Source organism: Arachis hypogaea, chromosome 16 (assembly GCF_003086295.3).
Source record: "Arachis hypogaea cultivar Tifrunner chromosome 16, arahy.Tifrunner.gnm2.J5K5, whole genome shotgun sequence".
Lineage (NCBI taxonomy): Eukaryota > Viridiplantae > Streptophyta > Magnoliopsida > Fabales > Fabaceae > Arachis > Arachis hypogaea.
The window spans coordinates 147,050,427-147,116,407 of NC_092051.1; the positions used below are offsets into that span (position 1 = coordinate 147,050,427).

The 65,981-nt window shown below is 28.4% G+C and overlaps 4 protein-coding genes across 8 annotated transcripts; 3 read left to right on the forward strand and 1 right to left on the reverse strand.

Moving 5' to 3' along the window:
- Window positions 1-15,253: 15,253 nt before the first annotated feature.
- LOC112697660 (ATP-dependent zinc metalloprotease FTSH 4, mitochondrial) lies at window positions 15,254-20,326 on the forward strand. 2 transcript variants are annotated; one of them, XM_072221493.1, is made up of 8 exons: window positions 15,259-15,351; window positions 15,459-15,524; window positions 16,515-16,602; window positions 16,962-17,225; window positions 17,778-18,059; window positions 18,145-18,269; window positions 18,476-18,952; window positions 19,132-20,326. In XM_072221493.1, the coding sequence occupies exons 2-8, from the start codon at window positions 15,498-15,500 to the stop codon at window positions 20,035-20,037; spliced, it is 2,169 nt and encodes a 722-aa protein (XP_072077594.1). In that variant the 5' UTR covers window positions 15,259-15,351; window positions 15,459-15,497; the 3' UTR covers window positions 20,038-20,326. The 2 variants fall into 2 exon arrangements, with proteins under 2 accessions (XP_025606714.1, XP_072077594.1); XM_025750929.2 differs by having other exon boundaries at window positions 15,254-15,524.
- Window positions 20,327-20,658: 332 nt separating this feature from the next.
- LOC112697661 (uncharacterized) lies at window positions 20,659-23,599 on the forward strand. 4 transcript variants are annotated; one of them, XR_011874664.1, is made up of 7 exons: window positions 20,659-20,832; window positions 20,928-21,046; window positions 21,201-21,283; window positions 21,703-21,824; window positions 21,931-22,109; window positions 22,458-22,551; window positions 22,661-23,599. XR_011874664.1 is itself a non-coding variant. In XM_025750931.3 (7 exons), exons 1-7 carry the CDS (start codon window positions 20,823-20,825, stop codon window positions 22,651-22,653), a joined length of 624 nt encoding a protein of 207 aa, XP_025606716.1. In that variant the 5' UTR covers window positions 20,659-20,822; the 3' UTR covers window positions 22,654-23,599. The 4 variants fall into 4 exon arrangements, 2 of the variants coding, with proteins under 2 accessions (XP_025606716.1, XP_025606715.1); XR_011874665.1 differs by having other exon boundaries at window positions 22,623-23,446; XM_025750931.3 differs by having other exon boundaries at window positions 21,931-22,095; window positions 22,623-23,599.
- Window positions 23,600-30,417: 6,818 nt separating this feature from the next.
- On the forward strand, window positions 30,418-32,437 carry LOC112697662 (acyl-lipid (9-3)-desaturase). Its single transcript, XM_025750934.3, has one exon. The coding sequence runs from the start codon at window positions 30,651-30,653 to the stop codon at window positions 31,995-31,997; it is 1,347 nt and encodes a 448-aa protein (XP_025606719.1). The 5' UTR covers window positions 30,418-30,650; the 3' UTR covers window positions 31,998-32,437.
- Window positions 32,438-49,477: 17,040 nt separating this feature from the next.
- Window positions 49,478-50,482, reverse strand: LOC112805955 (uncharacterized). The gene has a single exon (XM_025848270.1). It carries the CDS (start codon window positions 50,480-50,482, stop codon window positions 49,478-49,480), a length of 1,005 nt encoding a protein of 334 aa, XP_025704055.1.
- Window positions 50,483-65,981: the final 15,499 nt, after the last annotated feature.

Genomic DNA, 65,981 nt, shown 5'->3' on the forward strand with positions numbered 1-65,981 from the left:
CTTCATCCCCTCTTTTTTTTCCTATGGTGAAACTTTTGGGGCCCATGACATTTGACAAGTGCTAATAAACCTAATTCATAGTATTTGCTCATTATATCATTGGATATATTCGGTGTCTTAATCTCTAATTTGGGGACCATTAAAGCCGGCTAGGTTTAATTTGTAATTTTTATGGTCAATAACTGTGTAGCGATAAAATACAATTCATCGCACGCTGTACAATCCAAAGAAAGCCATTCAATTTCAATGCTTTCAAACTAAACTTGTATACTACATTGCCCCCAACGATGGAAACAAAAATTAAATATCGCTTATTGGACTCAAAAACAACCTATGATGGCTCATATTAATTTCATGCTACGTGTATATTACTAACAAATTTTGTGTGTGTTATACGATATGGGTAGCGTGTTTAGTTACTCAAGTTAATTTAATTTAGACTTTTGTCACATTTGAATTTTAACACACATATATATCTTTGTTTTTTTGAAATAAAAAGTTCAAGACGGAGCATTTAAAAAGTTTAGAGTTATAATATAAACACTAAATAAAAAATCGTAGTTATTTTAAGCATTGTCATCAACAACTAGACAGAATAAAGTCAATTTACTCTTTATAGCTCCTAATTGATTTGGTAATAACTTCCGCAATGCATGTTTCTTAATTCCTGAAAATCCTGGTATTCATTTCCAACCACGTATTCCAAATGATAGCAAAAAAAAATAATCAGCCACTTATTATGTTCGATTCGTTTTATAGGAGCTTCTGTCCAACTCTCAAAGTGTTGCTTAATGGTTTCTAGAATAGACCAAAATTTATTATAGACGTATAACCAAGCATATCACACCTGCCACGTGAATTCACAGCTAATAAATAAGTGAAAATTATTCTCAATTTCTTTTTTACATAAAACATAAATTATATCCTTGTGATCAATAATATCCAATCTAATTAATCTTTTCTTAATATTGACCCTATCAACTAACATAAACTAAGTTAATAGTTCAACTTTTAGTGGTACTAATCCTCATATATATATATATATATTCTTATATCATAGCGAGATCATACCCAAACGTAACCTTAGGACTTAGGTTTTACATAGACTCGCACAACATTAATTATATAATGTGTGTAGTATAATGTATCTTAAGTTTTTTTCCCTTGTTCTACACAAGAAGTTACAAGGTAGAAATGACTAATTAGAAGGTGAGGCCTAATGATTTTGAATTGATTTAAGAACAATTATAAATGATGCTAATTATAGTTTCCAAAAATATATATGAATAGATAGAGAGACAAAAGGAAAATAACAAAGAAACTAAGAATAAGAGCTTAATCGTATTTATTTCCGTCATAAAATTAATTATCTCAAATGATTAAACTAACAAGGAGAAACTATAAATAATTATATTAATATATTTCTCGTGTAAAAACTGAATTTTGTATAAGTCTTTTTTTTAAATATATTTATCTTATGTTATTTTTTTTGAGTCAGACAAATTTTAAACTTTTTGTCATAAAAGTTTTGATATTATATCGTAAAATTATTTTTTAAAAAAATTTAAATTTAAAAAAATACATATATAAATAATTATATCTCTAACCATTCATATATACATAATAATTAGTCTTAGCTATAGACCTACTTAAGAAGAAGGGGACACTTTTTCCACTAGTCTTGCAATAATAATAATATATTATTTCTGTAAAGTATAGATTAAAACGTGTTATTGAATTATTGAACTAAAAAAAATTGGATTAATAATTAAAAATAATAACAAAAATAATAAATTCTAATAACTCTCTAACATTTCTCTTATTATATATATATATATATATATATATATATATATATATATATATATATATATATATATATATATATATATATATATATAATCCGTTAATAAATTGTCGTTGTACCCACAATAAATTATAATCTTTTATTGAGATTTATGTTAAAATGATTTTTGTCTTATTAAACTTAACATGAAACAATATTTATCTTGTTAAATTTAATTTAATATCAAAACTATAAATAAATAATTAAATCAACTCAATAAGAAAACAAGTAGCAATAATGTATTTTCTGAAATTAACCAACTAATTAATTACCAAATTGAAGTTTAATTTTTTAAAAATAAATAAATCATTAGTGTTTTTTTCTTAAAAAATTAGTTGAGATTAAAAAAACATTATTTATCTATTAATTATCTTTTTTATAACTATTCACATAATAAATATAAAAGATAAATAATTGAATGAAAGTATAAAAATATTTTAAAATAAAAATATACAAAAATAAATTTAAAAAAAAATAATTATTTTGAATAAAGAGAAAAATTACTGTAAATTAAAGCTTTTTAGATCAATATATTTTTCATACATAGGTTTAATTTCTCTTTTAAGTATATATAGTATAAGGTTTATTATATATAGTGTCTAATTATTGAAAAAGGTTAAATAATTAATATTTAATTTAAAATAAAGATTAATAAATTTAAAATATTTAAAATTTACTATAAAACTAAATTTGACGAAAATTTAACACTAAGTATTAGACACCAAAAAATTGATCATATATAGTATAAATATTGATGTGCAACATAACAAAATTTATTTTAGTATTACTTTTGTTTTACTATTAAAATTTTTTGAGTCCATTAATGCTAGTCTAATTCCATTTTTTAGATTTAGAAAGTTTTTTTTTTTTTAAAAAAAAGAGAAGTAAAGTTTAGATAGGTATGTGCACCATTTATTACTAATAAAAAATTTTAAATTTTTATTTTAATAAATACACAATAAATATATTAAAAATAAAATTTATATTTTTTTAAATTTAATTAATAATATTAACTTGTGTCCTTAGAATACATGTCAACTAAACTTTTATTTTTATTATCCGCATAATGGCAAGTTTTTTAACAGCTTTATGTATTTTCAAATATACTTAGGCTTGGTTTGATAAAATTTTTTGAATAGGTGATTGTGTTTTTTAAAAGTTTAAGTTTTTCATTTTATGTTTAATAAATAAAAAAGATCATGTACTTGTATTTGCAGCTTTTGAAAGATGAAGATACTTTTGAAAGCACCTAAGATAGAGCTTTTTAAATTTAGCTTGTACTTTTCAAAATCTAAAAGTCTATTATAACCTTATATGTTAACTAATTTTCAAATTTAATACTTGCATTGATGTCTATTATAGTATTTTAAAATTTTAAAAGCTATTTTACCAAATACAATTGTTGTTGCTTGTGTTTATTAAAAACAATTTTTAATTTGATTTACCAAACATAAATGTTACAACTTTTAAAAAATTATATTTTAAAAGTTAATTTTTATACGCTACTTTTAAAAAGTAAAACCTTTACTAAATTAAGCCTTAGAACTCATCACTGACTAAAGTGATCCTTACTATAAGTGTTCAAATCCAAACTGAACCAAATCAAATTGCTTATTCAATTCAATTCAAATTAATCGATTAAAATCGCACTAATTTAGATTTGATTGGATTCTATTTTTGGTAAATCGCATGGATTAGATTAGATTTAAGATTTACCTTTTAAAACCGATCAAATCAAATCTAAAATGCACAATAATATACTAAATATTATTATTTAATTATTATCATATTTATAATTTTAATTATAATACGTTAAATTTGTTATATATTTTTATATATTCATATATTATTATTATTATTTAGTAAAAATGTTATGTTTAAAATGATATTTATTTCTTTATTTTAACTAACTTATAATTTTATGTCTATTGTTATGTTATTGTTTGTTTTTTAAGATATTATTAAAATTTGTCATGTCATTATTAGAAATTTAAAATTATGTGAAGATTTATTATATATATTTAATTTTTTTAACTTATAAAACTAAAATCTAATCCGCTCCAAACTATTTAAAATTGGATAAAATTGGTTTGGATTTTCTAAAAAAAAATATCCACTCCAAAGAATAATTCTCCACGTACAAACATTTTTTTATATAAGTCTTTACAAATCATTTATATTAACGCGCTTCGAATTGTTACTATACATTTTTCACTGCACCTTCTTCTTCTTTTTGCTGCACGTTCTTCTTCCTCTTCCTATTCTTCTTCTTCTTTTCTTTCGTTTCTCGCCTTCTCTTTCTCCTTCTTCTTTTATGTGCTTTTCTCTCTGTTTTCTTTCTTTGTTATTCTCAATTTCCATTGTTTTTTGATATCAAGCTCTGAAATCGTTTTTGAAGAAGAAGAAGCAGCAGAAGATGAGTTGGAGAAAGAAAAAGAGTTCTAAATTATGCATAAGGTGTACTTCAACGAATTTTTGATGTATTTCTTAAATCATTTGGGTGTATTTTTGTAATCCTTTGGGTGTATTTCTATAATTGTTTGGGTGAATTCCTGTAACCGTGTGGGTATATTTCTGTAATTATTTGGGTGTATTTCTGTAATCGTTTTGGTGTATTTTTTAAGTTCCATTATCTTCAAAACGATTTCAAAGCTTGATTTCAGAAACCATGAAAATCGAAAAAAATGAAGCAAGAATACCAATGATAAACGCAGGTAAAACAACAAATGAAAAGGCGACTCGTTTTCATGGAAGAAGAAGAAGAGTCGTTCATAATGTATGGTAAGTAGCGCGCTTTAGAAACAGGAAGTGGTTGAATAACGTGTGTATATTTATTCTTTTTTTTTTTTGTTTCCCACGGTATCTCCCAACCCGACATGACAAGGACTAATCCGCCGCGGTACTGAGCTCCATTTAAGGATTTGCCGCTGGTCAATGGATTGCTGCATGCACAAGGCGGGATTCGAACCCCCAACACTTGCTTAAGCGGACTAGTGAGCTAACCACTAGACCAACTCAACTTTGTTGCGTATATTTATTCTTAAATATGGAAGTAATGCGCGTGTATTTTATTAGGCTTGTGCCAACTTATAAAATTTGTAAGTCAAAAAAATTTGTATGTGTAACAAACCTCTACTCCAAAATCAAAATCACACCATAAATTAAATAATATAAATATTTAAATCAAATAAATTTTTTACTCAAAATCTATCAAAATCTTACCGCAATCACCCTTAATCCTCAATCACATGGACGGTAGGAAACAATCTCAGGTTTCCATATTTTCATGTCATCAACTATATATGTCAATTATTTTAGACTATTCTTAGAACTTTTTTTTTTCTGTGTGCGTGTGTGTGAGGTTTTTTTTTCTTTCTTAATTTTCATATATTCTTCTAGCCTACAACCACATTAGCTTCTAGTCTTAAAAAGTCATTAAAGAAGGTCGGGTCTACCATTTTAAACTTCACAATATTGAAGTAGGTCATCTGTCTAACCTGAAAAACGTAGGAAAAGGGTGTACGTATTTAATATATTTAATATTATTAAGTTTTTATGAAACATATTTAATATATACCTTTTTTAAAAAAAATTAATTATTAAAAATATATTTATTTATATATTTTTTCTGTTAGATAAAATTTTTAAAAGAAATAATTTTATAATATTTAATAAAAATTTATATGACCAAAAATTTTAAAATACGATTATTATTATCTCCAAAAAAATTACCATAAAATAAATAAAAAAATTATAAAAAATTACCCAAACAAAAGAAAAATATTTTTTTGTTAGAGATATAACTATTGGTGTTACCTTCTCCTATTAGCTTAAGTTTTAGGATGAGTGATTTCATGATATGGTATCAGAGTTCTATGTTCAAAAGATCAAGAATTCGATCATTAGTAAATTCCAAAAGTGAAAAAATAACATAAAGCAAATAAAAGAGAAACCCAAAAAGAGGCTCTTGTTTGAGGAGGAGTGTTAAAAATATAATCATTAATATTACCTTCTTGCATCAGCTTAAACTTTTGGAACGAGTGATTTTATGACACGGTATCAAAATTCTATATACGAAAAGTCAAGAATTCGATCCATACCATAAGCTGATAGTTATATTCCGTTGACAAGTTTTTTTTTTTTGGTGACTATTACATCGTTGCCAAGTCACCAAATACTACCCCTAACCAAGAAGTAGTAGCATATTCAAAAACATTGGAAAATTAGATGATACACAAAAAAAAAAAGCGATCACTCAACAACAAAACTAACACTAGACTCCTATTTTTTCCACAATATACTTCCCCCCTATTGAGATTTTGCCATTTTTCCATGTATGAAAATTCTTCAAACTCTGCCATTTGAAAATAAAGAGGGTTGACCTTATCAATCAAGTTTTTTTTTAAAAAAAATTTTGGGTAGACATATTAAAAATATAATTATTTAAAAATATAATCGTTTATGTACATCTTTTTATTTGTTGAAATAAAAAAATCATAATAAAAAGAAAATAAATAAAAAATAGATGGCCCATAATTATGATGCACGAAAATTTTTCATTTTTCCGCCTCCTTAAATATGTATTGTTTAAATAACGAATTTTGCTTATTTAATGAATCGGATGAAAAGAAGAAGCTAAGATTTGTCTTGGAAAAATATTTTTTTTTAGTTTTTTAATGAAATAAGTAAACTAAAAATTTAGACAAATTCTTATTTTCGAATATAATTTAGAGCCTATTTGAATAGGTTCATCCGTAACTTTTTTTAACTTTTAATTTATGAAAGAAAAAGTATAGAATGTGTACAATAGTGGTTTATGGAGTATTAGAGATATAGCTATTATTGTTGCATTTTTCTATTAGCTAAAACTTTTAGGATGAATGGTATCATGACATGGTATTAGAACTATAGATCCGAAAAATCAAAAATTCTGAATAGTATTTCTAACATGACTGATTTTAGTGTATATATAGTATAGTTCAAAGTTTTTTATTATATATATATATATTTTAAAATAAATATTTTTAAAATTAAAAAATTAAATATATAAAATAATTTATTTATAAGTTATTTTTAATATAAATATTTATTATTTAAATTAATTTTTTTAAAAATTAATTAAACTTTTTATAAAAATTAGATTTTATTGCTTGCCATTTGATAAAATGTATTTTCCCGTTTAAGTAAATGAATATTGGATTTGGATATGCATGGTTTGATGTGTTCAGCACTGAATTAGAGGGGCTTCAAGTTCCATATTAGGAAAGAAACATTGAATTAAAATTTTCCTTGGTTCAGAAGAGCAAACGTGGCTAAATAATGTGGAGATCAATTTCGTAATTAAGAACCATAGCCCTATGACTTAACATGCTTTAATTATGAAATATGACTGATTAAGAAATATCAAAAGGAGCAAGCAAGCAAATTAAAAGTTTAGTGGTGTTATTTGAAAGAGAAGATGGTTTGAATTTAATAAGAATGAAGCCGCACACGCATGCATGACATTGTTGACAAAAGTTATTAACTTATTATTATGTAAAGTGGTTGTATACTTTATCAATAATTAATGATATAATGACAAAACAAAAATATATAACATATTAACATTCCTAGCTAACAAAGCCCGACAAAGTATATACAATTTTTTGGTTTTTTTTTTCCCATAAACTTTCTCTTCGCTCTAACGTACACTTTATCTATCTCAAAGCATTTTTATTAGGATTTTTTTTAAATAAATAAAATAAATATTTTATTTACTGAGATATATAATTTATAATTTTATTATTAAAATTTATCTTATTATTTATCTCGTTTACAATATAAATAATTTGATTTTAAATATATCTCGTTTACACGAGATAAGACATATCACAGGTTACACGTATCACGTTTGCACACGTGATACGTAGGATAGAGTAAAATTTACGTATTTCGTTTACAGTGTAAACGATATATAATAAAAGTCAAATTATTTACAGTATAAACAAGACATATGTTGAGTTAAAACGTTTTTACTGTAAACGATATATAGTACAACAAAAATCAATAAGCTAAAAAAGGATCTACAACCTATTGGTATTCTCTATAAACATCTTAATCATTCTTCTCATCCGTTTCTTCGATAAATTTAGTAGAAATGTCTAGTGTTAGTGGTTATTTTGTTGTGACGACGGCGTATCCCAACAGTCACATGAGAAATAATGACACTGATGTTGTATTTGAGTGTGAAAATTCTATTTTGCTGTACACTTGGAGAGCATATTCTTTGTTTGAGTAAATAGTCTGATATTGACACACATTAGTGATAATGAGAGAAAATATGTTGGAAGAGTTGGTTATCGGATGATAGCACTTATGGAAAATGGAATATTTTGATTTCGTCTGTTTCGACTGGATAGCGATGAGCATGTGCGACTCATGTTTAATGTCACATGGCGGAACAAGTGATAAAGCTTTCTACAGAAGTCAACAATGTTGGCAGTCGTGGTTCTGGCAACTCGAATTTTGTCCAAGATGACCCACCTCTTACACCATTTCCTGCACTATGCTAATCCGGAGGTGTCCATGGACGTGGACGGTGAGGAGTCCGATATAGAGTATGTTGCCGATAGCAACAATGGTGGTTCCTCTTATGATGATGAGGATGAGAATTTCGTACTAGAGACTTCGATAGGTAGATGAGTTCGGTATTTTGTGCTAGCTCTATAACCAATTTTGGAGTTATCAGTTGTACCCAGCCATTACCGCACATTGGATCTGGATGCCATACATGAGGTAATTCCATTTTTCAATATAAGTGGGGACAACTACAACACAGATGATGGAGTGGAGTTTCGAATTGGTCACAAATTCAGAAGCAGAGAGGTAGTCATGCAAGGTGTGAAAAGCTACAATATTTGAAGAAGTACTGAATACCGAGTTGTGGAGTCGGATCGGCTAAAGTACCATGTGCATTGCAAGAAATTTACTGATAGATGCCCTTGGAGTCTTCGTGTTGTCCTCTAACAGAATCTCAGAAATAGATTAGAATATTATCTTATTTTTTGTGCTTATTTTGGTTAGAATGTCGACCAATTATTTCTAATTCGTTAGGAAGATGTGTAAATTCGGTGGACCGCATACTTGTTTAGTCCCCACCATGTCTTAGGATTATTGACAGTTGGACAACACCTTCATTTGTAGAGTCATCATGCCTCTGATATAGTCCAGCCCATCAATTATTGTTCATGTTCTACAAGGTGTAGTTAGGCAAAGCTATCACTTCAAACTCTCATACAGAAAGGTCTGGATGGTGAAGCAAAAGGCAATTATACAGATATACGGTGATTGGGAGGAGTCATATAATAAGATTCCGAGATTGCTTCAAACTTTATAGAGTTGTTGTCCCAGAACAATATGTGATTTCAGAGCGGTACCGTACTATGATGGGCACTTGCTGGTATGTGATGTCAGCCAATTTGATAAGGTGTTATAGTCTTTTCCTCCATGTGTCGAGGCATTTAAGTATTGCAAGCCCTTTGTCTCCATTGATGGGATGCATCTGTATGACAAATATGGTGGGGTGTTGCTAATTGCAGTGACACAAGATGGTATCAATAACATCATTCCATGTGGCCTTTGCAATTGTTAAGTCTAAGACTACGGAATCCTGGTCATTCTTCCTTACCAACCTAAGACGACATGTAGCACCATAAGAAGGGATTTTGATTATATCTGACAGATCGCAAGCAATCAAAGCCGCACTAAGAGTCGATGAGACCAGATGGCTGCTCCTAGTACGTTCCATGTGTATTGTGTGAGGCACATGGTGGCGAACTTCATATTTTGTTTCAAATCTGTCGAGGAAAAGTGATATCTAATAAACACTGTTTATAGTCCAATTAAGGCTGGGTACATATGGTACATGGATGCTTTGAGGACACTGTCGCGAGAGATGTCTAACGCAACAAGCGCACTAATACTAGTCCCAGTACTCCTATGTAGGCTGATAATCTGTGAAGGGCTAAATAGAGATCATGTGGCCCTCATTAAACCTATGCCTCCATCCATCATATCACTACTCATGACGCTTAGGCCATCACATGTCTTTCCCCATCCTGTGGTTTTCAGGAACCTGTCGACATTCACCGGGTCTCTAGGCACTTGCTGCTCCCTATTGAATTGGTGTTTCACTCAATCAACGTAGTGAAATTAACTCCACAATATTGAAGCAGACGAGAAGAACAACAGTCATCCATGCCCTCTACTCTGCCTCATCTCTAAACCAATCCGAGCACAAGGCCTGCAGGACTAGGTCATCGTACGACGTCCATAGGAACTACATCAGTAATTGTAATATAATAATCAAGTTCAATTCATTACATATGATATTTAACTGTTTAGAGACAACTAAATAAAACTAAATCGTGTACCTCATGCAACCACAAGCGATCTAACGCACTACGCCATTGGAGGAACCTCTGTTTGAACTGGTACCTACTTTGCTAGACCATACCTATCAACCTGTTCACATATGCAACCCATAATTTAAGGATTTTTTTTTTTGTGATGGTACTACTTCAAAAGCAATGTTTAGCATCTCAGTTGATTTTCTTTTAAAGTTATTAAACACAAATTATCGTATTTATGTTTGTTAAGTTGTGAACTATTGTAACATTAGGCCTAATGTTCAAGTTAATATTTTATGCAATTTCGTTATCACTATTTTAGTTAATTACATTTGCAAATAGTAATTATACTAATGTACCATGATAATATAAATTGAAGACATGATGGTTGTTAACAATGAATTTCATTCACGATCATTCAATCCACAGACTATATACACTTGATCCAGGCTAATTCCTACAACTACAACCTAAAATACAGACTAGATATTGCAACCATATCATATGAGTTCCTATGTTATCCAACCTCATTGCAAAGAAAACCTCCCATTTATTGTCAATGTGATCCTTTCACATAGCAACATTATAGCAGATATCCATCCAATCAGAACAACTGCTATGTCAATATAAATATCCCTTCTACTGTTATCAATTTACCCTTTAAGGTTGTGACTTTTCTTTTCAATCTTGCAATTTGTGGCTCTTCTTCTAATTCTGTCCACACAAAATATTCACACTCTTCTCCAATCTAGGCCAAAAACAAAAGAAAAAATCCAATCAGATAAACAAATATCAACAAGTTATAACTATCATCATAAAAATTACATTTTCTACTTACCCCATAGTTAACATAGCCACAAAACCTTTGTCCAGGATTCTCTGTCGTTGAGGAAGTCGCAAGCACTGACCTCTCGCCACAATAACAAGTTATTTTTTGTCGACGGACTTGGTTGCTGTTTCAATCCAAAACACTACTGCTATGCGCTGCCTGGAAGCCTTGGAAAGCCATAGAATCAGCAACAAAAGCAAGAGAAAAGGTAATGGTGAGAAGATAAAATTACAAAATAAGAGAACATTTTGCAAATTAGAATTTTCAAAGCCATTTTAATTAAAATTTGTTTTTATTTATTTATTTTTATTTCATTTTCACTAACGGTTACCGGGACATAGTTTACCACAGTAGACAATAACGTCCACCTAGACAATTCCATTAGTGTTTTAATTTGTTAATGTAGATGACAGTAGAATAACATTAAATTAATTTATAAACGTTGAAAATATAAATAGGACAATTTAAACATTAGAGACAACTTTAAGATTTATCCCAAACATTGAGGACTAAAATAATATTTTACTTTTTATTTTATATAGATAATTAATTTTTAATATACACTTAACATTATTGTATTTTTAATATATATTTTTTATATTTTAACAAATAATATATATATAAATGATTAATTTTTTATGTACACGTTTGAATTAGATTACATATAATAATGTAATCTCCCATAGCTTATCGTTATTATAGACCGTTGGTTGTCAACCTAGTTAGCAATATGTGACTTGCATGCGGATTTTTATTTTTAAAAGTAGGAAAAAAAAGAAGAAAATCTTAAAAAGTAGAATCGAAGAATTAAGACATCATCGTTTACAAAAGCACAACAAATAATAGAGTTTCATGAATCATATTCACTTCAAATGATAACAATTTCCAAAACTTACTCATCCATCGAATCCAAACTTTCTTTGTAGAATTGATGAATATAGAATTCATCTATATAATATGTACTGAATTTTTTATTTTAAAATATTTTTATTATATATAATTTATAAAAATATAATTTTATTATTTCTAATATTCAAATTAAAGACTTTTGGATTAGAATATAAAAAAACTATTCTCATAATTAATTTCACATTTATAATTATCATACATCTTTAATTTATAAAAAGAATGAGTTAATAGCCATGTTAATGCTTATCAATCAACACACAATTAATTTCTAATACAATAATATTAGAGAAATAAAAAATAATCAGTTTAGATTAGTTACTTTATTTAGCATTTATTTATTATAAGATATATTAAATAAAGTAAAAAATAATAAATTTTAAAATTTTTTTGTTAATATTTTGTAAATTTAATTTTGATATATTATCAGTATAAAATAATTTTATAAATACATCTTATAATTAAGTAATATTATATTAATAAAAATAATTACTTTTTATATTTATATTAACGGTATAAATGATCATTCAAAAAAATAAATATAATATACACTATTAATATATTATAATTAAATTTATATTTTTTTTATTACCAAATATTTCTCTTTCTAATAACGGGAGGAGCATTCAGCTGGGAAAGACGATCAAAACAAACTTCCATTTTGTTGTGCAGCTATCTATCTATCAAAAGTATGCAAATAATGCCAATGGACATATGACAAATTTTGCACTATTAACAAGACAAATTTGATTTTTCTCCGAGGAAGGAGTCTATGAGAGATTTGGCAACTTGACAAAATAATGTTTGGTTGTAATAGCGGGCAATATAATCATCAAGTAATCAAGTCATTAGTTGCAGGTAAAAACTTAGTTGCGGGTGAAAACTTGATTTAAATATTTAGTGTTATTAGATAATATTAATATTAATTATGGTTATGTTTTAATTTTAGAGAAGAGTTGGTTCTTGTTATATTTTTCTAAGAGAATTTTACGATATCAAATAATGGTTGGAGTTTTGGAAATTTTGATATTTTCACATGCTAGCTTATAAGAAGGTATCAAGGTAATGTAATGTTAACGGCCGGGTTTTCACCCGGTATAATCGTAGACCAAAAGTGTATAGATTTCATCGGGTTTATGATCGGATTCGGATCTAATAAATAGGCCCGATATATATTTTGGGTTGAGTCTGGATCACATCAAACCTGATTTTACCCGACCCATGCACACCCCTACTTTAGACTTCTTAAAAAACACATGTCTAACTAACACTAAATAATAATATTATTAATATAATATTATTTACTTATATGTTAATACATAATTATTACTCACTCTTTTTTTTTTTGTCCAATAAACCACTCTCAAAGACTCGTGTATATAGAGAGATCAGATAAGGTTCAATTTGGTTATTGAGTTTTATAATGATATAGGCTGATTTATTTATCGTTAATCTACTTAACATACAGAAATTAAGTTTTTGTTGTTTTTTTTTTTATTTTTCTTAAAAAACCAATAAAGTAGTTCTATGTCTTTAGTGCAATTTCAGATTGGCATTAAACTACTATAGTGGTAGTTAACTGCATATGTAAAGTATATGTTAAATCAACTTGATTCATTGTTATAAAATTAAGGCATAAATCTAAGCATGGTTAAAAGTCAAGACCAAAATAAATCTTAATTCATTCGGTTAAACTCATTTGTGCATGGTTCCCCAAAACATAGATCTAACGACCGTAGATTTTGGCACAAACATTAGTGTCAAACGTTTTTTTTTTTTTAGTCATAAGTATCAAACATTTGTGTACCAACAAATCCCTTGAGCAGAGGAGTTTTTAGGATTGCACATGGATCGGATAATATCCGCATATTCGCAGTAATTATTCGCATCTGATCTGAATTTTGTGGATATTATCCAATTCGCAGAGCCATCGGATCGGATCGAATTGCAGATTCGGCAGTGATATCCGCGGATCCGATCCGCAAATTCGCATATCCGCACATCACATATAAATAGCATAATTTAAAAAAGTAAACCTTAATGTAATATGAATTTTAGTGTGTTATTTTATGAATTTTATGATATTTTGTTTTTAATTTTTTATGTTGTACTTCAACTTAGAATAATTAAACTTAAATCTTGTGTTATTATTTTGTTTTTATTATTCGAAAAAATTATTATTGATAATATTTTAAGAGTAAATAGACTTAAACAAATAAAAAATAAATTTTCTAGATATTTTTTTGTAAAAATAGCCAAACAAAAATTTAAAATAGTTTTTTTTTAATTATGCGGATATACCCGATATTTGATCCGATCCGATCTGTTTCGCAAATATGCGGATCGGACATAAAAAAAAATGCAGATATTATATCCGATCCGATCCGACGAGTACAGTGCAAATCGGATAGAATTTTAGGTTATATCAGATCCTCGTGTAGCCTAGGAGTTCTTTAGTTTTTTTTATACTCATATGAACCTGTCTTACAATAAAAACAATAAATAAAAATCATTAAATGATATTCATCTAAATTTTTTTATGAAAGCATCTTATGTGAAAATAATAATAATGTAAACGGTTAGATAGTCTAACTGAATATATTTGGCTAAATTATCTAATAATTTATAATATTATCTTCACATAAAAATATTTTTTACAAAAATAACTATCATCTTCTTCACGTAAAAATAAAATTCATGTGAGTGGTCATATTTTTTGAAACTTTTACTTGAAAAAACTATCAATCCTTCAGGATCTTGTTCGACCCAAAATACATCCCTTTGGTAAGCAAAAATATAAAACCCTAAAAGTTTTTTCTATGCAAATATTGTGTTTATTTGAATGCCATTAAATTGATAAAAAATCTTTTTTAATAAAATATTTTTTTATATTTAATAAATTTTTAATAGTAAAAGTACTAAAAAAAAATATAAAAATATCTTTTTTAAAAAGTTACAATTTATATTTTTTTAAAGATTTTTTTCTTAAAAAAATAATTTTCACATAATAAAATAAACAAAAAAATATTTTATCTTATTATACTCAAATAAAATTGATAAATAAAATTTTTTTTTTATATAAAATATCTAAATATAAATTTATTTTTATTTTTGTAAAAATTTTTTTAAAAAAATGTCATTTAAAAAGAAATTTTTGTGGGAATCGTGCCCAAACAAATTTATTATCTAATATGGGCAAAACCTGATTATGGGCTTCGGCCCATCAATGAAAAGACAAGCCCAAAAAGAGAAAATTTTTTTAAAGAAATAAAAAAAAAGTGACACAAGACATGGAAGTGGAAACTGGAAAGCCACGAGTGCCTAAGAAAATGGTGGGAAGAGAAATTTGCTGAATGGCGTCCCAGACAAGGAGGGCAGAGAAGGTCACGCTCTAACAACAAAGTCACACCCCCCTTTGACCAACGTTTATTATTAACCTTCTCTTCTCTTCTCTTCACTTGACGTTTCAATTTTTTTCACTTCAATTCAGACACACACCTTCTTCTTTCTCTTCATCCAATAATCACTCATGGCTTGGAGGCCTTTATTAACGCAGGTAACTTTTCCTATATTAACCCTAATTTTCTTTTTTCAATTATTGGTATTGGTACCCAATTCTCTTTTATTTGTTTTATTGATTCTGTGCATTGGGATGGACAATGGGTCTAGTGGATTTTGATTCAGGGTTATAAAGTTGCAAACTTTTCTTTCTGCTAACCAATAATCATAATAACATTGAACTAAATATATTGGAGATATCAGAAATGATAGGGAAAAAGTTTTTTTTTTAAATGGTTTATTATTGTTTTTATTACACCATGTTTAAGATTGCTTGTTGGGTTATATGATCATTTGTGGATGGGTTGTTTGTTTTGACTTCGAAATGAAGGTCTTCTGGGGGTTCCCAATTCAAGTATCAGCTTCTGAAAGCTGGTTTTTAATTTGATGCACATTAGTATTCATCTTTTATTATTGTTTTGCTTTAAGGGAATGGTAGAGAATTTGAGTTTGTAATGCTAACAATGCAGCTCAAATTAACCCAAAAACTGATGGTGCCAACTGCCAGTACCGTGTATTCCCTTTCTGAAAATTTAGAGCAGCTACACATGAACTCTGAAATGCGAATACAATTAAATGTTTCAAAAACAATAACCGAGAATACCTAAGCGGAGTCGGCTATATAGAATTATAGATCAGATGATGCTATAGTGTCATTTCCTAAACCATGTCTTAAAAACCTAAATTTTTAGTGGTTACACCTATTACTTTCATCAATCCGGGTTTATACGTCTGCTTCAAAGTTCAAACAAGTAAACACTTAGGCCCGTAACATAGGTTTAAAGAATTTTCGTCTTTTCAAGTGAAGGGATTATTTAACTTTTTTTGTGTGTTAGTATTAGAGTCAGGTAGTTTTAAGCATGACATACTTGTGCAGTAATTATTGACCAATTATATGGTGCGCTTTTTATTGAATCTCGTTGCATATATAATTTATATCTCATATCTTGTACCCTTTGCATATAAATTTTGTAATTTACTTTTACAGGTTTCAAGGCGACAATTAGAATTTGGACAGGCAAAACATTTGTTTCTTAGAGGCCATTTTTCCATTAATAAGTTCAGAGATTGTGCAGGTAGAAATCGCATGTTCCTATCCTGTGTTAGTCCTACAGTGAATTTCTTTTGATCTTTTTCTAAATGTAGTATTATTATTATTGCTTTCCTTATTACAGCATAGCCTTTTCTATCCGTATTATGTTTCTTTAGGAATTACCTTTTGAGATTCAATGTGTTGCCAGATTATTTGATTTTGATCTATGCCTATTTTCCTATGTTCAAGATGCCAATGGCTTATTATCGATGATGCCTTATTAATAGGACAAGGTTTAGTTGTGTTTGTTGTATTATTCATTTGAACAAAAAGTACTTGGATGTTGTGTCCCTCATGTCCTTTAGTTTCCGTTAACTGATCTTACTTTCAATTTTTTGGTAGGGAATAGGCTTTTGCCCACCCAGGAGAGATTCAAGTCCAGCTATGTTGGCGATTTCAACCGTCGAATACGTGATGCAGATGAAGCTGTTGAAATTTCTCATCTGAAAGAACTTTACCATCGAAATGAACCTGAAGCTGTAATTAGGTTATTTGAAAGTCAGCCATCTCTGCATGCTAATCCTTCAGCACTTTCCGAATATATTAAAGCATTAGTTAAAGTTGATAGGCTGGATGAAAGTGAATTATTGAAGACATTGAGAAGAGGTGATTATTTGGCTAGACTGCTAACTTTTTCATGGTTATTTGTGCCTATGCTTTTGATTCATTAATCTTGACTTGGTTTACTGAACCTTGCTCAATTATATGAGACCATATTTTGGTCTATCTCTTCTTTTCTGCAGATGTTTAGACATAATGTTTCATAATCTTTTAGTAAAACTTAGCATTTTTTTGCTGTCTATCCATTATTTGGGGGTATTTGGTTGGAGTGTAAGTTTTTCAATATCAAACACTCAACAAGCAACACGTAGTCTTGTTTCTTTTTGGTGCAAGGTGTGCAATCTTTTAAGAGATGTATCTCTCTGCAAAGCTTTCGTCTTTCGATGGTTATTGAGGATCCCTTGTCCCCCATGCCCTGCGTATTATCCTTTTCATCTTGTGAACATATTTCTTACGTTATTTGAAAGCGCACACGCAAGAGGCTAAGAAAATAATGTGATTTACTAGGATGGAAAATGAAAACTATATTTAATGAATAGTTTCATGTACTTGTTTCAAGTGTGTTATCTTATGCCATCAGAAATTTGGAATTTTCAGGTATGCCCAATGCAGTGAGGGAGGAAGAAAGCATAGATGGCTTCTCTTCTCTTAGAAATATGCGGGGGCAAGAAAGTATAGGTGGTTTCTCTACTTTTAGAAATCTGGGAACACCTGCAAGAGAGAGAATTCTTGGGACTGCAAGTTCACCCGTTCATATGGTGGCTACAGAAGCGGCGAGTTTTAAAGATCGACTATGGCGTGCATTTAGGTCCATTGTAGTTGTTTTTTTGTTGATTTCGGGTGCAGGAGCTCTCGTAGAGGATAAAGGAGTTGGTCAAGGTATTTATACATGACCTCGTATGATTTTTCTTTATCAAATCCGAATCTGTTGATGTGCTCTTAAGTTTACCTTTTGCATTCCTAGGGCTTGGTGAACATGAAGGAGTGCTACCCAGCATGGAGTCAAGTACAAGATTTAATGATGTAAAAGGTGTTGACGAGGCAAAGGCAGAGCTGGAAGAAATTGTTCACTACCTCCGGGATCCTAAGGTAGACGTCTCTGCCTTATCATGCTCCGTTCTCCCTAGCTCATGAGTACCTATCTTGTTCCGAAGCTAGATGATTAAAATTTCTATGTATGGATATGGTTTACTGTTTCTGAATATCAATTTTATGTGTATTGGTTGATACATGTTGTGAGCTATTTTGATCAATTATTCCATTTGGTTGTTGATCATATCTTTTTCTTGTGTCAGCGCTTTACTCGGCTTGGTGGTAAGCTTCCAAAAGGAGTGTTGCTTGTTGGTCCACCTGGAACTGGAAAAACTATGTTGGCTAGAGCTATAGCCGGAGAGGCTGGGGTTCCTTTCTTCTCAAGCAGTGGAAGCGAATTTGATGAGATGTACGTGGGTGTAGGTGCACGAAGGGTCAGGGATCTTTTTTCCGCTGCTAGGAAGCGATCACCTTCTATAATCTTCATTGACGAGATAGATGCTATTGGAGGGAACCGAAGTGCGAAGGACCAAACTTACATGAAGATGACATTAAATCAATTGCTGGTTGAGTTAGATGGATTCAAACAAAATGAAGGCACAATTGTGATTGGAGCAACTAATTTTCCAGAGTCATTGGATAAGGCTTTGGTGAGACCTGGTCGATTTGATCGCCATGTTGTTGTTCCCAATCCAGATGTAGAAGGAAGACGGCAGATTTTGGAGTCGCACATGTCAAAGGTAATTATTCCTGCAAAGAATGCGTCTTATTTGGTTGTTTCACCAATTTTCGCCAACCATGACCTAGCCAATGGCCAGCTAGGAATCTAGGATCTTGTTTTCTTAAAGTTGTTATTGTGTCGGCTAAAGTATGCTGCAAACATCACATTGTGCTGGATTTTTGTTTCAATCAACTATAGGTTATGATGGCTGATGATGTTGATTTGATGGTCATTGCTCGAGGAACACCTGGGTTCTCTGGTGCTGACCTTGCAAACTTGGTTAATGTAGGCGCCCTTAAGGCTGCAATGGACGGTGCTAAAGCTGTGACCATGGCCGATTTAGAGTATGCAAAGGACAAGATCATGATGGGAAGTGAACGCAAGACAGCCATCATATCTGAGGAATCGCGAAAGTTGACTGCTTACCATGAGGGTGGCCATGCCCTTGTGGCCATTCACACCGATGGGGCCCTTCCTGTTCACAAGGCGACAATAGTTCCCCGAGGGATGGCCCTCGGCATGGTTACTCAATTACCCGAGAAGGATGAGACCAGCATATCCCGTAAACAGATGCTTGCCCGGCTTGATGTTTGCATGGGAGGCCGGGTAGCAGAAGAGCTCATTTTCGGGGCAAACGAAGTTACTGCTGGCGCGTCGTCCGACCTCAAGCAGGCGACTAAGCTAGCAAGGGAAATGATTACTAAATATGGTATGGGAAAGGAGACTGGACTTGCCACTCACAATTACAATGATGATGGGAGAAGCATGAGCTCAGAGACAAGGCTTCTTATTGAGAAAGAGGTGAAGCATTTCTTGGAGAGAGCTTACAACAATGCAAAAACAATTCTAACCACTCACAACAAGGAACTCCATGCTCTTGCAAATGCTCTTCTTGAACATGAGACCCTTTCAGGAACTCAGATAAGAACACTTCTTGCTCAAGTTAGATCCCAGAAACAGCAGCAGCAGCAGCAGCCGCACATGGTCGAAGTGCAGAGCAGTTCGCCGTCCAGCACAGCAGCTTCTGCTGCTGCCGCCGCAGCTGCTGCGGCTGCTGCTGCCACTGCCGCCGCCAAGTCTCAAGGTGTTCCAGTTGGATCTTAGCAGGACGAATACAGTGGCAGTTACCAGATGAAATGTATAGATAGCATTTATTTGGTGTTTCTGGGATTTTATGCACCCAGGAGCAAAGTTCATGTAAACTGTGTAGAAGCTCTTCTAGAATAGAACCGTTGATATATATTTTTTCTTTTCTTTTTTTAAGAGGAAGAGAAAAGCAAAAGAAACAAAAGCAATCAAATGTTACTCTGCAAAATAGAACTGTTGATTTGTTGTACTCAATAATTTGATAATGTTCTTTCTATAAAGTAGGTTGTCTTAGAAGATTCAAAAAGATTGAAATTTTCCTCTCCATCATCAACCTTTACTTTCATAAAAGCACAATTGAATTGACAACTTTTCTCAGGTGCTTTGCAAATTGAAACTCTAACTCACGATCTCTAGAGGTATATAGAAAGATTATGTCATTTGAGTTATATCGTTGACAATTGTGGTAGATTTTATACTAGTATTTAATCTACAAAGAAATTGAGAGGATTTCCATAATAATAATTACATTTAGGAGTTACTAGAGCCACAATTATAAAACTGGATTTTCCAGTTCTAAGTAAGCTAAGTCATGGAAAACATTTTAAAAAATAGTAACTTAATAATTAGGATTTAAACAAGCAAGTATCCACTTATTAAAAATATCAAAATAAAAAGAACATTTTGAAGTTTCTAATAATACTAAATACAATAAATGGTTGATTAAAGTACAAGTACAACCTCCATTATTATTGCGGAGGAACCCTAAACCTTTCCAGGAACATACGAAATCGAAAGCTATCATGCGAAAAGGTACGAATTAGTTTCCTTCTTAATAATATGATCTCATATCTAATGATTATGCAATGAAATGTTGAAATTGGACGATCCAATTTATTCTTTTGCAGTAAGTGAGAAGCGGAGAATAATTATACGAAACTACCATGGCGAAAATCTTGTGGGGATTTTACACGATGCTGAATCCACACAACTTGTTATTATCTGCCATGGCTTCCAATCTTCCAAGGTGTTTTCTTATTTTTAATAATTCATTGTATGAAGCTAATTTGAGCTCTGCTATAGGGGAGTGATTAAATTATCTAATAGCAATTGACATTACTTTCTGTTAATATACTGCTGAAATTTTAAGGTTTCTGAATATCATAATACACTTTTATCAGGAAAGGATTCCAATGGTGAACCTTGCTGCTGCTATTGAAAATGATGGAATTAGTGCCTTCCGCTTTGATTTTTCTGGAAATGGGTACGTACTAAGCATCTGTGTGAAGAATATAAAATGTTTAATTATATGATGTATATTAATAATTTGTTTAGTGAATAAATATAAATATATAGTTTGACTTAGTTGTGTATCATATTCTTTTGTTTATTATTAGATCAGCATGATGGCTTATGCTCCAAGAATAATGAGTAACTCAGAGAGCATCATAGATTGCTCATTACCATGATATTTTGTTTATATGCCCTCTTATATGCTGATAATATATTTTTGTCCAATCATGGCTCTCTCTTTTCTGAAAGAAACTGGGACTGAAGGTAATTAAGAGACACTAAAAAGAAAGGGGTCAATCTATTTTAAAGTTGAATATATAAATGTTTCCATGCAATATATAACTTACAAGATTGATTTGTTTCTTGATAATTCATTTTATTGTCTTCTAGGGAAAGTGAAGGTTCATTTCAGTATGGTAACTACTACAGAGAAGTTGAAGACATGCGCGCTGTCATTCAACACTTTCGAGAGCAGAAATTTGTAATTACAGCAATTGTTGGTCATAGTAAAGGTTACATTACAATTATGCATACTATGTGAAACATATGAAACTGTAAGTAGTTGTTAGGGACTGAACAGACAATCTATAAAGATGTTCATAGTAAAGGTTTCTGCAGGGGGTAACGTGGCACTGTTATACGCCTCAAAATATAAGGATGTTTATACTATTGTCAACATTTCTGGCCGGTTTAATCTATTGAAGGGCATGGAAGGTCGTTTGGGCGAAAATTTTGTGAAACGAATCAAACAAGATGGATTTATTGATGTAAAAAATAGAAGAGGTGAGTAATGAAAGGTAATCATGTTCAAGTGATATTCATCTATTTATTTGTCATTTTTAAATCAGAAAGTCATGGTCAATTTTCCTCTTGCTTCTTTGCCATTGGTCGGCACAATTATTTTGAGTCAGATGCGACTGGCTGTCTGCTATTTCTGTTTTAATAATTTCCAGTCATGGTAGCGAATTGTGATATTTCTTCATCAACATGTCTCCTTATCATCAAACTTTCAAGCTTCCTTGTGATGTTATAGCATAGTCGCTATCAAAAAGCATCTAAAATCAGCTTCTTTGGACGGTGCTTGCATTTTTCGTGTTGTCAATTTATTTCAACTACCCTGATCAACATGTTCTGTTTTGTGATAGGGAACATTATATATCGTGTTACTGAAGAAAGTTTGATGGATCGCCTATCCACTATTACTCATCTTGCTTGCCTATTAATTCCTCAAGATTGCAGGTATTGTTTCTTAATTGTTATAACATGTAAAAGAAATATTCATTGACAAAGTCAAATCCTTCATGTTCTAGGTTTATCATGGTAGTCACACTTCAATGTTGATGTACAGAGTGCTAACAGTTCATGGATCCAAGGATGAAACTGTACCCTCCGGAGATGCTCTAGATTTCGATAAGTTCATATCTAACCATGAACTGCACATTGTAGAAGGAGCCGATCACGAATTTACACATCATCAAGATGAGTTAACCAGCATAGTCTTGGAGTTTATCAAGTCTCATAATGATAAAGACACAAATAAATCTAAGCACACACAACATGGAGGAGTCGTTAAACCTATTCGGTCGCGAATCTAGTTCTTGCAGAATACTGATCCTGTACCTGTTTTCATTGTCGCAGTCTTAATAAGTAGATTGACAAGCAAGGAGAAGAGATGTCGTCCTTCCGGTCCCCACTAATTTTTTGGCTAGTCAAAGAAAATTGACAAATCACAAATGCAACCAAGTTTTTGCATTATTGGACCCCAATAATTGCACACCTTACAAGAATTGGGGGATCATGATTGCCTTTTTGGTATAGCTGCTGAATTGAAGTTCATGCACTACATGTGAATTGCATCTAAAAGAAATTTCATCATCACAGGTTGTTAAAGGTCAATTACCTAAAAATTTGATCTTGGAGGTTGATATTTTGGAGAGAAAGCGAAGGAAGAGAATGGTTCGATGAGTAAAGCGAATTTCACTCTACTCATTGAGCAATTCCTTTCCATCGATTCCTTTTCAAAGCCACTCGCAAACTCACCATAAGTTTCTAGCTATTAGGTATAGACTACCTACTAGTATGTATAAATTTACTTGTGTCCATAATTCTATGTAAATTTGTTCTGTTTTGACCATGATTCTTTTCCTTTTATTGCCATAAGTTCCTTTTGGACAAACATAAATTCAATCAGATATTATAGTTCAGAAATGAGTGCAGAATAGACTAATGAAAGTGACTTATGTTACAGCTTCAATCTTATGGCTGGTAGTTGATTTTTCACTTCAAATTATTCTTGTCTAATTGTCTTTCATTTGTCTTTTCCTTTTAACTCTTGGTGAATGCTATAGTGCCTATCACATTGTACCTAAGTTACTAAAAAGGGTAAACAAATAATATTTAATAAATTTTACGTAATTTATTTTTTATTTTAAACATTTTATTTTTTACTTTAAAAGATAAGTTAGACAATTTAAGCACCATAACAAAGACACCATAAAGTTCACCTTAATTCTTTTCCCTCAAGCTCCACAGCTTATTTGGTCTAAAAAAACATTTTGTTTATAAAATTTATTAGAAATTGCCGATTTGGTTTTTCTTTCATAGGATTGTATTGAAAAAATTAACAAATTATACTTAATTATTTCTTTCATAAAAAAAAAGATTGAGATAATGTGACATTTTGAATTAATTTCAGAAATTGAAAAAAAAACATTGTTTTTCGTATTTAAGACCTTTTGACTCTTTTCATTTGATTATGTGTATCTAATATGTGCCTGATTTGAATCAAACACATTTGACTCTAATGAGTGAGTCTCTCAACGAAAATAATTACATTTATAAAATCTCAAATTTTGGACTTTAATAATAAAATATTAACCACTTGACTAATCCATATTATTTATGATCCGAATGAAGATATATATATATATATATATATATATATATATATATATATATATATATATATATATATATATATATATATATATATAGGTAGCATATTGTATTATTGGGGATAGCCGTAAACAGTTACTGCAGACAAAGGTTGGTCCATATAGACAACAAATTGTCAAAATAATACCTTCGACTGCAAGATTGCATGTGATCTTCCATGAATCAGTTCATCTCATGACCTGTCTTGTATTTTTCTTGTTTATGATCCAATTTCTTCGGACATTATTGCTGTATATAGTTTTTACATGTTTCTCAATGATTTTTAATTTTACTTTCGAGTCTATTTTTGGTTTAATTAATCGGAAATTCCTATAAATTACTAAATTTGCAAATAGGTCTTTATACTTTATAAATTTGTAACCAAGTCCTTATTCTTTTTAAAATTTGTTAATTAGGTCTTTATTATTAAAAAAATAATAATACTCCTAGGTATATTTTGTAGGGACTTAAACTGAAAATTTGTGTAAAAAGTAAAGATTCAATTACAAAAAAAAATATGATCGGTGTCACGATTGCAAATAAAAATTAAATATTTTCATTCATCTATTTTTTTCATAATATTAAATTAATAATATATTAATTGATAATTTATTTAATCATATAAAATTTTTAACTGAATATATTATATTCATTTTGTCAATTGATATATTTAAGTCATTGTAACATAATTATAATTTATAAATCAATTGTTTTCAAATTTTTTTCATGAAAAGAAAAACAATTGTCCTATGTTATATTTTTTCTTAATCACAAAAAAAGAAAAACTAAGGTTTTTTATAATAAAAGACAAAAAAAACTTTGATATATTAGAGATATAACAATTAATATTATCTTCTTCTAAAAACTTAAATTTTTGAAATGAACGGTTTCATAATATGATATACTCCCAATCATTACTCTTCTATTAATTATATAATTAACTTTTATAATAAAAGTATAAAACTCAATCATTTATTCTACACAGATTATAATTTTATATCACAACACAAAATTTTGCTTCTTCAAAATTTATTGTCCATTTATTCTTACATTATATTATACCACGCAGCAAATAAGAAATGCTGAAGTATGCTTTTATTTTTATTTTTTGCCACTTTTTCCCTTTTTAGTTGCAAGCCAACTCTAACTCAAGTCTAAGACTGAAGATATTTTGCTAAGAAAGTGTGATTGATGAAGCATCTCCATGTGGCTTATGGCATATTCTAAAAGCTATGAATTAGATACTATATTGTACGGTCATTTTTATTTGGCTACAATGCTTCATCCCAATTGGTGGGGTTGTCACTATTATTATATTATATGCTTTATTCCATATGCATGATTATTAATATTTTAATTTAACTTATTAGTATGTTTTTATGCCTTAAAAAACACTAATTTTCTGCTTCTGCAGTGCACCCCAATGAATGGCTTGTCCTTATCTAATTTGTATCACAATCAGAGCATCTAACATTCCTATGTTGCAAAATGCTAACAACCATTCAATCAATCAATCTCCTATCTATTTAATTTTCCTTATATTATAGAAAAAATTTATACATACAATGCCATTTACAGCTAAAATTAATGATTAATAATTAATATTTAATCTTCACCTTAGATCAAAATTATTTACATATTATTGGGTGCAATAATTTTGGTTTTAAAAGATTAGGGTGTGTTTGATTTATATTCTTATTTTTTGTTTTTGTTTTTGTTTTTAGTATTTTTATTTTTTAGATTTTGTGAAAACAAAATAAAAATAAGAGATGAAAATAAGAAATAATTTTTTTTTACAATATTCACAAAATAAAAAATACTAAAAATAAAAACGTAAACTAAATACACCTTTAGTTTATTACTTTTATATGTAAACCTTCTTCTTGGTTAGTAATATATGATTATATTGATTTTGGGAATACCAATTATTAATTTATCATTAATTTTTCTTGAGGTGAGACATATCATTAGTTGTTGAACAAAATTAACAGGATGTCTTCATCAAAAATAAATAAAAGATTAAGATGGTATCTACTTAACATTAAGAGAAGATTACAATTTAAAAAAATGATAAATTTATTCCTAACTTTTTAATTTACAGATATTTAAGTTCTTGAAAATTGAAAAATATATTTAAAATTTTTTTATTTTTTAAAAATTTGGACACGTCGATCTCCATATCTAATTCATTTCATTTTAAAATCTTCTCATGTGTGTACATTCGTAAGTCAATATAATAGGGGTTACGCTTGATTTTTTGTTGAATTTGACAGATACAAATAAATATAAAAAATCGATATATTCAAATTTTGAAAAAATCAGAAACTTAAATGTATTTTAATAATATCTATACATTTCTACGTTTAAAAAACTGTTGTTTTAGAGTTCTTGCATTGTTGGATGAAACAAGTCGAGCCAAAATACCAAGAGAATATGTTGGTGGAGAAAACATAGAATAAATTTAAAATATAGATATAATTTCAGGTTAAAATTTTAAATATGGAAAAGCCGAGTATATAACTATATATGCCATGAAATAGTTAATAGTCATGTGATTTTTACTTGTATAAGATTATGTAATTTAGTGGGGCGAAAAGTATTTTTAGTAAGACAGAAAAAATCCTGTAAATTAATAGAGTATATATTTTAATGAATTTGAACATTTTTAAAAAGAAAAATATTACTACTTTTTTTTAAATTTAATTTTTTATCAATCTTTTTAAAAATTTATTATTATTTAATTAATTTAAATATCTATTTTCATGTATTAATTGTTTAAAAAATAAAAAATATTTATTTTTTAGTTTTTTTTCTCTTCTAAAACCTGAAAAAAAATATTTAAAAAAATACCTGATTGTATTATTTTAAAAATAACGATTTTATAAAATAAGAGATCAAGTTACGATCCATTTTAGCTCCTATCGAAATGTGTCTTGTGCTTCCATGGAAATGTCGCTGTCCGTATATTAGTATTATACTATTTTAATCTACATTTATGTACGATTTCAATTACTATTATTGTAAAAATGGGAATCTTTTACTCACATCAAGTAGACTCAATCTGCCAAAAGTCTCGTTTTCAAAGCAATCCTGTGGGCACATGTGATCATTGTCTCAACTCTCAATAATTAATCACTACACTTTATTCTAGAAAAGAATTGAGTTTTTAATACATTGGTAATACTGTAATAGAGTTAATTTTGAAAGTAATGATGTTCATCAAAATGGATTTTTCACTATTTTATTGTTACCTTCTTTGCCATTTTCTTTATAAAAATGGTGTTAAACATATTTTCCTAAGTTCTCACTGTCACAGACATATACTACTGCTCTAATTTTGATGCTCCTATATCTAGAGACTATAGTTAGTGTTAATGATATTATTGTCTAGTCTAATTCATTCATTTAGAAAATTATTCAAATTTTTAAGTCATACATATAAAAATTATTAAATTTTACTGCTAAATAATTTAGTATTACATTGATAGTACAAATTAATCAAATTCTTAATAATATATTCTTTTGGAAGGAAGCATGTTTTATGGAAAAATAATGTAACTTATAGTTTTAGTATTACTCTTGACATACTATTGGTATTTTATTCTATACGTGGTTATCATATCGTATTAAAAAATATTTAATTCTATAATAGTACATAAAAATAATATATCTTTAGCAATCAATAATAGAAAGATCACACACATTAAATTAAGGCATAGACTCATACAATAATTTTTATATTAAATTGATAATAAAAGATTATTAGATAATACATTAATTAAAGATTTATTTATCTTATATTTTAAGAGTATATGTTAAAATTATAAAATAAAATAAAAAATATTTAAAATTTTTTATTAATAATAAATTTATTATATATCCTAAAGATATATTAACTAAATTCTTTAATTAAATATATTAAATTATTTAATATTTTTTACTATCAATTTTATACAAATATAATTGTCGTTTCCACCATAAATTAAATGCGTTGAATAAACACAATTGAACCTTAATGCATTTTTAGTATACATTTTACCCCATTTACATCATCATTTACTAACATTTGGAAGAGAGATAGAAATTAAAAAAATTGAGATTGAAAAACAAAAATTAAAATAAGTCTTAATATTATATTTGGTATAAATTGAGATATAGATATTAAAATAAGAATAAAATTTTAATTTAATTTACATAAAGAATAAAGTTAAAATTAATTAATTGAAATGAGAATATTTTAAGTATAAAATATTATTAAAATTTCAGTTTCTATCTCAAAAAATTTTAATTTTTTGTGTCTTCATTTTTTAAAGGTATTGAAATATTAAAATCTTAGAAACAAAAACTAAAATTTTAGTACCAATCTCTAAATCACTAAAATATGATAGTGAATTTCAATCTCTCAATCTTCATTCTAGTAATTTAAAACAAACGCTACCTTAATTTTATACAGAATAGTAGGAATTGTCTGACTCTAATTATACTTTCTTTAATACTCATAAAAATATGATATAGTACATGCACTATGGATCCATTATTCTAGTAATATATATTAAATTTAAGCCATTATAATTATAGTTATAAGTAAGAGTTAATATTTAATTTGGTCTTTAAATTTATGAGTTTTAATTTAATTTTTAAAATTTTAATTATTTCTATTTAGTCTTTAAATTTTATAAACTATCTCGTATTAATTTTTCAGATAATTTTTAGTATAAAAATATTAATGAAGCATTGATATAGACACATATGTCACGCTAGAACTAATAAAATAATGCAATTTTGATTTTAACATTCAAATAGCTAAAACGTGTCTCATATTAATCTTTTAGATAATTTTTAGTATAAAAATATTAATGAAGCATTGATATAGACAACCACATGTCACGCTATAACTAATAAAATAATGCAATTTTAATTTTAACATTCAAATAGCTAAAAAATAACGTCGTATCACTTGTTTTGTTGAGTAAAGTTTTAATAAACACCACTTACGATGTTTTTAGATTAGTTGAGTGCCAAAATCAAAACGATATTAGTTTACATAATCTAGCATGGTATCCGACTGTCCACAACAGTGTTCCATTTGTTAACGTTTATATGTTGAAAATTATTTCAAGAACTAACATGAGTATGTTGGCAAAATTTATAAAGGCAATTAAAATTTTAGAGACTAAATTAAAATCTTCATACAAGTTGAGAGACTAAATTAAATATTATATCTATTGATAATTAAATTAATTTTTTTTAGCAATAATCAATCAATATTTTTTCTTTTCATTTCTTAACTTTTGTTTATTTGATAATTATTAGTTAAAAAATTAACTGTCCAGCAAAACTGATAATTAATTTAGTCCCCATGAAATTGTATAATATAATGTATCCAATTGTAGATTTAAATCTCATTAAAATTGATGCCTAAAAAAAATTAAAATATATATATAGTTTAATGCCTATTTTATTAGGCGCATATTATAATAGTTATCATTACGAGAATTACAGTGGTTATATAATTTTGATTAAATATTAATAAATTTAAAATAATAATATATATTATAAAAATATAAAAAATATAATTTTAATTTTAACAATATTTTTTTAATATTGTCAAAGTTATATAATTATTGTAGTGATTATATTGATAACTATTGTCGACTGTATTCCACCATTTTATTATTTATAAAAAATATTTTGACTCATTAATTTTTGTTTTCCAACTTTTGACTCATTAAAATTGCTAATAAAAGTATAAAACGATGTTATTTTCTCTTAAAAAGATATTATTTATTTGATATTACTAATATGGTAAAAATTTATATACATTTGTTTTTATAAAAAGCTTAATAATTAAGAGCTATTATATAATAATTTGATAAAATTTACATATAATTATTTTTATATGAAATTATTAGTTAAAAATTATTTATATATTTGACTAAATTATTATTTAATAATTTTTTATAAATAATATTACATATCTAAATTTTTTTATTAATCAAGTCTAATCAAATTAGTTTAATATAATAAAAATTAATTATAATTAATATTATTTTAAATTTTATTATTTAATTTAATTAAACTTAATTTATAAATATATATATATATATATATATATATATATATATATATATATATATATTTGTAACATTACTCCTTCTTGATGTAGGGGAATTTTGATGGTATAACATTTCACATCCCGAAATGGGCGAAATGGGTGCAGGATTGAATTGGCTAGTGGCTACAAGTAAAATATTATTTAAAAAATAATAATAATAATAATAATAATAATAATAATAATAATAATTAAAAAAAAAACATATACTCACGAGTTGCGCCTACTACTACAACTACAAGTACAACAGCAGCAGCAGACACACACTCTTTCACTCGAGTTACATTCATCAATGGCGGAACCACAATCAACAAACTACATTTCACGAGAAGAACTCAGCAAGCACAACAAACCCCAAGATCTATGGATCTCCATTCACGGCAAAGTCTACAACGTCACCAACTGGCTCCAATACCATCCAGGTGGCGCCTCCCCATTGCTCAACCTCGCCGGTCAAGACGTAACCGACGCCTTCCTCGCTTTCCACCCCAACCACGCCTTCAGCCGCCTCCAACCTTTCTTCACCGGCTCCTACCTCGCCAACCACAACGTCTCCGAAGCTTCCAGAGACTACCGAAACCTCCTCTCCACCTTCACAAGAATGGGCCTCTTCGACCATAACCGCGGCGTTCTCGCTTCTCTCCTCTTCATTTTCATTATGTTCTGTTTATGCGTTTACGCGGTTCTCTTCGCCCAGACCGGCCTGGTTCGCGTTGCCTCGGGCGCTTTGATGGGATTTTTATGGATTCAGAGCGGTTGGATTGGTCATGACTCCGGTCATTACAAGATTGTTAGTTCCAAGAAACTGAACCGGGTTCTTCAAATTCTTTCCGGTAATGTTCTGGCCGGAATTAGCATTGGTTGGTGGAAATGGAACCACAATGCGCATCACATTGCTGTTAACAGCCTCGATTTCGATCCCGATCTTCAACACCTTCCGTTCTTCGTCGTCTCTTCGAGGTTCTTCAATTCACTCTTTTCTTGCTTCTACGAGAGGATCATGAAATTCGATTCGTTTTCTAGGTTATTGGTTAGTTATCAGCATTGGACATTTTACCCTGTTATGTGCTTCGCTAGGCTCAATTTGTTTGCGCAATCTTTCATGCTGTTGTTTTCGAATCGGAAGGTTCCTGATAGAGGAACTGAGATTTTAGGGCTAATTGCTTTCTGGATTTGGTACCCTTGCTTGGTTTCTTGTTTGCCTAATTGGGGGGAAAGGATTTTGTTTGTGTTAGCAAGCTTTTCTGTTACTGGAATTCAGCATATTCAATTCTGTTTGAACCATTTCTCTGCCAAAGTTTATGTTGGTCCTCCAACCGCAACGGATTGGTGTGAGAAGCAGTGTAATGGTACTCTTGATGTAAGTTGTTCTTCTTGGATGGATTGGTTCCATGGAGGTTTGCAGTTTCAGGTTGAGCATCACTTGTTTCCAAGGCTACCGAGGTGCCATCTTCGGAAGATTTCTCCCTTTGTTAAGGATCTTTGCAAGAAGCATAATCTTCCTTACAATTGTGTGTCCTTCTGGAAGGCAAATGCTCTCACGATTCGGACGCTCAGGGACGCTGCGCTGCAGGCTCGCGATGTTACTAATCCTGTTCCAAAGAATCTTGTTTGGGAAGCTGTTAACACTCATGGATGAGTCGCAACTGGGCACTGGCAAGGTTCTTGTTGTGTTGCTTGGCTTTGAAGAAATTGGGAATAATTGGTTGCGAATTGGTTAGAGAGGCGTCAATCCGGTGTGGTTGCAGCAGATTCGACTAATTTACTATCAAAATTGATACCTGGAATGTATGGTTTAATATATTGTTCTCTATCTTGATTCTGCTCTGCACTTCATTCATGCTACAGAGAGTGGAATGTAAGTAATGCTATTATTATTATTCTTTAAAAGCTTCATAATAGTTTGAATTCAATGTGTATTGTAGCACATTATTATGCATGGGAAGGGAATTCATTTGAAATTTGTCTCCTTTCCTTCTTATTGATCGACTAGTTGCTCTATCAGTTTGGTTATGCAACTTTGTTCATTGTATTGTGAGATTTTGTTATTTATGAAAGAACATCATCATTTTAGTTTTATCATTGTGGAGGCACTTGCATTCTTCCATACTTTGATCTTTTATCAGTCTCCAATTGTATTCAAGTTTTTGCAAACTTGTATATTGGAAAAGGTGAATTCGTTTTTCCATACAAGGACGAGACAAACACAGAGCGAGTTGTGTAAAGAATTTTGGCGCAAAGCATGTGAAGTTGGACCAAGTCTCTTTCTTGCTTACGCATATTTCGTCACGTATCTATAATCTATAATTTTATGATGGCACCCTCATCTCTCAACCAATCAACCAATGTATGGCTTGAGTTGATTGTGTCAAGATGGAAAATGGAAAATGACAATTTTTGTTTATCGGTGATTGTTCAGTTCTGTTTTCCTATTCTCTCGAGTCACAAACTGTAAAATATTGAACAATGAACACTAACATTATGTAGAATTTATATTTTTGGATATCCTAACATTATGTACATTGTAAAGCCATGGTGGATCCTTGGCGCCATTATTCTTTCATTGCCCGATTTAGGAACGGAGCCGACCTCACTTAGTGGGACAAGGCTTTGTTGTTGTTGTTGTTGTTTGTTGTTTGCCCGATTTAGGAACGGGCTTTATGGAGGCATTATATAGGTATTTAGCTTAGTGGCATATTTTGGTGCCTCTTAAGGTGCTATACTCAGGTTCGAATAGTGGATGAGAACTCTAAAATGTTTCATGGGTGTGTGAGTTTGTAATGTTATAATGTCTAGGGCATAAGGGCATAAGGCAAATCATTGGTTGTTCAAAAAACGATTTTGATACCAACGCAAGTTGGCACAGATGGACGAGGGTCTGTGTCTCTTAATCATCTCTCCCGGGTTCGATACTCACTGGATGATCGGAATGGAGCTTGCTTGCTTGAGAGGGTCGCTCACTTTGTGCCTCTGCAGTACCCGAGGGATTAGTCATTGAGTTTCCAGCCTGATGGATACCCTGGTACAAACCAAAAAAAAAAACGATCTTGATAGAGCTAATCAAACGAGTGGGCCGACAAGTTCGAATCAGAAAATGACTGGTTTTTATCTTAATGATTCTGATGAGGAGTGTTGGTATCCGACCAGCTGATCCGCCCAGATGTGGTGGTGGCGGATACTACTAGTCCACTATGCTACCTCTGCCTATCTAGATGCTAGATCTAGGTAGTGATCCGGTGAAGGGTGGTGCCTCAGGATCCAAATACTGGGGAGATCGGGTTTATGGGTAGTGGGCTTTATCCTGGCCCGTTTGGGCACTGAAAAAAAAAGGGTAAATATCATCTTAACTTGACTCTATTCATACGACTTGATAAGTTAAATGAATTGATCCACTTAGTTTATTTTTTATTTTTCTAAAAAACAGAAATAAAAATTGAAAAAACAAGATAATTATAAAAATTTGTATTTAATATCCATAAGAAAATTTTATCATGTATTTATAAATTTAATCTAAAAATTTAGGTAAAAAATTAATATTACAATAACAAAAAGGTATCAAACAAGTCAATTGTGTGGCTCGATTCGAATATGCTTAATTCGCAAATTATCCGAGCCAAACCAAAATAAACAATTCATAAAAAAAATCATATTTTTACCTCTTCGATTCGCTATTTTTTAGCGAATAGACCAAATTGGCTTGAGTCGCATTTTAATCGTCCAAAAAGTTAAATTAATATAGGATTTAACTAACATGTATTTTAAAGGTACATAAGTTTATCATTAGTGAAAAATTTTAAATTTTTTCATTTAATAGATACAAAATAAATATATTAAAAACTTAAAATCTTTTATATTTTTAATAAATTTTTTAATTTTTAATTTTAACATATATTTTTAAAATACAAAATAGATAAATTCATTAATATATACTTAATTTTTCACAGATCATTTTCTTTTTAACACATTAAAAAATTCACTCACAAATACACTGAAATAAAATAAAATAATAATTAATAAATAAATAAGAGAGAACGGCGGAGCTGTAATCAACTAATCAAGAAGAGATGATAATCCAACCGAAAATATTTGGAGTCGTTTGTTTTGAGTGTCTTGTCCTGTGGTTAAATATCGAGGGCCACCGGACCAAGCACATGCAACTTTTTTAAACTTTTTATTTATTTTGTAATATTCAATCACATGCAACTTGTTTACTTTTTGACTTTTTGTATTCATTAAAAAAAATGGTTATTTCTATTTTTTACACTAACAAATAAGAGGAGTGCTACAGATACAAGTTATTTGGTTTACAATTCATATAAGTTGGAAGAAACTTAACAAAAAGCACGCTGACCCATATACGATTTCCATGGTGTGTTTCGCGTTCCTCCTTCTCCTCCTCCTCTTCCTTCTTCTTCTCCTTCTTCTTCTCCTACTCTTCTTCTTCTTCCTCCGTGAAAATGAGTTTCTTGCCAAATTTGATCTCCTTCGTGCGTTCTCTCTTTGCCTTTTCATTCGTTGTTTTATCTACGTTTATCACTGGTATTCTTGCTTCGTTTTTTTTTCGATTTTTATGATTTCTGAAATCAAGCTTTGAAATCGTTTTGAAGATAATAGAATTTCAGAAATACACTCAAACGATTACAGAAATACATCCAAACGGTTATAGGAATTCACCCAAACGATTATAGAAATACAGCCAAAAGATTACAGAAATACACCCAAAGGATTTAAGAAATACACCCAAAGGATTTAAGAAATACACCCAAAATTCGTTGAAGTACATCTTATGCATAATTCAGAACTCTTTCTCTTTCTCCTCCTTATCTTCTGCTGCTGCTTCTTCTTTAAAAACGATTTCAAAACTTGATGTCAAAAAACAATGAAAATCAAGAATAACGAAGAAAAAAAACAGAGAGAAAAACACGTAAATAAAGAAGGAGAAAGAGAAGGCAAGAAACAAAAGAAAAGAAGAAGAAGAAGAAGAGGAAGAAAAATGTGCAGCAAGAAGAAGAAGAAGGTGCAGAAGATGAAGAGGAAGAAGATGAAAAACGTACAGTCAAGAAGAACGAGGAGAAATACGACGATGATGAAACACTTCGAAGAAGAAGAAGAAGAAGAAGAAGAAGAGGCACGGAAAAAGAAAAAGAAAGAGAAGAAAAAGAGGAGGCATGAAAAAAAAAATGACTTGTATGATTTGTATGGAAAAACGCTTGTATATGGAGAATTTCTCAACAAATAAATATTATTGATATCAAACCAATTTGGGATGTGATAACTGCCTTGATGACCATAACTAGTTTCAAACATTTAGATTCTCAGGACAGTATTCAGATTTCCTTATAACATCCAATTTTTGAATTATATTTATTATAGAATATTTAATTAATTAAAATTGTAATAATTTAAATTTTAAATTTATAATAAAAAATAATACATATGAAAAACTAACATATTTAATTTAAATTTTAAAAATATAAAAATACTAATTTTAGTAAATTTATAACCAATAATAAATAATTTTTTAAGATATAGTCATAATTAATTCTATATTTATTAAATTTAAATGATTTTTAGTTACATAAAAAGATTAAAAAAAACAAGGTTCATTCATTAAGTTCAGAGCACACAATCATATTTAAATTAAAATTAAATTAACTAGATAAATCTATTATAAGTTTATAGTAGAATATCACGCTCTAACTAACCAGCCTTATATACTAACAGTATTTCATAAATATCTCAATCTGTGATTATTCGATTGACTTTGTTTAAAATTCAGCTTAAAGCTAACTCAATTCTCTATAAATTTGTCTCTAATAACTATTTTCAAATTCCAAATGTACAAAACGTTAAAGGACTTGCAAAGGGACAATTTAGATTGAAAATTTCACCTAAATGCGAGTTAGATTCTCCTAACACAATTTGTACATACCTAAGAGCCATTTAAGCCATTTCATTCTCATTCTATTCTCCTTTTTATATATATACAAAAATTCTAGATAACCTATTCCTCTATCTTTTATTATTGGTATTCATATACTTTCTTCATTCCATTATAGAAAAAATCTTTATCTTTTCTCACTTTCATACTCTCACTCTAAATCCTCTGCCAAATTATTTACAAATTTCACTCATATATTATTTTAAAAGAGATCCTCTCTAAATTATGCACATTACGAAATATGGAAACTTTTTTTCTAGCCAGTCAAAACATACACAAAGTTGGAATATATATATATATATATATATATATATATATGAAAACTTTACTGGAAGTAGAGGTTTTATACTATTTTTTTATATGTTATATCTTAAATATTTTTTAATATAGATGTTAGTATTGCATGTCATGATATAATGTCTTTTTCTTTCATACACATTATGCATTATAATAACCATCTTATGTGCATTCAAGAATTGAGGGAGTGATCTTTCGATAAGAAAAATTGACCCCCCAAAGACAAGATAATCGAAATGATCCTTTAGTAAGAGAAGGTTATTGAATAGAGATTATCCTTTAGTAGGGAAAGGTGATTGGCAAATTTTTGGGATAAGAACCTAGGATAAAGAAAGGAGACTCCGAAAGACAAAATCTCAAAATGATCATTCGGTAAGGGAAGGTGATCGAATCGAGATGATCCTTTGGAAAGGAAAGGTGATCAACAAACTTTTGTCCTTTTTTTAAATATAAATTTCCTTCTTGTGTATGTCTAAATAACCTTGATTGTAAATTGAATTGATGGAATGATCTTGCGGTAAGGAAAGGTGACTTCCAAAGACAAAATATCGATGTGATCTTTCGGTAAGGAAAGATAATCGATCGAGATGATCCTTTGATAAGGGAAGGTGATCGATCAAGATGATCGTTCAGTAAGGGAAGGGGACTCCCAACTTTTTATACCAATTTAAACTCAATACCTTCCTTAAAAGTTACAAAAAAATGAAAAATACAAAAAAGTGTGATTATGACTGTTCTTCTTTTATCCTTTCTATTTGATTTATGATTATGTTTATTATTCTTATTTCATTCAAATATGCTTCTTTTATCTAAAGATCCTTTCTATCTAATATCTATAATCCTTATTTTATTCAGAGATCCTTTCTGTTTGATTTATCTATGCCAATATTATTATTTTTCTCTTATTTATCTTGTCTTGTTTTATGATTTACGAGCACATCAAATCAAGGTTTATGAGTTTGTATTCTATATATTTTAACATTATAGGCATTTTGTTATGAGTCACATGTATCATGACGTAAGTAAATGAGAAGCATCTAAAAGTCACACTACTTCGACTAACAAAGCCTTTTGAAAATAATAATTAAACAATATTACATTATCATTGCTTTTATTTTAAAATTTAGAGTGACTAGAGATGGATATGATGATATCAAATAGATAAATTATTGAGAATTTTTTGTTTCTCATCCCCTTTCTCTGTACCATCTTCAGGAACAATGCAGTATAAAACAATACACTACTTGATTGAACTAAAAAGACCAGTACATTATAAGATGGTTAGGAGTGGGATATCAAGGACATAGATACGGAACGTTAAGCACTTAGCTAAATTCATATTAATAATGGAGAATAGGTGATTGTTTCAGCTATAGTTATGCAAAATGAGAGAATTAGAATCATTTATGTGTCTTATTTAATATTTATTGAGTGACTATGATTATGGTTATGATGTTTATTTTTATTTATTATATGATTATTTGACATGAGTAAAGTTTGTTATTATTTTTGCTTTTATAATTTAGTATGCCCACTTTCTATTTTAGTATCGCTAGATCCAGTTATACATTTTAACTAGTAATGATTTTTGTGATAAGGTTCTCACTATTTTCAAATAGCTTTTACTGATAAAAAGTAAAAATTAGTTATCCACTGTTCTTATATAAAATATTTTATATAAAGATTTTTTTAATTTTATAAAATTTGACTATCGACCACTAATATAATTCAAATAAAATTTATGGCTAATTTAAAAATATTAGAGCATTACACTTATAACTGTCTTAGTTATATTATAACAACTTATAACATATCTGAAGTTACAATTAACAATTTTATAAGAGGAGAAATTTTAATAGAGAATTTTAAAATGATCAATTATATCGAATCATATTAAAAAGCTCATACATTTTTTATTATTTATTTATTTATTTATTTATTTATTTGGGTCAGAGATCTAGACCAAAACCTAGCCTAGACCCAATACAAAAACTCAAATCCCCGAACCCGACCCGAAAATCAAACATACATTTCTCTTTTCATTTTTTCACAAAACTAGACTCTTTGTCTTTTAGTACAGCAAATTTTTCTCAGTAAGTCAAGCAGATGAACGGAAGTATCTCGACGCGGAAGAGCTCCAAATCGACGGAAGTATCTTCGACGCTCAAAGCTCCAAAATCAATGGGCACAGTTATCGAATCGTCGGCTGTATCTTCATCTTCGTCGGCAGCATCTTCATCTCCATCAACATCCTCATCGTATTCATCCCCGCTAGAACTTTGGTGGTCCTTGGAGTTTTGAATCGTTCGCTTCTTTGAAGTTCTCCCTAATTGCCTTGAGGTCGTCATTCACCCATCGCCATGATTGCTCATTTCCCGATTTCATTTTCAACCCAAACTTATGAGTCCGGTTGACGCCAAAACCTAGGCCATCATCTTTTGGGACTGAGTCACTTTGGGTTATACTTAGAGCTTCTGCCTCAGATCGTAATTGATCTGGCTAAGAAATGCTCTTTTTGTATTATCAAAGAAGTATGAGAATAGGTGATGTTTTTTATAGCTCGTCTCTTCACATATCTTGCTCATTCTATTGATTCTTACCTTTGTTGTGGATAATACGCAGAATTTCTAATGGTGGTTGCATGCTCCGATATAAATAAAGGTTTTCTAATTCTGCTTCTCTGGCCACCTTATGTGCAAGGAGATTTTCTTCTCTGGGAGTCCAGCTTATGTCTCTGTGCAACCGAATAAAATCTTTCCGCTGTTGTCTCTGTACACCACTGCTATAGCCCCTTTTTCTATATCCTTTTTGAAAGAAGCTTCCACATTTGTCTTGATCCAATTCGTAGAGGGTCGCCTCCAACAAACCTCTCTCGTTCTTTTTTGAACCTTTTTTTCTTTTATATTTATCTATTTTTCTGCTATTCTCCGAAACAGATTTTTCATTAGTTTAGCCTTTTTTTATTGTCCAATTAGGATCAATTTCTTACTGCTGGCACACTTTTTTATTTCTAGTCTTCCATATTTTTCACACTAGAAATTCTATTTTACTAATCTTCTATTTTTCTCCTCCCCTCTACTGATTTGATTTTTTGTATGATCGTCATCAACCAGTTTCTAAATTCAATAGCCATTTCTTTTGTTGAAATACATTGACAATCAACTCTAAATCATGCAGCCCTTATCCACTCACACAACAATAATGTATGCTCTGTTGACTCTACTTCTTTAGTACAAATATGGCATATAGAACTCTAAGCAATTCTCTTTTTGTATAAATTTAAATTTACCGACACGATATCATGGGATGCCTTCCACAAAGATGATATGATTTTAGAGAAAATTTCCATTTTCCAAATTTCTTTCCAATATTCCCTTTTAGCATCACTTGTGGATGGGTTTTCATGACCTTGATAATGAAATTCTCCTTTTACAGTGAAATAATCTGTCTTTATAGTATATATACCATCTTCTCTTGCAGGCTAGTATAAATTATCCTCCCTATTCACAAAACTAATTGGGGTTCTAATAATAGCATCACAAATTTTTGGCGAAAACATGCTTCTAATTTTGCTTTCATTCTAACATCTTCCCACTTTAATGAGTTCTTCAACTATCTAAACATCTTGTCTACCATTCTCCAGCACCCTATCTACTTCAGCTATTCAATTATCCCTCCATATATTAATCTTCGAACCATTTTTAATACTCCACTTCTCTTTTCTCCTTAACAATTCTCGTCCATGTAAAATGCTTTTCTATAACCATGAAGAATTCTTTTCAACCTGTGCCTCCCAAAAATTACCATCTGGATAATAGATAGATTGTAGAATTTTTACCCAAATTGTATCTGGATTCTTTAAAAGTCTTCCATACTTATTTTGCTAGATGAGTAATATTATGTATTTCTAAGTCCTTGAAATTCAATCCTGCTTCTATTTTGCTCTTTGTTATTGTGTTTTAGTTCTTCCAATAAATATCTCTCTCCTTTTCAATTTTTTCAATTTTTTTAAACTAACGGGCTTTAGGCCCAAAGAAAAAAAATTCAAAACTAACTAAGAAATTCTAAGACTCTACAATCTTGAATTAAAATTGGGAGTAAAGAGCCAATTTAATTCTCGTTCATTTTTATGAAAAAATAGATGTTCTTTCTAAAAAAAAAGACATTTTGGCTTTCATTTTTTTTTTAATTTTAGGATAATACGACTCATCTATTAAAAATTTTATTAAATATTAACAAAAATTAATTTTGTGGAGGATTTTATTTGTAATGTGTGGGATTTTAAACTCTCACAAATTATTAATAAGTTTATTTTTGAAAATTTTTTTTTTCGGTGGTGGTTAAGTAGAAAAAGAACATTGCTAAAAATAATGTCACAGAAAAAAAGTAATTACAATACAAAGATCTTTTTAAAAGAAAAATAGTATCGAACAAGAAATGAAATAAGATAACATTAATGTTGATGATATTTGTATTGATAATGATGACAGTAGAAGAGACAACGATAATAATAAAATATGATTACACAATAAAAATAGTAGAGATAGAAGTTATAATAATAAGAACTAAGAAGGTGATAGTGATAATAGTCGTCATAATTAGTTATATTATTAAAAAAATTTATGAAATTTAAAACTCCCGTAAATTATAAATAAAATATTCACAAAATTAATTTTCATTACTGTTTAAAGAATTTTTTAAGAGAGAAGTTGTATTGTTATAAAATAAAAATATTGAGGATGGAGTTATGCAAGACGTTTTCTCCCTAGATCTTGATTTTAACTCCAGAATGTCTCTCAACAAAGAAATATGTTCACTGGATCAACTATATATTGTAAAGATCGAAATTCGATCATGGCTGCATCTATCCTTTTTTTTTTGTCTATCTATCCATTTATTATTATTATTATTATTATTATTATTGTTATTATTATTATTATCAAAAGACCATTCTTTTCTTTTTCCGCTTTAATAATTCTCAAGGAGTTTGTTACTTACTTAACTACAAACACAAAAGCCCATAATAATTTGTTGTTTGGGAGTTCACAACTTCACAAAGTTTAATTAATAATTTCTCACACTTATATGCTTATACTAAAATTTAATTACATTACTTTATTGTGGGGATGCTACACTTTTGCTATATCACTTCATGTTAGTACTGTATTAATTACAGTTAAATTAAAGACGAACAAAAAATTATAATTTATAAATTCAAAAATTAAAGACTATTTTAAATTAACATTAAAAGTTTTATAAACCAAATTAGATATTGCTAATTTTTATCTCTAAAATTTAATTTTTTTTAAAATATTTTTAACATTTAATTTTATTCAATTTTATCTCTAATGTTTTCGATTTATTTAGTTTTATTTCTAATATTTTTAATTTATAACAAAACTACCTCTGCATATTTTCGATTTTGCATTTTCTCTAATAACTTAAATCGAGTTAATGTTTAAATTAATTTTGATACAAATAAAAAATATTAAAAATAAAATTAAATATTAATTTTTTTAATTCTCAAAACGTGAGATACATAAAACATATTTTATCTTACTTTTAAATAAGTAGATAAGATTTTACCTTGATTAGGACAAAACAACATCAGCATGTGATGAAAACACATTTTTCCTAGGTATATGTGTGGATACACAGACCATGACCTTAAACTTCGCTAATTTGGATCCGATGCTCAATTAGACTCCTTAATTTATAGTTATTAGTTTTGTTACGTAGACTATAATTTTTGTAAATAATAAATTTTAAAATTAGTTTAATAAAATAAAAATATATTATATTTTTATTAAAATTACAAAAATTATAAATAAATAAATAAATTATTAAATATATAACTGTATTGTTTATTAAATTTATTATTTCTCTATACTTTTTCTATTATTATATATACGTGTTCTTATTAGTGAATAGTGATGTTCTCTTTTAATAATAAAGTAATTAAAACAAATTATTATTAGTGATTTCTTCTATCTGACCTTTGACTCAGTTTATTTGGTAAGCGTTTGACAGAGACCAAACACAATAATACACTCTGCTCTACTGCTCTGAATGTTAGGTTTAGTTATAGTAACATTTAACAAAAACTCATTTATTTTTTTCCCTTTAAATAAATATAAAAGAAAAGAATCAATAAACCAAATTGTGAAGAAACATTCCATACCCTCAGGATTTTTTATTTAAATAAAAAATTAATTATTGGGTTTACATAGTATTGGGTTTACAAATTAAACTACACGAATTAGAAATTATTAATGATAATAATTTGTAATTACTTCTTTTATTATTTCATTAATTAAGATATTTTATTTTGGAGAGAAAATGAATAAAGAAACATATGCTAATTTAAGATAGTGACCATATTTATTCGCAAGATAAAAAATAATAATAATATAATTTTTGAATTGAAAATAAAGTGTTAATTTTTTTTATGAAATTAAAGAGTATTTTCTAAAAATTAATTGTCAATAACAATCACCCTTTTATCTACTTGTAACTTTATTTACTTGTAACGTAAAGAGTACGTACTGCCAGTTATTTTATTACTCAATTTTTTTATCGTTATATTTATAATTTTTATTTTTTTTAAATTGTTAATAATTTTAATTAACATAAATAAGTGAATCAAAATACAAATAAAAATAAAAAATATAAATATGAGAGAAAAAAAGTAAAAATAGAAAAATTATAAAAATAAATTAAAATAAAAATAAATAAAAATAAAAATACTCAGATTATGAAATAAATAATTATAAAATTAAATAATTAGTAAAAATTAGTAATATACATATTATGGCCTATAACAAAAATAAAGGATATCAGAATGTTAATTTTAATTTAAAGGTTGTTATAGCAATATTTTGGATGGTGTTCTTTGTAAAATTATAACAACACTTGTGCTATAGTATTTTAGAACACATGCAAGGATCGTGTTCTTTAAAATTACAGTATTTTTTATGTGAAGTCGGGTTGTTTATCGTTTAATTTTTTAATTTATGAATAAAAAATTTTATACATGTTATATGGAATGAAAAATTAATCTCTTTTTATTATATTGATATTTAATTATATTACAAAAAATATAATTAAAAACACATTTTAATTAATAAAAAAATAAAATAAGTAACTAAATTTGTTGTTATAAAAAAAATCAACTATTGAGATTATACCTTCTATATATTAATAAATTATATTCATCCGATATTTAGATTATTTTTTTATATTTATATAATTATTCTAACTTAATAATAGGTTTATCATTGTATTTTTTAGTGAGAGTACATAAAGAGTACATAGTATAAGGTGTAATAACTCAATAAATATTTTTTAAGGAAATTTTTCATTCTCTTTAACATGAGAAGTACTTGTTTTTCTCTCTTTCATCAAATCATCAACAGTTTGAACGTGGTGAACGTGGAGAGCAACAGACTGTAAATCCAATTAAAAAAAGTTGTGAATTGAAATCCAATCCAATTTCGCCATTTTCTTTCTATCCCTAATTTTTCTTTCGACATTTTCTTTCTCCAATTCTTACCTCTTCCTTCAAACTTATCCAATAGAGTCTGATGAGAGGCTATTTCGCAATATTTTTTCTTGGTGAACATAGCTGTTCCGATCAACGAGTTGGAAGGAAGAAGATCTGACTCTATGATTCATTGATTTCTCAAAATGACGAACACGGTAAACATATCCTCCGATTGTAGAGGTCGTGGAGTTACATTGGCTTACTCTCATTGTAACAAACAAGCCTATAAAGATGTATGCTATAAGAAGCATAGGTACTCCTCTCATTTTTATCAACGGCAGCAACATAACACCACCATCAATCACGTAATCACTTAGGGGCATGGTGATATACTCAGTGACAAATAATCCCAGCTCCATTGTCTCCAAAAGAACACTGGAATATAAAGATCTGGTTAACTCCAGATCAAAGATTTGCCTTATTATATCAAAGACAAAAGTGTACAGCAACAACTTCATAATGCAAATCAAATTTTGAGTAATTCTATTCAGACTTTCACTCCAGGTAAAACCATTGCATTGCATTTTAATGCGAGAATTATAAGTATTATCACTCCAAAATCTGCACTATGGGTCATTGATTCCAGTGTAACAGATCATGTGACTTTTGACTTAAAAATTTTTGCAAGTTTTCAAAATATTGCTCCAATCAATATAATATTGCCAAATGGGACCAAAACTGTTAGCACCATCATTGGCACAATTACATTCTCTAAAAAATTTTTTTAAAAATGTTTTATACATTCCTTCTTTTTATTTTAAACTGATCTCTGTGTCAAAGTTAACCTCAAACTTATATTGTCAACTGTTAATCAATGATAAGGGTTGTGAGATACAAGATCGATCCAAATCAAAGATGATTGGTATTGCTGAGTGTATAGAATGAGTAGAAAACCAGAATTCTCTCACATTTCCACTCTTCCAACAAAGCAAGCTTCATTGGCGGCAACTATGACTACTACTCATCCTACCACACCTTCACACAGTGAGCACAATAACATTTAGCATTTTAGATTAGGACACATACTCATACATAAATTGATTTTCTGAAGAAGTATCCTTTTATAGATTGTATTGCTTCAAAACTTCCTTGTGATTCATGTTATTTTGCAAAACAAAAGAAATTATCTTTTAATCTTAGTACAACTGAAATAAAAGATTGTTTTGACTTAGTTCATATGGATATCTGGGGTCCTATTTCTGTCCCTTCCAATGAATGACATAGGTATTTTTTGACTGTGGTAGATTGCAAGAGCTTATTCACTTGGATTTTTTTATGAAAAACAAACCTGAAGCATCACAATTGGTTATTAATTTTGTGAATTTTGTCAGAGTACAATTTGAAAAACAAGTTGAGTGTATAAGGACTGACAACGGGCCAGAGTTCACTCTAAAATCTTTTTTTGCATCAATTAGAATTTTACACCAAATTTTTTGTGTAGAAACACCAGAGCAAAGCGGAATTATAGAGAGAAAACACCAACATATTTTAGGTGTTGCTAGAACACTGCTATTTCAATAAGGAATTTCACATTATTTTTGGCAATATGCAGTTTCTCATGCCATTCACCTAATTAATAGGCTGCCCAGCACTAACCTGGATAATGATAGTCCTTACAAGATTTTGTATAGTAACTTACCTGACCTTTTATATTTAAGAGTATTTGGTTCTCTTGCATATGCCTCCACATTAACAAATTCAAGAATAAAATTAGACCCAAGAGCCAGAAAACAGCTGTTCTAAGTTTTAAATTAAAAACAAAGGGTTTTCGACTTATTGATTTAAAATCAAAGAAAATTTTCATATCTATAAATGTAACTTTTTATGAAACTCATTTTCCATTTCTACATTTCACTAGCACTGACATTTCTGTGGTATCCAATTATACTTCACAATGCATTGATCTTTTTCAATATGATACACCATCCACACATCATTTGCAATCACCTACAAATACCACACTCACATATTCAAATAAACATTTCTCAAGTTCAATGCACTCACCAATTTTCTCACACACCATTGCACCCATTACCACACCACACACTAACAATGCACCTACATCACAATACTCTGACATCACACATGACTGCATTACTAGAAAATCTGAAAGAGTCAAGAAACCGCCTGCTTATTTGAAGGACTATCATTGTATGACAACCCACACAGTTCACTCTAACAACTTTGCCAACTCTAACTCTTTATATCATATCTTACAACACTTGTCATATGATAAACTAACCCTAAAATATAAGTCACTGTCTCTAGCCATCACCTCAAATCAAGAACCTAGCACTTATGAGAAAGCGGCTGCACATGAATGTTGGAGAAAGGCAATATAAGATGAATTGACAGCTCTAGATCATAACAGAACTTGGTGTCTCACTGAACTCCTAAAAGACAAGAAAGCTGTGGGTTGAAAATGGGTTTTTCGGGTAAAGGAGTCGGCCGATGAGCCAATTTTTGGACTATGCAACCACTTCTCACCTACAGGCTGTTTTTTGCATACTCTGATATTTAAAAGACCGACCTGCAACTGGTCTCTTCTTCTCCTCTACTTCTAATCTGCATCTCACTGGATTTGCCGACGCTGACTGGGCTACCTGTGCTGATACTCGTCGCTCCGTTTCCGGTTATTGCTTCATGCTTGGGAACTCTCTCATTATCGGAAAGAGTAAGAAGCAAACTACAGTTGTCAAGTCCTCTGCAGAAGCTGAGTATAGGTCTCTTGTTGTTGCCACTTGTGAAGCTAGTTGGTTATCTTTTTTAATGGATTTCATTGGTTTGCCGTTTCAAAAGTCTATTATTCTATTATGTGACAACCAGTCCGCCATTCACATCGCCAATAATTCCATCTTTTATGAAAGAACCAAACATATTGAAGTGAACTGCCACATTGTTCGTGAGAAGCATTTATTTGGTCTCATTCGTCTTATGCCAGTTCGTTCCAAAGATCAACTTGCTGATTTTCTTACCAAAACTCTGTCACTGGGTCTTTTTCTTGCTAATGTTTCCAAGTTATGATTGTTAGATTTACACAATTTTAGCTTGCGGGATAGTGTTACTTGAATTATTTTTTTTATCAATAATAGGCTTACTATTGTAATTATTTTTTAGTGAGAGTACATAAAGAGTATATTGTATATAAGGTATAATAATTCAATAAATATTTTTTAAGGAAATTTAATGAGAAGAATTTATTTTTCTCCCTCTCGTAATCCCTTCTGGTTCATCAAAACATAAGATTTTCTTCAGACACCATTCTTTATGTGATGAATGATAATATAAAATAGAATAATACTACTTGTACATCAAAATCAATAAAAATATGTCATTTACTTATTTGCTTGATTTATTTATATGAACTTTCAATTCAAAATAATTTAATAACTAAATCGAGATTCTATACCTTGCTCCAAACCAAAAATAAAAGGAGAATTTGACAATCGTGTCTGAAAATGTTGTTATTGGAACCCACATAGAGATAACACTATATTAGTTTTGTCCAATTGGAATCATAATTAAAAAATAAGATAAAAAAAGGTATCTTCACATATGGTCAAAAACAAAAGAAAATGGGGAAAAGCCCAAATAATAGGGGATAAGCACGTTGCAATTAATGCAGTGAATGTGAATTTAATACTTCATTGCTGGCACTCTGCACTCACAACCGGCTTTCAACCTTGCCCATCTCCTTCACCGACCCCCTAACCTTTTTTTTTACTCATTATTCAAAAAATGTTTACTTAATATTATATTTTTTTCTCTTCTTTTAACATGGAAATAAAATAATTTTTGAACGTTGATTATTATATTTTGAATTGATTCTTTTTGTTCTTTTATTTTATATAACTTTGACTTCATCATTTGAACTTAGAAAATACAAACAATATGTTAATTTGTTATACTTTTTTTTGTATTCAAAATATAACATTGCTTTTTTTTTTTCCTATTGATTTTTGTATTACTTTTGCTAATAAAATAAGTCAATTATTGATCCTTTAAGTGATTACTACTATTTTGTTAACAAAAAAGCGTAACTATGGGAAAGGAAATGTCCAGTTATTTGGCATTTTTTTTAAACTCTCTTACAAAAACTTTTGAAATACTTAAAATTAGCTATGGGGAAAATAAATTATATATATATATATATATATATATATATATATATATATATATATATATATATGAGGTAAAAGATCATTATTACTAAAATTAATAGATTAATGTTAGAGTAATGATTAATGCTTGAATATTCTAATTTATTCTTTTATTCATTCTCTTTCTTATTAGTTAAATGAGTAGAAATTTAAATATCTTTGTTATTTTCTTAAAATATTAAAAAAAATACAAATATAAAACTTTTTTATTTGTAAATTAAGAAATTAATAGAAAAATGAGTTAAAAGTTAAAACCCCATAATATTTTTCTAACTATTCATATATTCATTACATAATGTGATGACTCATGACCATTTTCCAAACCAAACCATTAGAATATTCCATAGAAGTGATATCCATGGGAACCAAATTAATGAGAAGGGGGAATGAGAATAATGATGCTTTACAATACTTTCACTCTGCGGTTTGCACATAAACAAACTAACTCCATTCATCAGAAAATGTTGCACTATTATTAATTAGGTGGAAAATTAATTAAAGTTACTAAGTTAGAAGTGGAATTGATCAATGACCAATCAGCATTCAACACAAGCCTCTTTCAATTTTCTTTGGTCTACAATGATTATTGATGATTATGATACATAAACAACCACAAACCAAAATATCTATCTAATGTTATGGAGAATTAAAACCAATATGGCAATAAGCCAATAATGGGGGGCCAACAAGCAACAATCTATAATGTCATGTACTTCATTTCAACATCCACATGAAGAGACACTCAACTCTACAAGATTCAATTCACAAATCAAAACTATACTTAGAATTTGTATTATTAATGCATGAATATGTTACTAAAATATCATAAATTTATAAAAAGAAGTTTAGTCCTCAAAACATATAATTAAAATGTTTTTAAACTCAATGAGTACTTATAAAAAGAAAATTATAATTAAATTAAATTTCATTATATTAGAAGAACTTGAGAACTAAATCAAAAGTATAATAATGTGTTGAATATATAGCTACAAAAATATTAGCCAAAAAAAGAAAATAAGGAAAACCAATACTTAAACAACACAATTTTACAAAAACATATATATAATTATAGGCAACAGCAGTAACACTAAACAAACATGAAAATTACACTAGTAAAAAGGTAGTGAAAATTAATTACTAATTACTTATTGCAATTAGCCCCCTATAAGTTTTCTTAATTACTTGGCAGTCCCTCTGCCAATCATCTCCTTATACCTCATTATTGAATCCAGCCTCTGAAGCTTCAGCTGCTGCTTGAACCGGTTAATGAAGTCATCCGCCTTTGCATCAACGCCACCGTCACCTCCGCCTTCTTCTGCGGCGGCGCCACTCTCCCTCGCGGTGGCCGGACGGCGGGTTTCCACAATGTCGACCTCCTCGAAGTGCGAGAAGGCCGATTTGGTGCTCGCCGACTTCTTCATCTTCCTCGGAAGCTTAACCGGAACCTCGCCGGAGGCCGGTTTAGTGTCGGAATGCGTTCTTGTGAAATTACCGGTTTGCCCTTGCTGCAGCTTGCTGAAAATCTCGTCCATGGAAGCGCAAGAATCCTCATCCACGTCATGGTTGTTGTTATTGCGGAACATTATTTCTCCAACTACATCTCCATCTTCATATTCTTCTACTTGTTGTTCTTCTTCTTGTTTCTTCACTTTTGGTATTTTCGGCACGTGCGTTTTTTTCTTTGGTTGTTCAGGGGTAAAATAGGAAGATAAAGTTTCAGTTGGGAAATAAGTTTGAAGGTTAATGGATTTGAGGCGTTGGATGACTGAGGAGGGAGATCTGGGAAGTTGTTGAGTTTGTTGAGTTTGTTGAGGTTCTTGGGAAGTGTGATGAGGGTGGTTAGAGTAAAAATTGATGGATTTAAGCCGTTGCAATAGAGAAGGAGATCTAGGAAGCGGTTGTTGTTGTTGGAATAAGTAGTTATTGATTTCATGTGGAAGTTGTTGTGGTTGTTGCTCATGGTAGTTATAAAAGTTTAGGGATTTGAGTCTATGCAAGAGAGAAGGGGATCTTGCAAGTGGTTGTTGTGGTTCATGATGTTCATGATGCTTGTCATTGTTGTTGGAGAGAGAGGAGATGATGTAAATGGTGGCAATAACAAGTTGGAGAAGGAGGAAGAACATGGTTGGGGTGAACCAACTGGTGAGGGAAGATGTTGATGATGACAATGATTCCTCAAACATGGTGGTGGTGGTGGTGGAACGATCTTTGCTTTGGTTTCTTTTGTGTGCTTTTTTTTTTTTTGTGATAGCTAATTCCTATGATATAGTGATATACAATACATATATATTGCTATTTTACATTACACTACACTCCTTGCCTTAGTCTTTTTGTGATTGCAAGGGGGAGATTAATAAATAAAAAGAGGTCAGGAATACACAAATCATCATGTGTTGGGTTCTTCCTCACTGTTTATTTTTTTTTTAAAGATAGAGAGGCTCAAATATGAAATATTTAAAGAGAAATAATAGGAACCAATGAAATATTTGTATAATATGTACGATGAAAGTTTAGAGGGTATTAAAAATATAATTATTAGTGTGTCCGGAGAAAATTTTTTATTTTTTATTAAGTCACAGTTGGACACAATAGACACGTATATCGAACGAATACGTATGTCGGACGAATATCAATGAGTGTCGTATTCAAAATATGTCCAATAAACAGATACATCAACTCAGCAAAGTGTCCTAAGCCTTAATTGAGATTGCTTTAGTTTTGTATTTAATAGATAATGAATTTTATGATAAAAACTTTTATACTAATTATACTATAATTTTTACTATTCTTTAAAACTACCTTCTTTGTTAATTAGATAAATTCTAACTATTTTTATTTATTATATTTTATATTATTAATTCCAATTTAATATTTATAGTTTAGAATTTATAATTTATTATTTAAAATCTATAATGTTTTAACTTTTTTTTTACTTTTAGTAACAAGCTACTTTTTAAAAAATATTGTACATTAGCATTCGTTAATAATCTTAATTACTAACAAAAAGTTGATTTGTTAAAAAAAATCAAACAACATTATTCTGTTTTTTTTTTAAATTATATAATTTTAGTTAAATTTTAGGAATAACACAAGATTTTTAAAATAAATAAACTATTTTTTTTTCTTTTCAAAAATATGCAATTCTTTTTCTTAAAATATGTTAACTTAAACATGCGTGTAATCCAAAATGGAAAATGTTATTAACACGTAATTTCATTGTCAAAATTAACGTCTAGTAAAAAATTTCAAAACAAATATTTTGAAGAAAAAATGCTTTGACAATATAATATCAATCTCAGCTAAATAAAGTTATAAACACTCATATTTTTTCTACGAAATTAATTCTATCGATCGGTATTTGAAATGCAATAGACTATAAAATTATTTACATCAAATTTTGTGAAAATTATAAAAACTATTATTTAATACCTCATACTTATCTACGTTTTAAATTTTTATATATCCATAAAAGATTATATCAATTAACCAATATACATTTTATAAGTACTTCGCCAATCAAATTACTAATCCAATTGTAGGTTTCGTAAAGAATTAGTAAGATAAACAATTATTCAATTATGTAATATTAATTAAATTTATAAATATATAATTTGATCATTATGAATTCACAAAACTCTTTTGTTTTTTATTTTCAAAAGTTAAAAAGTATATATTTCTTTAGACATTTTTATCCTTGAGATTCATAAAAGATATAAAAAATATTTAATAACGGAAAAAAGAAACTAAAAATAACTAAAAATTTATTTTATTTAACATTCTGTTATGTAGATTTTTCCCAGGTCGAAAGTGTTAAGAAAAATTAAGTTTTTTGACTAAAATAAAATATCTAAATTGGTTCGATATTTAGATTCTGAGAGCAAAATTAACTTTTTTTAATGTGTACCAATTTTGAGTTGAACATCAAAAGATATTATTTTTAGATTAATAGAAAAAACTTGAAAAGTAAAGTAAAATTTAAAAATAACTGAAAAATAAAAAAATAAAGATGCCAAATAAAAAATGAAGATGCCAAAAAAAAGATAACTGACTTAAACATCAATAAAATACTTCTAATATAATAAAAAAATTTAAATTCAAATATAATAATTAATAAATATTAAATAAAATAAATTTTAACTATTTTTTTATTTTTTTTAACATTATCCGATATACAAGGAAAGGGGGAACTCTTTCTTTCTCATTATTTTCTTTCCACTAAAAAAGATATACAAATCAGGCTGTTTTTATTGCTTATGGAAACAGCTAAAGTGATACACCATGAAATGGAAGAAACACTTAATATTGCATTGCTATGGGTCAGAGACAAAACGCAACTTATATTTTGTATTTGTTTATTTTTTTTATTTTTTTAAAATACACCAAACATAGCTTACCTTTGGGTTTTTTATTTTTTTTAATTTCAATTTAAAACTAAATGCAAAGTGCATTTTAACAAGTCAGAAAAAAAAAATTTTTTTGAAGCCTACAAAATGTAACTTACATTTTGTTAATGTAAGAGATTTTTTCTCGGAAGCCCCAAAAAGCAGGTTATATTTTGTACACAAAATAATATTTAAATCTATAAATTTGCCTATAAATACAAAGTCCGATTTTGATTTATGTTCATCTTCACTTCTCCTCTTGTTCTTTCTTACAGAAAGTTCTTAGTGGGGTGTTTTTTTGGCAGATAACTGTGTCAAAAAAAAGAGTTAGTTAAGACTGAAGTTATGGAAGGTATTGCAAACTTGCAAGTATATTATAACGGTGAGGTTATAAGAAACACACATGAATGAGTGACTTTTGTTTGTGAATGTCCGTTGTCATTTGCCATTCCATGTACCATGCGTTTTGTCGAGTTGCAAAATGGTTTTTGTAATAACATTCAAAGCCACATTTAAAAAGGGTGAGCAATCTTTTATACAGAAGTCCTGTGCAAGTATTTGGTGGATTAATACAGTTTTAAATAATGCCCATCACTGACGATGCCAGTATGCAGCAGATGTTATATATTTATCAACAAACCCGATCTCACGTGCCGATGATAGAGCTGTACATTGAGTTTGAACAGCAGTCGGGGATGAATATGATCGGCGACGAAATCAATGTTGATGAGCTCGGGAATATAGATTGAAAAAAAGATAATAATAATAATAATAATAATAATAATAATAATAATAATAATAATAATAATAACTATTTTATGATTATCGGTACACCAAAAACACAATTATTATTCATATTATAGACATGATAATAATAATAATAATAATATCGGTATGATAAAACATAATTACTATTCATATAATAATAATAATAATAATAATAATAATAATAATAATAATAATAAAAACCATTAACTAAACAGTATGTATTATTATTATTATCTTAAAAAATAATAATCATAAATTATTAATACATAATAAACAATTATTAAACATTATTTACTTTCTATTCAAAAACAATTACAATTTATTACTATTATTACACAGTATTATTTATTTATTATTAGAAAATATTAATATTTTATTATAAAAGTTAATAATTTATTATTAGAAAATATTAATAATTTATTTACACAACCGTATCATAATAATTAATAATAAATTATTTAAAAATAATAACAAACTTTTAATTTATTAGACAGTACAACTAATCGTATGATAAAAAATATAAATAAATAATTAAAAAATAATAACAAATTTATTAAAGATAATAAAAAATTTATTACACAGTATTTTTTATTACTAAAAAATAATTATATTAATAATAATAATAATAACAATAACAATGTGAATAATAATAGCAACAATAGTTACAGTAATCACAATAATAATAATAATATTAAAATTAACAATAACACTATCAAAATAAAAAAAATATTTATTTATTAAAGATGATCAAGATATTCAATAATGTGTTCTTCCAGTGTGATAAAATTACGAACCATTATTTAATCCTTTACCATAAACTTCTTCTTCTTCTCCCCCACTTCTCTTACATTTCTTCACTTTTACTTCTTCACTTTCACTTCTTCACTTTTACTTCTTTAGCTTTTTCTTTTTACTCTCGTTTCACTCTCGTTACTTCTATCTGCGTTTGGTTTTCATTTTTATAAACAAATTTACTATCCTCCATGACGCGTGTCACACATACGGCTAAGGTGGCTGCCAAACGCAACCTCCGATTTGTTTTGGTAGGCTGACAAACGCAACCTGCATTTTGCCTATTCCAAAACTAGTCAAAAATGAAGCTGTATGTTTTCATGCAGGGAACACAGAATTACGTTTCGTTCTTTGATTGCCTGAACCTGACAAACTCAGGCTGCGTTTTGCAGCGTGCTCCTCTTCCTTGTTTTTCGTCCGTACCAAAATGTTACTTGCGTCTGACAAATGCCAACTCCACATTCATACATAACATACTATACATCCATTTTTTACCAATTCACCATTTCCTAATCCATTTCCTAATCCATTTGCAAATTAATTTCTCTACAAATCACAGGCGTAGTTATCTTAGATAGTTAGATTTCATTGTATAAATATAGCATGGTGTTAGTTATAAGTTTATTTGTGGATTTTGTTCATTTTTTATTAAAATATTCCAAATAACGAGTAGTATTTGGGTGGTACCGGATGTAGGTGGAGCCTCAAAGGATGTCGATCATCGATGTTAGAATTTTTATTTGGTTTTTAATGGAAATATCCACATCTCGAGAAACACGTGGAGTCATATGATGGGTCCGTTACAGTGCGACAAAAAATGAGGTTAGATACTTTGATTTATGTAACGTGACGGCTAGTTGTTGGCTTTTGGAGACTTTTAGGCTTGACTTAATAATAACGATTTTATTAATTTATGTTTTAAAATAATATGTTATATTTTTAATATATTAAATACATAAAATAATAAAAAAGATGAGTACTAGAAATTCAGTAAATTTTGTGATTTGTAACTATTAATTAGTCATTATAAATATTTTTAATAATATAAAATTTTATCTAATAATATAAAATTATTCATTTTTCTTTTATTAATTAAGTGTTAGTAAAATTTTAATAAAAGTACTAATCTCTTAAATTTTCTCTATAAAAAAATATAGTATTATGTTCTTAAATTATATCTCTAAATAATAATAATAATTATAATAATAACCTACAATTGAATGAGCATGTTGGGGACATGGCTGTGGACCATGCTCACTTGTCTCCTATGGTATAGAGCAGCGAAACCATATCCATTGGATTACTATAACTCTATTTTGTGTATATTTTTTGATTAATTATTTTCTGAAAAAATATTTAATTTAATTCTTAAAATTATACTCGAATTTTAATTTAGTCTTTAAAGTATTAATTGTCTCAATTTAGTCCTTAAACTTTTCAATTTATTCTGTAACAAAAATTACCGTAAAAACTAACGTGATTAAAATTTAAAAAGTTTAGCAGCTAAATTCAAGCAATTAAAATTTTAAATACTAAATTGAGGTTCGAATATAATTTTAGATATTAAATTAAATATTTTTGTTTAATTATTTTTTAATAAAGATTTAAAAAAAATGCACAAAAAAATATATAGACAGTAAACACGCTATTTTTTAAACTAATCTATCACAATCTAGTCTTTTGTTTGCATCAGAGTTTATATAAAATGTGTTATCATATTTAATTTATTTATATTATTTTTTTTGTTAATAAAATTTTTTTTTGCATTTACTAACTAAAAGTTAATTGTCTTTATTTTAAGATTATTTTTCGTCAAAGATATAATTATTCATGTACTTTTTTATTAATTTAATATTTTAAAAAAATAGTCTCATAATATAATATTAAAACTTTTATAATTAAATAATCTAGAATCTGGGACAAAAAAAATCTATGTAAAAATTCAAACACAACTTTTTTATTAATTAAAAATTAATAATTTAGGCTGAATGTTTTTCGAAGTCATAGTACCAAAGAGAAAGGAGCATAATAGAGAGAGATAATCATTTTTTCTCTTTCGTCATATATATTATTAGGTAAATTTTAGTATTAAGATATTTTAGTAATTATAGGGATTATATAAATATTACTATAATGATATTTTTTAATATTTTTTGTATTGTTTGAATTAAAAATATGATTAAATAATAAAAAATGTTATTTTAATTTTAATAATATTTTTAAAAATATTATAACTACAATAATTACAATAGCATAATTAAGTATCGTATGATGAACCCTATTATTATTCACTTTTGTTTAAGTGCAGCAGCACTACCTTTGAGTCTCTACTCTCTAACCTATTATTTTATTCATGAAAATTGCAACGTTGTCCTTGCTAAATGTCGACTTAATTTCCCACACTGAACCTTATCTAAAATGACTCTCTCCAATAATTAATGGATAGTAGAGTTTTTGAAATTATTGTAGAGTCTTTCCGTACAATTCACGCTTATATACTTACTTTGTTAAGGAAGTTTTGAAATAATAATATTAACTTCTTTTTTAATCTACTTCCTCAACTATTGAAGTTATACGGTCACATTAGTTTGGATCGTTAATAGCTGAAAATCGTCAAATAATTTGTTTGATTTAATTAAATTATTATTTAATAATTTTTAATTATTAATTTTATATAAAATTAATTGCATTTGAATTTTTATTTACAAAATAATTTTTATTCACATAATAATGATCCGATCCATTCGGTAAATAAATTAAGATTTAATTAATATGTGTTTTTAAGACACATTAAAATTATTAATCAAAAACTTCATTATAAAAATGTGTAAAGTTTAATTTTTAATATAATTTTTATATATTTATTAAAATAAAAATTTAAAACTTTCTACTAATGATAATTTTAACTTGTATTCTTATGTCATGTGTTAACTAAGTCCAATAAATTATATAATTTGTTCGAATATTAGTTCAAGACTTCAATATTAATTCCAAAAACTAATTTAAGGAATGAAGAATGTTTTGAACTTATAAATTATCCAGAGTAGTTCATATTCTTGAGAAATATGTATGTCGTCTTATAATATACCATCATGATTAAATAGACTAAATTTAATTTTAAAAAATAATTCTAGAGATAAACAATTATTTAAAATTTATAAATAATTATATTATTTGTATACAAAAAATTAGTCATTAAATAAATTATTAATATAAAATACATATTAAAATATAAAATATAAATTAAAAATAAATTAAATAATATATATACTTATAAATAAATATATAATAAATAATTTATTATTTGTACAAATAGAATTTTTAAATTTATAAACTATCTAATGATTATATCTTAAAGGTATAAGACTTATATATATATAATAAAAAAAAGTTTAAATATATCGTTATATTAGTATATCAGTAATTTTTAACCGTTAATTTTAATTATATATATTATATATATTTATTATAATTAAGATTAACGGTTAAAAATCTTAAACACTGATACGACGGTACACTTGAAAATTTTTCATAACAGTATAGTGGGTATGATAAACAAGGGATAGTAAAGGAGCCCTAACATGAATACAAAGTTCTGTTTTCTATATAACGTAAAAAAAAGTGGTACACCGTACACGTAACCGTCCACAGCTATATATATATAGCTTACCAATAAATCCTTGTGTTTGGAAATGTTGCAACAAATTTGAGATATGAATGATAGAGTTTCTGAGTAAAAGATCATGGATTCGATTGTTATACCAATTTATATAATTAAGGGCACCGCACAACCATAAAGAAACATTCTCTGATCAATCACAAACTCAAACTCCACGTTCGCTTGCTCTTATTCCAAACGAATCTTTACACTTCATAACCATACACAAATCACTCAAAAATCAAAATACATACAAATTATATTGGCGGGGAAGAAAAAAGAAAAAAGAAAAGAAATATTTTTGGTAATAAAATTAAAAAAAATTATGACTAATCAGACCGGTCTCAACAAAATTAATAAAAATAAATGTCAACTAATATATATATTAATACTAAATCTATTCTAATGTTTTTTAAGTTACAACTCTGTTAGGAATACATATGAAATGAACTATGGATAATTGAATAGTTAAATTATAGTATAAATGATTCATTATTTATGTAAATATACAAAAATAATTAATAAAATATGAGAATAACAAATATATTCAACTAAGAAATTAATCTTTCAAAGTGACACATTCAACATAAAAGCTAATTCTAACCGAAAATATCGAATTTTTTTCATCTGTCTTAATCAAAATTCTGAAAAGTGATCCAATCATTAAACCGGTAAAATTAAAAATTTATAAATTTAATTAAAATTTAATTAAAGTTAAATCAGATATGATAAAATAATATATAATACATATTTTTTTTAAAAAAATATTTTTTATATTTATTATTTAAACTAGTTAACCACTAAAAAATTGTATTAATTTAATCGGTTAACTGATTTTTTGACCGATTCATCATCAATTAGTTTTTTATTTAAACCAAGATCGATCTAATAATCGATTTTCGATAACTTAATTGAATTCACTATAGTTTGATCTAATTTTCAGGACCATACTCTTAAGAATTTATCTATTTTGTGCTCTAAGGGATGTTAAATTTATAAATTAATAAAGTTTTTTATTAAAAATATAAATAATTCTAAGTTTTTAATATATTTGTTTTGCATTCATTAAATAAAAAAATTTAAAAAAATTTTTTAATGGCAAATTTATCATGTGAACACATATTAATGGAATCATACAAAGGTTCTTGATGGTCTAAAGAAAGAGGTTGAATTTATGACCTTCTTTTAAATTTGATTAATTAATCCTCAAACTAAATTAAAATTGTGCTTCTATTATGACTGCCAGATGGATTATACAGAAGACAATTTCATTTTTTCTTATAACAAATGAAAACAAAAATAGAGCATGGAGAAGAAAAAGACATATATAGTCAAGTATCCTTGTTCAACTATTTTGTGCAATATAAGTCTCCACCACAATAGAGGTAAATATTTAATATTTTTTCAAATATTACATATATCAATTACCAAGAATTCAATCTAATTCGATCAAAGACAAACCAAATTTCAACTCAAACTTGATTTGGCTAGGTTCATTCCCTAAATTCACAACGGCACACTAAGTGTTCACCCAACTTAGCAAGAGATACCTTTTAAATACAAGAAATAAAATAGAAATACAATCAAAAGAGATATATGACATAAATCGTAACTTTTCTTTTCAAGTACTTTCTTTTTGCTTTTTTTTAATAACTTTTTCTTACTGCCTCACATATATGTTTTTTTTTACTAAAATAAAATAAAAAAAGATAAAACATATAAACTGAATATTCAATAATAAATTATGGAAAAAATAATATTGAACAACTCAAACTCTACTATAAGCTTAACCCAGATAGGGATGGCAAAAAAAATTTAAATTTGTGGAGACCCACGACAGAGAGAAAAATGAGACCTACAAAATTTTCATGGAGACGAGAATCCCTCCCCATGAATAAATGGAAAAAGGGGGCAGGGATTGAGGTACTCGTCTCATGGGAAACCGCTAAATTCCACTAGTATAAAATTACTATATATATATATTTAGAAATAAATTAATGATGTGCATAAGATTTAGTTTTGTACCAACTAATTATTTAAATTTGCATTATTAATTATAGGAAAGGAATATTATTATTGAGCTATGATCGTAGATTAAGATTTGTTATTTTATTATGTTAAAAACTTTTTTATTTCGTTTTATTTTAATTTGTATGTGGGAGATTTTGAATTTATGTTATTATGTTGAATGTGTTTGAAGTGTCTTTAATTTAATATATTTTAGTTGAATTATATGAAATTTTATCGTAGTTTATTTTTTTATTTTTAAAATTTAATATCTATGGATACACACGGGTATCTGCCTCCCCCAACCCACAGAAAAATAAATGGAGACTCGTGATGGGAATAGGAGGCAATTTTCTAAACGGAGACATAGAGTGGAGAGAGAGTCCCAGTCCCATGGATACCCGTTGCTATCCCTAAACTCAGATTCTGAACAAATGTAGCCTTTTATTTTTGTGGAATGCTCCTTTTTATGTAGGTGCAGTACTTTCAAGACTTCAAACTTTGAGTTGTGAGATTTCTCTCAAATCTGAATTCAAGTTTTCTCTCTTTCAGCAAACTAAAGTTGATTTTTTTTTTTGTATGGAATAAAGTTGCCAAGACTAGAATTTGCTGAACTGAGTCAACACATTGAATTTTGAACCATCTGAAATCTTCTCATTCTTTCTATAAATTTGGATAAGAAAATCAGGGATTAAGGACAGAGTTAAGCAGCGCAGAAGAGAGATTAGCACCAACAGTTTCATTGATATGATGAGTTTCTTAATGTATTTTCCAAATTCAAACTCTTAATCTTGCGCTTTAGCCCTAAATTTCAATATCAGTCATTGATTCACAGCAGAAAAAAGTAGCCTCTATTTTCTTCTTATTATCCGAAATGCATGTGCAGAAAAAAAGTGAATTCAACTAGCAATTAATTTGCATGATAATAAAAATCTTTTACCTTTTTTTCTGATTATACTTGATTTAAGCATTTCAATTTTAGCTCCATTTTGATTTAATATTGCTTTTAAAATTTTGCTTTCCATTTTTTTCTAATGATGTTTGATTGAGAAGTGAAGCACTTCACATCAGCTTGTACCCATTCTAACTTTCTTAGTTTGTAAAGTTTCCATCAACCTTGGTTGTAGAGCATCAGATGTTGATCTATTGGCTTGATCAGATAGGTGTGATTCTTTTTTAATGAACTAGGCCTGATTGACTGTAAATACATTTAACTCGGTATAATTTATTCATATACCAGCTTTCTTTTTATTTTGTCCAACTATTAATAGCATAGACAAAATGTCTCTATTAAAAATAGATTTAGACTTGCACTATAAATATTTACATCAAATAAATTTTTGGATTTTCAACTCAATTAAATATATATTTGTCATCACAAAAATAAAATTTATTATTTTTTAAACTCAAATTATAACAATAATTTGCATCTCCTTTCACCTAATCATAGAGAACCTAAAAGAAAAGGAAAAAACAAAAACAAAAACACACAAACAACATAAAGAAAAAAAAAGAGATACACTTAAAAAGTGTAATATAAATTATAGATATTAGATAGTCAAATTTAATAATTGCATTAGCAATTAAGTCCATTACTTGAATTTGTAATTTTGGGGTTATACGAAAATAAATTAATTATCTTTCGAAAGCTCTCAATAATTACAACAACAAAATTTGATGAATTATTAAAATAACTATATTAGTCAATAAAATCATTTCTTAAAAAAATTCTTAACTAATTACTCAAGAAAGAGAAATTAATTAACGACAAAGTTTTAAATTTAGAGAAATGAAAATTTAATGACTAATAACCCAATTTTGTTTTGTAATATGTATTATTTTCTCACACCCATAAATGTATCGTTAGATTTGGATATACTAAATGCACTAGAGATTCAGTAACAGATGCACAAAGTCAAAAGAGATCCAAATTCCTTAGTGCTAAGTAGTACTAATATGCTTTTTTTTTTCGGGGGGGACAAAGATGAAATAGTAATTGCTTTCGATATATAAAAATAATATGATTCTTTTGAAAATTAATTAAAATTAGGGTTTTGTTAACAAATCTATATATGTTGAAAAAGGATTTTTATTTTTGATACAATAAATATATTGAAATTTTAAAATATATTAATCTTATACAAAATTTTAACAAGTTGTTATCTAAATTCGTAAAACTTTATAAAATAATGAATACATATCCCAATAAGCTTTCAAGAAATTTTGTATAGTATATTTTTGTTTCCCAAAAAATTTATTATGTTAAAGCTTTTTAATTTTATAAAAATTAGACATATAAATTTCTTCTTATATTAGTTAGACTTATTATTTTTATTTGAATAAATAGATCTTTGAGAGTGCAACAGAAAAACCTATATATCTTTTATAAAATTTAAAGAACTTAATATAATAAAAAAATTTTAGAAATGACAATATCCGATGTAAAATTTTTTAGAAGACTATTTGAATATATACCCTAAATAGAAAAAAGAATAAATAACAATTAAGTCCTTAAAGATTTTGACTTCGAATTAATTAATCTTCGAAAAAAATATCAATTTGTTTCTCAACAATAGTAAACAGTACACACGTGATGTTCTTCTATCAATGCATCACGTAAAACTGAATAATGATACTTATAGTGATGCTTATATGTATCGTCACGTACCTACTGTGACGTGTTTATTTATGAAAGATCGTCATATAGATAACAATTTTTGGAATCGTTTCTATACTCATGTGGCAACAACGAATCAATATGCACCACTGTAGATAATGAAATATATGAACAACTCCATTTCATTTTGTACTATTCATTGACAGAAGGACATACATGTCTACCATTTATTATTGTAGAGGATCTAATTGATACATTTTTTTAAGGACTAATTAGTCCAAGGTTGAAATCCTCGATGATCTAATTGTCACTTTACCCTAAAAAAAAGTGTTTGTCAATCAGTAAGGACAAATCGATCCTTGACTTTTTGGTCGGCAGACATTTAAGTATTTAAAAATTTAAAAATACATTTAAGTTCTTGATATCTTCAAAATTTGGACATATTGATCACTGTGTCTAATTGTTTCCATTTTAAAAAATATCTCATGTGTATTCGTATCAATTACAACGGGAGTCACGCTTGATTTTTCTGTTAGGTCTATAAACCTAAGTGAACATGAGAGATAGATATATTCAGGTTTTGAAAAAGTCAGAAACTTAAATGTATTTTCAAATTCTCAAAAATTTAAATGTTTGTGAATAAAAAAATCAAAGTCTTATTTGCTCTTTTTTTTTTTTTTAATATACTCGATTACATGTATAGGCCGATCAACTTTGGGCTGAGCTACTAGATATCTTGATAACTTAATCGGCCCTACTTTTGTGATTTTAATCTTTATTAATTAATTAATTATTGGTCATACCAAAAAAAAAATGATTATTGTAATTTGAAAAACAGTTTATTTCCTTTGCCTTTTTTTCCCACTCGAAAGTTACTAATCAATTTGTTTTAGTACATCTGCAATATCTGAGCTAATGCATCAAGCTATGGTCACTTTTTAAATGATTATGCACGTCCAACCAAAGATGTAACAAGTGTAATAGCAATGCAAAAATCAATCATATTTACTAACAAAAAAACAGCAATAACACATTGCTCTCTTAATATATTATCAATATAAATGATTGATCAAATCCTTTTAACAATTTAAGATATATGAAAAATATACAAAATCTATGTATCAAATCAGAACTAAATTTGAAATCAGTTATAATTGAGATAAAGATTTGATTCACTAATAAAAGATTTTTTTTTCTGGATTAAAGAAAATCAGCACACTATAAAAACTACATAGCAATGGAATAAATCGAACCAATTACTTTTGTTACCTTTCCATGGAATTGACCTCTTCTTTGCAAATAACTCCCATTGAAGACCCAGCCATACCACAAGAGTTTTATTTCGGTGATTGCTTCTCCATCATCTTAAATTGCACCAAAAAATTGATCCAAATTATCGAACCACCAAACCCAACTCCTGAGGTTCACTTTTATAATTGAAAGCAATATAATTGTTACTGACAAAAAAAAAGCAATATAATTGTTTTCATCCAAACAGCATCATCTTTCTTTAAATCATCTGTTTTCTTTCCATTGTCATTGTCATCATGATTTTTTGTTATAGACAAACTCTTCGGTAACTTTTGCTATAGACAAACTCTTCGGTAACTTTAAACTCACGTTAAAAGATAGCTTTTTAGAAATGGCATTTTTCATGTGAAAAGATTTTGACTCTTCAATTTTTAATTTTCTGGGCCGAAGAGGTAATTCCTTCTCCAACAAATTATTATCCTTGTTTGTTTTTACTATAAAGTTTGACATTTGAGGCCGATCCGGCAACACCACGCCCGACACGACTTCCGGGGTTCAATCCGGAGAAGTTGCATTCATCAAAAGACTTGTGCCAGTTGGATTCTCAGATTCCTTGAATGCCTTTTTTCTTCTAAATCTAACACTACATAGAGTTGTGATTATAGCCATGGTTGCAATCAAACCTAAAAAGTAAAAGGAAAAATATGCAAATGGTTTTGTCAATGAAATGTTATGCAGGGATCCTTCTTCCCATCACCTAAAATAAAAAATTTAAAAAAATGGAAGGGGGTCTATGCAATTTTAATACCACTATCACTATAATGTGTTTTTCTCAAAGATCTGAAAACCGAACCGATTATTAAACCGTTTTAGTTACTAGTTCATTAATTTATTGGTCCAATTGACCTAACCGTAATTTAACCAAAAAAAACATTTTTATAATAAAATAATAAATAAATTATAAACAAACATCCTAAATATCTTTCAAATTTAAAACCTTACGTAAAATATCACCAATTAAATGTAATTAATCATCAAAATATGCAATAACTTGCTGCAAATTTGTTGACAATTAACATAAATAGCTGGATTGAATTACAATACACAAGTTAAAGATAGAGAATATTGTCTTAATGTAGCTAAGTCAAAAAGTAAAACAAAAAATAATGGCGTCGCACAATAAACACAGAACAGAGCCCGAAACAAACACACAACACGAGGCTGAAACAAAAACACAACAAAGCCTTAAACAAAAAGAATCCAACACGGAGGAGGGGTAGCAAGTCGGCGGAGATCAATAACAGGGACAGTGCAACCAAACAATGAAAACCGAATTTTGTTTATATAACAAAACAATCAAAACATGAATCATAAAATCACTAATTGCAATTTTTTTCTTCATAAGAACAAAACAATGAAAACATGAAGCATATAATAAATCAAAAGATCACTAACTGCAAATCTTTTAATAAGAAGAGAAGTTAGAACAGTGAAAAATGAAGAAAGATTAGTAGTTTTCAAACCAATTTTAACAAAGCTCACCACAATGATTAATAACAAAAAAAAAAAGCAATGAAGGAATAGTGAATCAATAACATAGGCAGTGCAAATTCAAGAAACTTTAATCAAATTTAACTACAGAAACAGACAGGAAAGCAGTAATAGAGTTATCAATTTAAAATTTATCATCAAATACATTCAGTGAGCAAAACCAATCAACCAAGTACTGACTGGGCATTCGGAAAAATAAAAAGAATCAAAAGAACATCTAAATCAAGCAAAAACACAACAACAATAGGAACATTTAAAACAAAGCAACCCAAAAAAAAAAATCTAAAAAGCACCATTGCTGAAAACAATGATTTGATCCGTGTATGCTCAAAGAATTAAAAGCTAAGCTTATGAAGAATACCAAAACCAAAGAACCTTCAATCACAGCTTAAATCAAGAACAGAAAATCACAACAAAAATAAAAAAATTAATTAGAAGTAACAGAAGAACAACACAAGAACAACACAAGAACAATTAGCAAATTAACAAATTCACAATAACAGTTAAAATTTACCAGAAGAACACTAATGCATGTGAAATCATCATGCTAATATGTTTTCTGCAAAGATGCTATTTGTGCAGCTAAACTTTCCTAATTACTAAAATCTAATTATTCTAATTTCACATGCACTCAACTTACTAAGTTTCTAAAAGCT

What these genes read in the sequence shown, in the direction of transcription:
- LOC112697660 (XM_025750929.2), top strand. Translation starts at nt 15,498, where the DNA reads ATGGCTTGGAGGCCTTTATTAACGCAG. An exon ending in GGAGGCCTTTATTAACGCAG is followed by an intron (nt 15,525 to 16,514) that starts GTAACTTTTCCT and finishes TTACTTTTACAG; the next exon opens with GTTTCAAGGCGACAATTAGA. An exon ending in GGATAAAGGAGTTGGTCAAG is followed by an intron (nt 18,060 to 18,144) that starts GTATTTATACAT and finishes TTGCATTCCTAG; the next exon opens with GGCTTGGTGAACATGAAGGA.
- LOC112697661 (XM_025750930.3), top strand. An exon ending in ATGGCTTCCAATCTTCCAAG is followed by an intron (nt 21,047 to 21,200) that starts GTGTTTTCTTAT and finishes CACTTTTATCAG; the next exon opens with GAAAGGATTCCAATGGTGAA. An exon ending in TTAATTCCTCAAGATTGCAG is followed by an intron (nt 22,552 to 22,660) that starts GTATTGTTTCTT and finishes GTTGATGTACAG; the next exon opens with AGTGCTAACAGTTCATGGAT.
- LOC112697662 (XM_025750934.3), top strand. Translation starts at nt 30,651, where the DNA reads ATGGCGGAACCACAATCAACAAACTACATTTCACGAGAAGAACTCAGC.
- LOC112805955 (XM_025848270.1), bottom strand. Translation starts at nt 50,482, where the DNA reads ATGTTTGAGGAATCATTGTCATCATCAACATCTTCCCTCACCAGTTGG.